This window comes from Protomyctophum parallelum (assembly GCF_964188405.1).
Source record: "Protomyctophum parallelum genome assembly, chromosome: 21".
NCBI classification, from domain to species: domain Eukaryota; kingdom Metazoa; phylum Chordata; class Actinopteri; order Myctophiformes; family Myctophidae; genus Protomyctophum; species Protomyctophum parallelum.
Genome location: NC_139713.1, coordinates 28,804,274 through 28,876,362, shown reverse-complemented (window position 1 = coordinate 28,876,362; position 72,089 = coordinate 28,804,274). Strand labels below are relative to the sequence as shown.

At 41.7% G+C, this 72,089-nt stretch overlaps 3 protein-coding genes across 3 annotated transcripts in view; 2 read left to right on the top strand and 1 right to left on the bottom strand.

Annotated features, from left to right (window-relative positions):
* Nucleotides 1-249, bottom strand: part of opn4xa (opsin 4xa) — a 14,142-nt gene extending 13,893 nt beyond the window's left edge. The window contains exon 1 of the mRNA XM_083793963.1: nt 115-249. The gene's annotated coding sequence lies outside the window, so the exon portion shown is untranslated. The remainder of the gene's footprint in view (nt 1-114) is intronic.
* A 21,418-nt stretch (nt 250-21,667) lies between these two features.
* Nucleotides 21,668-23,416, top strand: LOC310878937 (macrophage-expressed gene 1 protein-like; the record flags this gene model as incomplete). The annotated part of the gene is made up of 2 exons (XM_083793353.1): nt 21,668-22,003; nt 22,133-23,416. The coding sequence occupies 2 exons, from the start codon at nt 21,668-21,670 to the stop codon at nt 23,414-23,416; spliced, it is 1,620 nt and encodes a 539-aa protein (XP_083649479.1).
* Nucleotides 23,417-59,005: 35,589 nt separating this feature from the next.
* On the top strand, nt 59,006-64,912 carry gdnfa (glial cell derived neurotrophic factor a). Its single transcript, XM_083793968.1, has 3 exons — nt 59,006-59,827; nt 60,759-60,988; nt 63,702-64,912. Exons 2-3 carry the CDS (start codon nt 60,784-60,786, stop codon nt 64,268-64,270), a joined length of 774 nt encoding a protein of 257 aa, XP_083650094.1. The 5' UTR covers nt 59,006-59,827; nt 60,759-60,783; the 3' UTR covers nt 64,271-64,912.
* Nucleotides 64,913-72,089: the final 7,177 nt, after the last annotated feature.

Sequence of the window (72,089 nt, the reverse complement as noted above, 5' to 3'; positions counted from 1 at the left end):
GTATATATTCTCTGTGAAATACAGAGAATGTGAAACCATTATGAAAACGGTAGGACCACTTAGCCATCCCACAAATCACAGTCAAGTAGTATTGTAAAAGTTACACCACTATACCTGCTAGTGATTGGGGTCCTCCTTCCTCCTCTGACCACCACGTCTATTTGTTTGGCGTGGTGAAGTGATCCAAAGAGAATTCAGCTCTGTAGCATGTAGGAGTGCTGTTGGTGTAAATGGACAGGTCTGTCAGCAGCTTCCTTATACAGTACACCAGTTAGATGGAGTCTCTCTCACAGCAGCAACAGGAGGCAGCTGTTACAGTATATCAGTGCGTGTTGCTCTGGCGGAGGAGGAGGATAGCGAGGCACATTGACCCCCCCCCCCCCCCCCCCCATCCTGTGTGACCCACATCACAGCGCGCTTATACAGTGATCAAACCAAACAGATACACAGGGCTCCATCTTGCACCACCCTTATCCCTTAACGTATTTGCCATATTTTACTATTTTGAAAAACATGTTAAAATAGTTCAACTAGCCGATCTACATCGAGACATTGTGAGCTTGTAGATCGGCTATTTGAACTATTTTAAAAGGTTTTTTTTAAATAGTAAAAAATTGCAAATTAGTTTAGGGATAAGCTAGGGTTAAGGGGTGGCACAAGATATAGCCCACAAAGCCTATCAGAGGACATGTTGTACAGTTGGCACAGTAACCACAGAAGCACAATGTGTTACACTTCAAAGAATTATTGTTTTCGATATCTTTCCTATATATCCTCAATGATAATGCATCAGTGCGTGGAACATCGGATGCTGAATTAACTACAAGGTGAGAGGATCCGTGATATAAGTCAGCTGGTGCTGTTCCCACTTCTTGGATAACTGCAATAAAGTACTAAGTACTTCTGGAGAGTAACTACTATGCACTTTGTTTTTAAACCGACATCAGTCTTGTTCACTGCTCAGCCTTGTATGAGAGGAATCCTGTGAAAGGAGCAGTCAGCCACATAAAAGCCTCTTAATGTACTGTACAGCATCACACGCACAACTGAACAGGAGCTACATGGGCACTTTCCTCTGGGTCTGGGGTGCTAGTTGACTACCCCTAGGGGTACTTTGGGGTAGTCCTATAGGTAGTCCGAAAATGAAGTTCATGTGAGCTGGAATTATAATCGCTGCGCGTCTTGTCTCGGGTAAGACAATAAGAAATGGAATTAGACCCACGAGGACCGATCATCTTTTTCATATTATTACATTATTTAATATTACACTTATATTAAAATTGCCTTAAGGGAGGTCCATGCAGCCAGTCGGACCTCTGACGTCATGCTCATGTCACCTCAGCCATAATCATATAAGGAGTTCACAGTGCAGCTACGCCCAAATATGGAGGGTGTTGTCTCGTTGTCTAACCTCAATGTGTGTTGTCATGGCGCTTCAGACGGAAAACAAATCAGGCATGCAATTGCATACTGATGACATCAGGGATCACCATATCAGTTGGATCGGTGGTGCAAAGTAGGTCTATACAATTAATTTAAGACTTTTACTCAAGTGGTATTCCAATGGTGACTTTCAATTGGACCATTTCCCGTGAGATATGATGGGTATACTGCAGGCATAGAAATACCAATCTAAAATAAACGGGGTAAATGTATGGCAAGGCTGGGAAACATCCCTGCTAAAGCACCACTTTATCATGGAGTCCAAGGCAATGAAGTGCAATAAAACAGTCACATTGATAAGGTTGTGACTCATTCCTGAACTGTCCTTGAGAGCCTAGGAGATTTTCCATCAACTCTGGGAGATGTTATGGTTGTTGTTGGATATATGGGCTGATCTTGAGAAGATCTATAAATCCTAGAATGCTCATAGATACATCACTTAGATAGACATAATGTAATGCTACTGTATGCTTTTTTTTATCCCACGATTTTGTAACACATTTTTTTCACCCAGTGTCAATTATCGAATATAATCCTGGGCGCTACACTTCCTCTGCCAACCTGGGGGGGCAGCGGACTGACCTCAAGCTTCCTTCTATGCATGAGGAGTCCAGACGTAGCACGTGGAAGGAACACGTTATTCCGACCAGTTCCTTTCCCCTCCATCAGGCTGGCCAGGGGGAGGTAGTTTAGAGACCAGGATTGCTGCATGTTTTTGTGAGGGTACCTACCCTAGGAGACACGGGGAGAACATGCAGACTCCACACAGAAAGGCCCTTTCGCCCTTTCGCCAACCCCGCCTAGGGTATGGGCACTGATGACGCGGAGGAGGGAGCACGCCCCCAGAGTCCCCAGCGGGAATCGAACCCAGGACCTTCTAGCTGTGAGGCGATATTCTTCTTCTTCTTTCGTGTATCATCCTCAAATGTCCAACTCAGTATCGAGTAGCTATGCCCTTGTCTCTGGCCCCACGTGGAAGAGGTAGGACGCAGGTAGGACACAGGAGTGGGTTTCAGGCAGCCAGTTATGGTTCGGAGAGAGTTGTTAATTACTGTGTCTACCTTTTTGACATGTGGGCTCCTACACCACACTGGGGCACAATATTCAGCTGCAGAGAAGACCAGGGCTTGGGTGGAAATCCGCAATGTGTTGGCGGAAGCTCCCCAGGGCGTACCAGTGAGGCGACAGATAAGTGAGACCCTTGATGTGACCTTTGCCCTCACGTCTTCAAGGTGTTTATTGAATGGCAGAATTCTGTCCAAGTGCACCCTGAGGTATTTTGGGGGTTTTTGGAACTCAAGGCACTTGCTGTCAACGAACACATTGATTTCCCTCTCTGTTGTTGAGGTGGTATGCTGAGCTGCAGGCACCACCTAAGGAGGTAGACAGCCAAGATCTCCATGTCCTGGTTGAGACCATCTTCCATTGCTTTCCAGGTCGGTCGTCGTAGCATGATGGCCAGGTCATCTGCGTACCCATACTTCCTTGATGTTGTCTCTGGAAGGTCTACAGTATTTGAACATTGGGTTGTCAGTGTGAACACAAATAGATGATTAGCCACAACTGTGGATATGTTGCATCAGCTATTACTTAATATACAGTACAATGTTGCAATAAAGTGTTACAAAAACATTTTGTAGCGATAAAGTATATTACAAAAACAACAGATATTTCTTTCAGATTAACTGACAATGTGAACACAAAAATAACGGAATCCCTTTTCTGTCGTCCCACTTCTTGGATCCATTTGAAGAGAGAACTCAGTTTGGGAAAAAGGAGACATAATTAATTAATTATGTGAAAAGACCCTATATGGTGTAATTTGTGCCATTTGTTGTCAACATAATATTTCCGAACACTCAGAATGCAAGTGTTTCTGTAAAGAAGCTTGCTCAAATGGCTGAGAAAACAAGGAAAAGACAGGCACTTCTGCCTGCCCTGCCATAACAATCCCTCATCCAATAACTGTCAGAGCTGTCTGACACCCCTGTCCAGTTCATGTGAAGTGTGAAAAGGACAAATACAACACATTCCATTTGAACAAGACAAAGTATTGCAATTTGCAGGCCAATCCATAGCCTACTGGACAATGCAGTAATTGGGTTAAAATTACATGTACACACTGCCTTCCATAGGCGTGTGTGGTTTATTCTCAGTTGAACACAGATGTCGCACTCTGAAAATAGCAGATGTACATGCAAGCTCACAAGGGGGACACTTTTGTATCATAACAAAAGAAAATATCGCATGGATGCACCTGGGACGTATCCTCAGTGATGTACCCCAAGGTCATCAGGGTTTCGGGTCTCTCGAACATCATACCCCTCACTCAGGCGACCCAGCCGGGGTGATGAAGTCCCGACTTACGTCCCAGTAGCTACCCTCAATCAGTCCCATTAGGGAAAGACCAAGGCCACACAATCCGTTGGAACCTGTGCGTTGCACCAGAGTCCCAGCACCAGACACTTCATTCAGGAGTGGTGTATTCCTAAGCCGCAATGGTTCCTGCAGCCTCCACCTGAGCAGCAAGGTGGTGCTGCAGGCTCCGCTTGCGGCTTAAGTGGCCCTCCTAAAGGCCTCACCGAGGGTTTGTTGGGCTTCCTCCTCACGGAGGACACAGGCTGGGGCGCTAACCCATACTGCTCACCCAGGTGCCGTCTACATTCCGGCTGTCACTCCTGACTACCTGGTTGTCACATAGTCTATTCCTATGAGTCACTATAAATAGAATAACTAACAAAAAAACATTGCATGGATGCACCTGGGACATATCCTCAGTGATGTATCCAAATTTAAGGTCATCTGGGTTTTGGGTCTCTCAAACATCATACCCCTCACTCAGGCGACCCAGCCGGGGTGATCAAGTCCTGACTTACATCCCAGTAGCTACCCAGTAGCGACCAAGGCCACACAATCCATTAGAACTACTCCAAAACTACTCTGCCAGGGCTGGGAGGTACGCTTCTGGCGCATGGAAGGACTAGGCTTTGTGGGTTGACTCCTGTCCGGGGCCCTCCTAGGTCTCACAGTCACCAGGTCAACTTCTGTACTCACACCAGAGTCCCAGAAATTTCAATGCAGGGGCCTCCTGCAGGATCCTGGAGAGTGTTGGCAGCTCTATCATGAGTATGTGAATGGTTACCTCTACCATCAGTATGTGAATGTGTGAATGTAAAATTGTAAAGCACTAAAATGCGCTATAGAAATGCAGACCATGTATGTTCATATATTCAAATATGTCACACTTTTGCTAAACACATTTTGTGATCCCCAGGTCAGCAACAGATGCGTGGGGATTCTAGCTGGATTACCCACATTCACGCACACACACATATACAGTACACACACATATACAGCGCACACACACACACACACACACAGGCTGTCTGGGAATTCGTTTTTGAGTATACCATCTGGACTCATAGGCCTTGTTTGTTCTAACTTACCATTGACCTCCGAGACATGGATTTCAGATAAGCCACTGAAACCCCAGCATCCGTATTGTGGGGAAAGCTTTAGCTAAAAATAGCCAATCGACAAGCTTACAACACGTCGTCCATCATTATAGACACAATATAAATCTTTATGGGGTCTTCCAGAATGAAAGTGGTCTAATCTGCAGGTGTCTCTACTGCATTCTCAGACGAGCCCTCCTCAACGTCTCCAGTCCTCCCGGTTCTCCATACATCTGGAACTGTAACTATAATTAACACTGACGATTTTATAGCTGGCAAGAGACCCCTAAGAGCTCCCCACCCGAATGCCTCTGAGCAGCGGGTGAAGCTGAAACTGGATTTCCCACAGAATTAATAAAGGTGTTCCTTCTATCATAAAAAGGCATCTCTCTTCAGCAGCTATATCCACCAGTTCTCTCTCCCACCTCTCTCTGTGTATAGATCTTTGTGAAGAAGGGCGGGCAAGCCAAGTTAAAGGGAATGCAAGCCATTGATCTGATCTGTATAATGGCCACATGGTTTATTAATTATCCCAGCAGCAGCGAACTTCGCATCACTCAGCCATGGCCACTTGCCTATAGAGCGCCGCAGTCCCGCCCCCCTCGAGAGACCCGGAAAAGAAATCCCTGTTCATTTTCCTCATAGACTTTTCAGAAAGTATTTATTTAAAGACGTTTACGCCGCGGACAAAGCCAACTCTTGTCGTGACAAATCATGACAACAAACGGGCCAAACACAGAATTAGAAAGTAGAAAAAAACGTCTTAACACTTTTTTGATGTTTTTCTTCTTTGTAATTATTTGTTTGGTCACATTATATTGTGTGTGTTGTCATGATTTGTCACGACAAGAGTTGGCTTCGTACGACGCTTAAAAGGTCTTTAAATAAATACGTTTTGAAATGTCTATGGGAAAAATGCATTGAGATTCATTTCCTGGGCCTGGCTTCGTCATGAAAGGGGGCGGGACTGCGACGATCTATAGGGAGGCCGGTGTGCATGCGGCACCCCCCTCAGGGCTCAATACTCATCGTTGATGTCGCACCTGGCTTGAAACTTTGAGATGCAACGCATCAGAGGTTTGCAGAAACGTATAACCACAATATTTCTTGTGCGCCCCCAGCTAAGGCCGAAACATCAGTCGGATAAACCAATGCATATGGAGCCAGAGTCTGCGACTTCTTTCCATTAGTTAGACTAAAGTCTTTCATAATGAGGGCTCTATCTGTTCAACATGAATAAAAGCGAGAAGATCTACAAGAATGTAATACACAAAGCTTATGACAATTTGTATTGGGGCCAGTTTTAAATAAGTCCATTGGAGATATTTTAGAGTTTATATATATTATTCAAAAGACTGACTAAAATAAAAATGTACTGACAAAAACAACACTGAATGGCCATGCCATGTACCCATTCTAAACCTGAGGTGTGTGTTTGTATATATATATATATATATATATATATATATATATATACACACAAACACACACCTCAGAAAGGTTTAGAATGGGTACATGGCATGGCCATTCAGTGTTGTTTTTGTCAGTACATTTTTATTTTAGTCATAGTCTTTTGAATAATTTTCATTTAGTTTTAGTCACCTGGAATGTTTTAGTGTTAGTCCAGTTTTAAGTCAACAAAATGTCTATACGATTTTAGTCGACTAAATCTACAGTTGATTTAGTCGACTAAAATGTGTTTTGACAGGCCTTGATGTCGTAATGGCAACGTGTCGCAGTGCGACGCGTTGTGAGCTTGTAGATCTGCTATTTTCAGCACGCAACCAAGCATAAAACTGGATCTCTTGTTCACTAGTATCCCTTCCTAACATTTTAGTCTAGTTTCTATTTGTTGACAAAATTGTCAATATATTTAGTCTTAGTTTTAGGTCATCATAGATTCGTCAAGGTTCAAGGTTACTTTGTTTTGTCTCCCAAAGGAGACATTTCTCTTGGACACAAGGAAAGGAAAGGAAAGGAAAGGTACTATGTTTACCCAGGGTAACTGGACTAAGCTCAAGAACTTGTTTACAGCCAGGCCCTGCTCATAGAACATTTCATGGTAGAGGTTCAATGCCTTGCTCAAGGGCACTTCAGCGGTGGTAATTTTAACGTGCCGGTCCGGGGATACGAACTAGCGACCTTCTGATATCAAGACCGCTCCGCAAACCGTTCGGCCTCCGCTGCCCCATGAACCCACCGCAACAGCAGCATATATAATACAATACAATAGAGGTACAAAGTGACTCGTACATCATTAAAATAACACACACACCGACATACCTATAGTCCAAAAAGGAGAGCATCACCTCAGAACCTTCGACCCCTACCCTGTCTGCCCTCTGCAAGGACTCGACCTTCGACCCCTACCCTGTCTGTAAGGAGATGGTCAGTAAAACACTGTTGTAAGGAGATAGTCAGTAAAACACTGTTGTAAGGAGATGTATAGTCAGTAAAACACTGTTGTAAGGAGATGTATAGAGTCAGTGAAACACTGTTGTAAGGAGATGTATAGAGTCAGTAAAACACTGTTGTAAGGAGATGTATAGAGTCAGTAAAACACTGTTGTAAGGAGATGTATAGAGTCAGTAAAACTCTGCAATTGACAACGTCTCCCCTGTGGGTTCCCGTATCTCCCTTCTGAGAGTAAGACTCTTTCTCAATAATGCCACAATAAGGCCAACTTCTCCATTCTACTTCTCAACAATGCCACTATACCAACGTCTCTATTCTTCACTCTCTCTCACACAAGACACTATAAAGGTCATTGACCCTTTCAGTTCAACCAGGCCTTTCTGAAGGGTTCTATCTGGTGCAGAGCTGTGCTTCAGAGGGTCACCACTTATACAAACTACCCTGAACCCGACCTCGACCTTGACCCTGACCTCGACCCTGACCCCAACAGCCTACAGTCCAATAAATTGTCTTAGTATAAAAGTGTAAAAAGAGACTCTTCAAAGAATTTAATACAATTAAAACAGCCTCTCTTTCACATCATGAAACAATACAAGGAAGAATCATTTAGGAATGCTTAAAACATTCTGCTGAGAAAAAAACTATGTTGTAGTCACTCGATCAACACCTGCCCAAGTTTGGGTTGTGGATGAGCATGCATGTCTTTGTTGTGAACTTCCTCAGCAATGATGCCGAGGAAATTCACACCACAGCAGCTGCTTTCTGATTGGCTGGAAGCATGCAGTGCAATTTGACCACATCGCCGTTCTCTCAAAGAGTCCATCTTCAAACGTCCTCTCTTGTGACTTCCGTCCGATCAAGCTGTGCAAGGAGAGCAGTCTGAAAACCCACTACAATATCTGAAGACGTGTACACCTCAACTGGAGTCAATTCAACTCAGAAACTCAACTCAACTCAATTAAACTCAGAAACTCAACTCAACTCAATTAAACTAAGAAACTCAACTCAACTCAACCTAAAATGTCTGAAGACATCTACACCACACCAGAGCCGACCGACGACACTTATGAAACCCTCCGTGTTTCTGATCCCGGGAACACAGCACAGCATGGAGGTATAGAACTAACCGACTACGAAAACCTCAGAGGTTCTGACCCTGAGAACAGGAAAAAGAAGGAAAAAAAAGACTACTTCTACTGCTACTACTACTACTACTAATAATACAATAATTTAAGTAACACATCTATCGTTCTTACGCAATAGCACCACAGGGCCTCTCTTGTCAATGCGTTATGGGATGTGTTTAATGGAATTCACTTTTAGTCACATTATGCCTTAATGTATACAATAGTGAAAATGTGTCTGATGTTTACATTCAGGATTTAAGAAGAATTTCTTCAAAGCTGTTGCTGCGTGTGTGGGGCTGCTCCTATTGGCTGGCATCATTGTCCTGGTCATACTCAGTGAGTAGCATTTTATAAACACTACTGTATCTTTATGTCTCATATTTGAGTCAGGAATAGTTTGATTGATTGATTGATTGAATACTTTATTAACAGTTCACCAAAAAGAGCACAGGAAAGTACAGTTCAATACAAAGTCTGATATTTGAGGATTTGGTGCGTGTGTGCATGGGTGCGTGCATGCGTGTGTGTTCGTGGATGAATGTGTGTGTGTTTAGTTTAGTTTAGTTTAGTTTATTTAGGATCCCCATTAGCTGTTACACCTGGCAACAGCTATTCTTCCTGGGGTCCTCACAGAATAATATACATACAAAAATTAAAATAAGAACAACATTACAGATATCACAAAATAAATACATTAAAGCATAACAACCATGCAACAACCGTGCGTTCACTCTAGATTACATTAAAATAAACAGAATTACAATTTACCATATATACAAAAAGTCCTTCAGTCTTTTCTTAAAATGCCTTTTACCCTTAATTTCTGTAATGCATACTGTGTGTGTGCGTGTGTGTGTGTGTGTGTGTGCGCGTGGATTTTTTTTTAACCTTTATTTAACCAGTAAAAACCACATTGAGACTGAAGTCTCTTTTACAAGTGTGAACTGGCCAAGACAAGAGGAGAAATAAGTGACACAGCTCTGCCAGTAACAAAAAAAAACAGGACAGACATACAATGCTCATAAATACAGTACCCACTACCGAAGAAGCTCAAAGGGGAGAGAACAGGAACTTATCAAAGTTCAAATGTAGAACCAGTGTAACGTGGGAGGTTACCAAGAATGGCTTTATAATTTATAAATGAGAATATACCAATGTAGCAACCTGCGAGACGTTAAGGAATACCAACCCACTGGGCGTACAGAGTACAGTGATGAGTCCTATAGGGGGAGTTGGTTATGAACCTCAATGCAGCATGAAACAGGGGGTCGAGTCCTATAGGGGGAGTTGGTTATGAACCTCAATGCAGCATGAAACAGGGGGTCGAGTCCTATAGGGGGAGTTGGTTATGAACCTCAATGCAGCATGAAACAGGGGGTCGAGTCCTATAGGGGGAGTTGGTTATGAACCTCAATGAAGCATGAAACAGGGGGTCGAGTCCTATAGGGGGAGTTGGTTATGAACCTCAATGCAGCATGAAACAGGGGGTCGAGTTTGCTCAGAGTTGAGGAACTAGCAAAGCGGTAGACAGTATCACCATAATCAAGCTGCGACAGGAAGAGGCCTGTAACCAGCTTTTTGCGATAAGCATTAGAAAAGCAGAACTTAATTCTGTAGATGAGGATGAATGTGTGTGTGTGTGTGTGTGTGTGTGTGTGTGTGTGTGTGTGTGTGTGTGTGTGTATGTAATAAGTCTCAATATGCATTGACACATGCAGAGCATATACAGCCAACATTATAGACATTTTGTCATGAACAGGTATCCACCAACACCAAAATAAATGACTGCAGTGTGGACCTTTAGGACCTGGTCCTGTCTGCTAACTGTCTGTCCCTGTGGACACATAGTGGACTTAATGGCTTTACAATGACAAACCCTACATAACAGATCTGTCTGTCCCTGTGGACACTAATGGACTTAACCCTGCAAGACCTGGATATATTTCTACTTGCAAAAAAGAGATTTCAACCTTACTACTACTTTCTACTACTAGGACTTTGCAGAGGACATTATGTAAAAAAGAAAAAAAAGTTTAGTGCAAATGTTATGCACATTTATAATGACAAACGCTACATGGCAGATTCACTAAGTCTGTCCATGTGGACACATAGATACTTTACAATGACAAACGCTACATGGCAGATTCAAACTCCTAGAACTTCAACCCCTGTAGCAACCAGACACCTCTCTTTGTCTCTTTGTCAAATGCAGACTTACGATCACAATAAAGCTGGATGTAAAACTAATTAGTTTGTTGATTATCCTTCTTGCAGATTTGGACCTGACTAAACAGAGAGACCAGTGGAAGACCAGTTTTGATGAGTTACTGAGCAGACATACCAACCTGACCAAGACGATTCTTTGTGGTCAGTGAGACGTCACTGTGTTTATACATTCTTATATCATGTTGTTCATCATTTTGTCATTAATCACATTAAAAACAGTGTCTAACATTATATTTTGTTGTTAGAATCACATGGATTTACATTAGGTGGTGATGGGTGTTACTACATATCTACTGAGAAGAAGACCTGGGAGGACAGCAGAGCAAACTGTACAGCCAGACAATCTGACCTGATGACCATAAAGAGCAGAGAGAAGCAGGTGCAGTGTGTGTGTGTGTGTGTGTGAGTGTGTGTGTGTGTGTGTGTCTGTGTGTGTCCGTCCATTAGTGCATGATGTAACCTACTCCATTTAGTTGAGACACACATCTAGTATTGTACAGATTGTACTTCAGTAACCAGCTGCTTGTCTGTCCAGGACTTTGTTGACAGACTCGGTGCCAGAGAGGCTGTGTGGATTGGATTGACCGACAGGGACGAGGAAGGAGTGTGGAAGTGGGTGGATGGAACACCACTGACCACACCAACGTAAGACTTTACCTTCATTATTCTACTGAGGCCCATTCTAAAAATGCCTTCTAAATACTGACCTACGTTTTCTGAAAATTTTCAAATATTTAGATAGCAGCATCACATTTTTTTAATACTGTACATACTGTACAGAACCCCAAAAGGGGTTCCCGCCTAGGATGGGTTAAAGAAAACATTTTAACTACATTTATTTTCAGCAAACTACATTTCGCATTATTTCCTCTTCATATTTATTTCTAAATTGAACTCTATAATAAAACACAATTACTCTGTATTTCATTGTCCGGTTAATTTGTACCTAAATATATAATGTAATATAAATTGAATTCATGATTAAAAAAAACTAAACATTCAGATAAAATCCTTGTTGTGAAGGTATTAATGTGTCTACTTCTACAGGTACTGGGGGCGTGGTCAGCCCAATGACGGTGGTGAAGGAGAAGACTGTGCTCAGTTTATTAATCATACTAATAGTATGTTTATGATTAACTTTTATAATATGGTTGGATGGTACGACACTCCATGTGGGTCAACACGCAATTGGATTTGTGAAATAGTTTTCTAGAGTTATGCATTAAAGGAGAATTCCATGCTAGAATGCTTTCTTATCTTTCTTACCTTTCTTTGTAGTTGTGACGTCCCCACCAAAGAGGTCCAGGTGTTTTTTTGTGCAAAAACTCCCTACCATAAGCCCTCAATGAATTGCATTGCATTGAATGGGAATTGAATGGGGCTATGGGGTGTTATGCTAGTTCGCTTATTTCCATCGAAAGAAGTAGTAAAGTGTGCCGCTTGGGATATTATTTACATTATGAAGAGAGGATATATACAAAGAAATTATAATTTTGAGCAATGGAAATAAGCGAATTAGCACAACACCCCATAGCCCCATTCAATTCCCATTCAATTCATTTAGGGCTTATGGTAGGGGAAATAGCCAATAAGGAGCTTTTGCACATATTGCCCCCATAATAGTCATGCTGGGGTTCAACAGGATAATTACTATTTCCATTATTCAGATAAAGGGGAGACTATGTAATGTCACATGTAATCACTGAATAACAGCCATCTGTTTCATTTTAACACCACAGACTGATAGATCAATAAAGTGTTTGTGAGGAAACTGGGTTTGGTCCAAATCAGGTTGTTAAAGGACCACTTCACCACTTTGCAAACTTGACATTTAAATTCATGAGCAGGCTGGATCGCTCACTGAATGGACTCAGTTGGTCAGTTGACAGACCCAGGCCGTAGTTCTGTAAGGTACACTTCTACCATCAGGGGACACTGGCATGAGTGCCTCGCCTAGAGTAATAACCTGTGGGGCTGGGTAAATGTACTGTATTTTATTTTTATTTATTTTTTATTTGTATTCTTCTGTATGTGATGTACTGTCTTACCTTGTGGGCCACGAGCCTGTAATAAAGTTTATATATTAGTCTCTCCAGACAGACTGTTGACTCAAAGGAAAAGGGGGTGCTGTTTTCCCTCTGGTTTGCAGATGGTTTCCCAGATTGCCCCGAGAGAGAGGCTAGCTTTGAAATACCTTTTCTAATTAATGACTCATTTATAATATTGTTTCTACGAGACAGAGAGTAATATACATTGTGGAAATAATAAACAAGACAATTGAGCAAAAGATTCTGGAGTATAATTATATTGTGTTAACTTGTGATCCTACCGTTTGATTTTCTAATTAAATTAAGAGTAGGCCTGCAGCAGGGGTGGGCAACTGGCGGCCCGGGGGCCACATGCGGCCCCCACCTTCACTTAATGTGGCCCTCAGATTAATTTCGGAATACTGATAAATAATATTGTTATTGATTTCAGCTGTTACAATTCCAAACATGCAAACATGACCCGCTTTAATTACTTTATACAGTCTAAATTAGTAGCTTGCTGAGTGAGTAGTGTTACAAAAAATGTAATTGTCTTTTTTATGTCCAATATATTTGTATTTAGTTAAAATTACTTTTCAGGATCCCAATTAAAAATAGCAAAAAAAAAATTCATATAGCAAAAATATTTTTGGTACGACATGCATGCAATGTGGCCCCTCTGGAGTAAGTAAGTAGCCTTGCCGAGCCATGAGGCCCATAGGGCAGGAGCCTATCTCCTGTTTCTGTAGCCATGAGGCCCATAGGGCAGGAGCCTATCTCCTGTTTCTGTAGCCATGAGGCCCATAGGGGCAGGAGCCTATCTCCTGTTTCTGTAGCCATGAGGCCTATAGGGAAGGAGCCTATCTCCTGTTTCTGTAGCCATGAGGCCCATAGGGGCAGGAGCCTATCTCCTGTTTCTGTAGCCATGAGGCCCATAGGGCAGGAGCCTATCTCCTGTTTCTGTAGCCATGAGGCCCATAGGGGCAGGAGCCTATCTCCTGTTTCTGTAGCCATGAGGCCCATAGGGCAGGAGCCTATCTCCTGTTTCTGTAGCCATGAGGCCCATAGGGCAGGAGCCTATCTCCTGTTTCTGTAGCCATGAGGCCCATAGGGGCAGGAGCCTATACCTCCTGTTTCTGTAGCCATGAGGCCCATAGGGCAGGAGCCTATCTCCTGTTTCTGTAGCCATGAGGCCCATAGGGGCAGGAGCCTATCTCCTGTTTCTGTAGCCATGAGGCCCATAGGGGCAGGAGACTACCTCCTGTTTCTGTAGCCATGAGGCCCATAGGGCAGCGCAGTCCCTCCCCCTTTCAGAACAACGAACGGCCCAGGAAATGAAATGCAATGCATTCTGACCATAGGATTTTCTTTAAGTATTTATTTAAAGACGGTTACGCCGCGGACAAAGCCAACTCGGATCGTGACAAATCATGACAATGAACACAATAGTTTGGGCCGATCAAATCATTGGAAAGAAGAAAATAAAGGCAGGAGACAACACTATTTGTTTCGTTTTTCTTCTTATAAATTATTTGATCGGACCAAAACATTGTGTTCATTGTCATGATTTGTCACGATCCGAGTTGGCTTTGTCCGCGGCGTAACCGTCTTTAAATAAATACTTAAAGAAAATCCTATGGGAGAAATGCATTGCATTTCATTTCCTGGGCCGTTCGTTGTTCTGAAAGGGGGAGGGACTGCGCCGCTCTATAGGGCAGGAGCCTATCTCCTGTTTCTGTAGCCATGAGGCCCATAGGGCAGGAGCCCATCTCCTGTTTCTGTAGCCATGAGGCCCATAGGGGCAGGAGCCTATCTCCTGTTTCTGTAGCCATGAGGCCCATAGGGCCAGGAGCCTATCTCCTGTTTCTGTAGCCATGAGGCCCACAGGGCAGGAACCTATCTCCTGTTTCTGTAGCCATGAGGCCCATAGGGCAGGAGCCCATCTCCTGTTTCTGTAGCGTGAGGCAGCTTGATGTACAAGTACACCCCCTGGACATGACGCTAGTATGTCGCAGGGACTTACCCCCAATCCAACCCTTGATGCTGAGTGTCAAGCAGGGAGGCACTGGGTCCCATTTTTAGAGTCTTTGGTATGACCCGGCCGGGGATCAAACCCAGACCTCCCAGTCTCAGGGCGGACACTCTAACCACAAGGCCACTGAGCTGGTCCCTCTGGAGTGAGTATGGAAATATAATGGCCCTCTCCATGGTCAAAGTTGCCCACCCCTGGCCTACAGTAAAGTACAGTACAGTACAGTAAAGTTGCCCACCCCTGGCCTAAAGTATACATAAAGCCTTGTCTGACCAATATCCAAAGAGAAACACCCAGTATTCTGTATACCTTATACCTAAAAATACACAAGAGTTGTGAACCTCTAGTCCTAGGGCACCCCCTTTGACCCAACCAATTTCACACTATATGATTTTCAGTGACTAATTTGCCTTCCTATATCTAAAAGACACCGTCTGAACTGGGGTGGGGGGTGTGGGCTTTTAAAATAAATCTGTATTTGATATTGAATGTTGATCTGGTTGGTGAAACTCAATACATGCAGACTTTCCTCCAACTCACAAGTATTGCCTGATGCCCTGCCCCTGACCTCCACTCAAAATTGTCAAAATAATCCAACCCCATCTCATAGAAATACAGCGAAATAGCACGGAATTGCAATTCCGTACCTACACGTGAGATGGGGTTGACTAAAATGTAGTCAGGGTTTTGCTATGTCTAAAACCTCACTGAATTACTATCCCTACTATCCTTTCTGACCTTACACAGTAAAGTCGTGAGAGTCAATTTGGTGTATGAATAGAACCGTAGGACCGTAGGGTCCGTTCGTGCACTCCTCAGGATACATACAGAATTCCGAGTTGTCTCATCCCTGTACTCTCTCACCCTAAGTGTCCGTATCTGGCAATGTGGTGTGGACAGCCCTCTACTTAGTCTACTATACCACTACAATGTATGTTACATAAACATTATTAACTCAGAACATCAACATCTTTATCCATTTGTGCCTCCACCGGGGGTCTTAGTGTGCACTGCCTTTATAGCTTTTAAAAATAAGTCATCCTTGTGTGTTTAAATGTACAATATGTCATTGTATAATTCACAAGTGATTTCAATTATCACGAGGCAATGGCATTTGTGCCGGTTATAGGCAGTACCTTCTGGATTCAGGATTGTCATTAGGAGAAACGTGTTATCTAATAGCACAGCGGATCAGCTACCCATTTATATTAAGGCTTCCCTGTCTGTATGGATTAGGTACCATGGATTTACCTATAGCCAGTGGCAATGTAGCACAATGAAATGAGAGATTATCAATACAGCAACACCATGCAGTCAGAGGGAACTGTGTCAACAGCAGGATTAAAACCAGTCAAAAATAATATTTCAAATTACCTTTTGTCTATAGAAAATGCAGCCACAGTCTAAAATAGCCTATTTTACACTGTGGCTGGTATATCATTTTGTCTACAAAATAACATACTCTCTTTACAAGAATTGCAATAGAATAGAATCAATAACATGTTGAAATCCAGTCCTAACTAGAACTGCACTCTGTCGAGTGCATACTTGCTTGTTGCACACTAGTAGGCCATAAATGGCCAACTAGTGCGCAAGCAGAGCGCGCAAGTACTTTCGACCGCTGTAAACTGTGGAATCTCAGTATCTCTGTGAAGGAACGTTTGAAATGTCTAATTATTAGGTGCAACTATTTGCTACCTATCTACTTTATGCATGTAAACACCTAGTATTATTGTCTCCACCAGCCGAAGGCATGGGGAGAGTATGTTTTGCACTCCGTCCGTCCGTCCGTGTGTCCGTGTGTCCGTCCGTCCGTCCGTGACCAGCTAATCTCAACCACCGTTAACCCGGTCGATGCCAAATTTTGCACACACACTCCCTGGATGCCAACCATGAACCTCTGCCCCAAACTTTCCAGAACGGCCTGTTATAGCGCCACCAGGAGGCGGCTTTGTGCAAAACAAGTTTTTGCACAGTACACCTACAGATTTTGTCCAAACATCACGCAAATTGGTACACAGTCTCTCTAGAGCCATTCAACCAAACCGCTCTTTCAGATTTCTCAGACTCCATCCTGATTGGTTAAGATTGGCTTCCAAAATTCACAGGAGTGCTCAGTTTCAAACAAAATGCTGCAAATCATGAACACATCGCGTGATTTCCGTGAAATTGTGCACCCACATTCCCACTAGGCCCAGGACAAAATGCCACATGAACAATTTCAACTCAGCCTCAAGGTGGCGCTATAACTGGCCCAAAAGTGTTTTTACCTCTAACTGCACGGATCTGTGGATAACTTTCTATGCCAACTCCCTAGAGGCCAAGGAAAAACCTTTGCCTGGAATGTTTCACATCTGCTCTTTATAGCGCCACCAGGAGGCCGACATATGTAAAACACATTTTCTATTATTTGTATCTGAAACTTTCATGGACTAATTGTGAATAGACTATGTAGCAAGGTCACTGTCATCCTGGTGGAGACCTGTGCCCAGTAGGGCACTTTTTCTAGTTATGTATGGTTCAAGTTTCTATCTATATAAGAAATACAGTTTTATCGATGTAGATATATTCTTGATGCCTTTTTAGTTTTTCAAAGAAAAATAAATCATTGATATGTGATGAAAAAAAAGGTATATAAACTGAATTAAAATATGTTATACAGTATAATTATTTTATTATTTATTGTAAATTGTCAATTGTTTTAAATGTATTTCATCTTGGACTATAGTGATATTAATACTAAATCATGATCAGAGTAATATGTGTCTCTAACTTCAATTTCTGTAATAATATTCACATAAATTCACATTTGTTAAAATATACATGATCTAAAATACTTCCGTAATCTGTAGTTGGATTTGTATTTAATTGTTTAAAGCCTAATCTTGACATGAAGATCTTTATACTTCTATCTTTCTCAGTATAATGGTCTTCATTGAAATCTCCTATTATCATAATTGCAGAAGTCGGAGATGATAGATACTTTACCATGTTTTCGAGAAATGTGTTTAATTTCAAAAGGTCTGTTTTAGGTGATCTGTACATAAGAATGATATATAGATCTTTATCTTTTACATGTATGCATACGTGTGGAAATCAAATCAATGGAAATATCTTCTTTTATAGCAAACATAACTCCCCCACCCATATCATATTCTCTGTCATTCCTGATTGTATTGTAATTCGTGTTCATTGTTTTTAATTCAAAAGTAATGTTATTATTTTTCTTTAAGTGTGTTTCAGTAAAAGCTATTAGATCCAACAAGTATGCAAATAAAACGTGGTGTGTATATGTATGACTAGCTCTCAATGATGACGTAAGAAATATGGTCATTTATGTAATCTGGTCCCAGCAGATCAGGCACAATTTGCTATTTTATTTGACTGATTATGTATATAGTATACGTATGACTAACTCTAAATGATGACGTAAGACATACGTATACATATACATATACTATATAGAGTATGTAGTTGTAAGTTGATTAGTGGTATACTGTGGTTACTTTGCGCCAAAAACCGTGACAGCCAACCCGCCATTTGATGCGTATGCAAATAAAACAGAAGATTTGTGCCTGGTTTGCTGGGACCAGATTACTATTACTATTTCTTACGTCATCATTGAGAGCTAGTCATACATATACACACCACGTACTCTGGTCCCAGCAGATCAGGCACAATTTGCTATTTTATTTGACTGATTATGAATATAGTATACGTATGACTAGCTCTAAATGATGACGTAAGACATAATGGTCATTTATGTAATCTGGTCCCAGCAAACCAGGCACGGATTTGCTGGGACTTTGCTGTTTATTTAAGACGAAGATACCGATTTGCTCAGACATATGACTAAAATTCTCCATTAATTGTCAATGTGCACGACAAAGTTTGTGCACACACACTAAAAGCTGGACATAGGAGGGCCTCAAAAATATATACTGTATCCAGACGTACGATATCATGAAGTGATACTACAAAACCGAGTTTGGCGAAATGTCATTGATTGCTTCGTCTTCAGGGAATTAATATAAACTGCAAATGGACAATGTGTCCCACACCAATGATGTGCAGCAGCACCATAGTTAGTTGAGACCTAACCTGTAAGTGGCATGAATACAGATGTGCAAAGTTTTTGATGGATAAACAATCAGGGTGGTATACTGTAAGTAATCAATGTGATGAAATTGCACCAGGAAACATTTTATAAAGATTAGATTAAAGATAAAGATTTTTTCTTTTTTTTTTATCCCACAATTTTGTAACCCATTTTTTCACCCAGTGTCAATTATCTAATGTAATCCTGGACGCTACACTGGGGGGGGGGGGGGGGAGCGGACTGACCTCATGCTTCCTTCCATGCATGAGGAGTCCAAGCTGCTTCTTTTCACCTGATGGGGGAGGTGCCAGGTCTTCCCTGGCAGAGTTTAGATGGTACAGTTCTATATTCAGTTGCTGTTGTCATGGCTGCCAGTTTACAGCTGAAGAGTCCTGACTCGCACAACCTTTTTTCCAGGAGAAGGTCTCTGGATTTCACAGGTCATTCCCAGGAGGGACGTGCATCGATGACCTCCCTAGGGAGACGCTCGGGAGGCATCCTTACTACATGCCCTAAGCTGTCTCCTTTCCAAGTGAAGAAGCCGTGGGTCTACTCTCTCGCGTGATTGAACTTCAAAATGCCATTTGGGATGGCACTTGTTTCTAGAAGGATGCATTGTCTACATTGACCTCACCAAGGAGGTCCTGAGGCACCTGGATACTGTGACCATTTTATGATGACCTTACAGAGACCTACAGAGGAAGGACATGATGGTACCGACTACCGACTGAGAATATACCTTGACATGACCTTTTCTCTGGAAATGTAACCACTTAAACCACTTCAGTTGACTGGGCTCGCAAAGGGGTCCCTCCTTTTTTCCCCACAACACCAAATCTCCACAGAAAATAGCCAATTTGTTCATGTGTTTAAATAACGGTGTTATAAACACCAAATATTAACCTACCCATAATCCATGTGACAAACATTATGTGGTAAAACAATATTTTGCTAAACATTATACTGAAATAATATTTCAGTATAATGTTTAGCACTATCTACCTCACTGAATGGACAGACATATTATGTCTGTCCATTCAGTGAGGTAGATAGTGTTTTGTCTCTGTCCCTTGCTGTAAATTCTAGATGCTCCCAGCAAAAGTCTTGAACAAAGCAGGCCGTAGAGCTATTCTGGGACTCTGCCGAAGTACAGTAGAGTGTATAAATACACCTAATCTGCTCAGATTAAGTGAGAGTTCCTTTTCAGTTTTCTTTCAACATCAAAGAGTTTGTCCTAAATACCAGCTGGCTACATTTGCAGTTATTCAAGCTCTTATAGTTCACCATTTAAAATAAAACAGAAATGTGTATTTATTTAAATACAAAGTGATTTGTAATAATCATTCCCTTTTTCTGTGATTTCTCTGATTTAAAGTTGAATGAATATTATAACCAAAAAATGAGCATGTGTTGCTGCTCTATAGACAATGGCTATAGAGTATGTATTATCCATTTAGTTTAATTTTGTTTGCTATTCAGCATGACTGCTGGCCTGGTATAATTCAGCTTTCATTACAGTCTATATTATAGGCATAAGACATTAATTACAAAAAACACTAACCACAATTAAGGCCACTGAGTTGGTTGAGTGTGCTACTGTGTTATTTATTCACTGTTGTTGTTGCTCTCTAAAGTCTAAACCACCAATGTTGGGCAGTAACAAGTTACTAGATATGTAATATTATTACTTTACCCAGTAACGAGTAATTACTCTGCCAAAACAGTAATATTATATTATATTATATTACCATGTAAAAAAAATAGCAATTTATTTTTGTTGGCTACCGTTTAAAAACGGTCAAGAGAGATTGCTGCTTCATTTTATAGCGTTTTTGGCTGATTGGTGACTCTTATTATTCAAAACAATTGGATTCTGTTATTTTGCGGCTGTGGGGGCAAAAGTAATATGTAATATATGAAATATAATATATTACTCTTGATTCCACGTAATAATATAATATTATTACTTTTTTAAGTAGTAATATATAATAACAAGTAACATATTACTCTCTTGAGTAATATTCCCAAAGGTAACAGGTATGTTGGTGATTAAATAAAAGTTATTATCATATTCATTTATCACTCTATATATCCACGGGCATAATAGCATGATGATGCCATTACACAACATGGGCTCATGACTCAGGTTACATGGAGAAGAGTGACATCTTTCACATTTATATACTATTGATGGAAACATTTTGGATAGTCTCTATAGATTTTGAAAAGTATTAAAGTACCGTTTTAGGTCCCCATGAGATCAAAGATCTTAAAAGCCTTAAAGACTTGATTTTAAAATACCGGTAAGGCATATAATTATATGCTTAAACAATAGCATTTGGTCCTGTGCTGAGGCTATCAAATCAATACAGAGTTATGTTGTTCAGATGCAAATGAGATCTCAATTCTATTAAAAGCTATAAGTGCTAACTCAGACAACAAACAGATTTTTAGCTGTCTGTTGCCGCTAGTGTCTATCCTTATAACAACCTAGAGAGATGAGTAACATGCGGTTTCTCCCCAAACTGGATGGACAGATTCATCTGATGAATGATGACAGGATTATCATACCAGTGTCAGCACATAAACATGAGGAAGTAGTTTTCTTTATCAAAAGTGGAACTGCACCTTTGCATGCCATCCAGATGTATTAGCGATAAATAGAGGTATAAATACAGGTTGGATCGAGTGCTTGTACCATCATCTTCAAGTCTCACTCAGTCATGGTCTCGAGAGCTGGAACATTGCTAGTTCTTTCTTTCCTCCATGTCTGCTTCACTGCCCCTGTCCGTAATCCCACCTTTCAACGCTGCCGTGCCTCAACAAACCAACTTTCCCTCGCCATGTCAGTCCTTCCTGGAGGAGGCTGGGACAATCTGAGGAACCTAGACATGGGTCGGGTGATGGACGTCAGCTACACCAAGTGCCAGACCACAGAGGACGGCTTCTACTTCATTCCAGACACGGTGTTTGTCATTCCCCGGAAAGTGACAAATATTGAAAGCTACGCAGAGGTCATCAGTTCCTATCTGAGACAAACAAGTTCTACATCTGCCTCCATCAACATAGAAACATCTTACAACACATTATTTACATCGGTGAATGGACAATTCTCTGCTGAACATGAGAGGGTGAAAACCAACCAAATCAATAGCAAATCTGAGACAGTCAGAGTACAAGTGAGTTCTATGTCTTGCAATATTATATATTAATGTTATATGATAAAGTTATATGATCTTGCAAATGTGAAAATTTGTGGACTTACTAATTCACATTTTCCCTTTCTCCCATGCTTTTCCCCTTCCTAGATACAGAACCACCTTTACACAGTACAGGCGTATCCCGATTTCAAGCTGGACTCGAAAAATGTTGTTCGACAAATAGAGAGCATTGCAGATGCCATTGCAAATAGCCAAAGCAGACTTGCCACTTATCTGTCAGAGAAGGTAGTGGCTGACTATGGAACCCATGTGATAACTAGTATTGATGCTGGGGCTAGCTTAATGAGAGAGGACTACATCAAATCTGATGCCTTAACAGAAAGTGAGTCCTCCAAGAGTTCTATCAAAGCATCACTTGGTTTAAAGTTTTTCAAAATGCTTAAAGTTGATGTAGCTATTGGGTACACAGAACAGTCAACTAGTGATAGCAATTATGACAAGAAAATCACTTCCTCCTTTATTGAGAGCTCTGGAGGTTCACCCTTCCACCCTGGCATGAGTCTTAAAGAGTGGCAAGATAGCACCAGAAATAACCTTGTTGGCATTGACCGGTCTGGTTTGCCACTACAATATGTTATAAATACCAATAACTTGCCTAATCTGCCAGAGCCAACCATTAACAAGGTGGCTCTCTCCCTGCAACAGGCCATAGAGCGCTACTATACAGTTAACACTCACCCAGGCTGTATCGATAGTAACTCGCCAAACTTTAACTTTCAGGCTAATGTTGATGACAACTCTTGTGATGGGACAGTCAGAGAATTCAGTTTTGGTGGGGGCTACGTGACGTGTGAGACAAATCAGGCAAGTCAACTCTGCCAAGACCTGGCTCAGAAAAACCCAGATACAGATGACTACTCTTGCCGCCCACCCTACCAGTCACAGTTATTACACACTGAGGTGAAAGAGGAAGGCTTTAATGTAAGGCAGTGTGAAGTAGTATACTATTCCTGTGGATTTGTAGGGTTATTCACATGCAGAAGAGAAGAATGTTGGAATGTTCACCATGTCCGAACAGCTAAAGTAAAAATGTATTGGTGCTACTACAATGGTCCTACAGAGAACAAAGGGTTTTTGTTTGGAGGTCTCTATGGCAACTACTTTGACAATCCTATCACCAAAACTAGGACCTGTCCTGAACACTTCACTGCATTTAAATTACTTGTTAATGATGTGATGATCTGTATGAGTAATGCGACGGATGAGCTTAGCCTCACACATGCAGTGAAGTTTGGAGGTTTTTTCAGTTGTGAGTCCCCTAACCCCTTGGCAGGAGGAGGTGAACAGCGCTGTCCTCCCACATACAGCCAGCATCAAGCCGAAATCAGTGACGGCTGTGAGATTCTGCAGCAAGCGATGTCCAGGATGTGATCAGGAAGTATGCCACAGATTCTGCGGATGAATCTGGGGTGAAGGCAGGTATAGGGCTTGGGGTAATAGCTTTAGTCAGCTTCTTAATTGCAGGTGTGGTGCTGACTGTCAGATGGAAGAAGGGTTCGCCGTTGTGTAAAAAAGGCAGCCATGGGGAGGATATTCACAGTCAGGCAGAAATTATGACAGGAGAGGAGGAGATTGTACTGTAAATGAGATGTAACAACCTTGAGAGCACTAAGCTCATCTACAGACCTTTAACTCTATAAACTGAGGAAACCGCAAATTAACTATTCATTGAACAGTTTATTTTGTTTAAGATCATACAGTGAACTTCCTTAATTTCTAAGATGTGATAATTATGTAACTCATGTACTGTATGTCATTAATACTTTAAAGGAAGTGCTTAATTGTGTCATTGAAATGTAATTGACATATTACCGAGTAATTTACATTATTAAGTGACATGTATTGTAACACATAGAATAACTAGGGTATTAATCACTTATACGTCTTACTAGCATACTGTCTGCCACTGCAAATTACAATCAATATTAATCAATTATTTGCGTTTTTTTAAATACATTTTATTTTTAATATTGTATTCTTTTGTAATTGGTGTGTTGAATTGTGTAGGTATTTCAAATAGGCGCAATGTTATAGTTTTGGCCTTACAATAAAATATAACAGAGAAATAAACAGTATCTATTTGTATCTTGGCAACCTGACTGTAGAAATTAACAGTACAGTAAAGAACTTGGGGGTCATTATTGATTCTGAATTGAATTTTAATTCACACATTAATCATGATTTTTTCACCTTAGAAATATTGCACGAATCAGAGCCTATTTGTCATTGGACGACGCAAAAACGCTAATCCACGCCTTTGTTTTTTCTCGGCTTGATTACTGCAATGCACTTTTTTCTAGACTGCCGAAGAAAACAACTGACAGATTACAACTTGTCCAAAATGCAGCAGCCAGAGTTTTAACTAGAACTAAGATGAGAGAACATATTACTCCAGTTTTGGCTTCACTGCACTGGCTTCCGGTTGTTTTTAGTTTTTAAATTTATTTTGCTCTCAATGATCTCGCACCTTCCTACCTACATGACTGCCAGCCTAAATATGTCCCAAACCGCCCCCTAAGGTCTTCCACTGCTAGCCTGCTCGCTTTGCCTAAAAAATGGCAACTAAAAAATACGGGGAAGCAGCTTTTTGCTTCTACGGGCCGACGGCGTGGAACAAACTCCCACTGTACCTTCGACAGGCAGCCTCTGTAGAAATTTTTAAAGCACAGCTCAAGACCCACTTATACACTTTTAATTGATCTTTAAATTTTTTGTTATTCATGTCCTCACTGTATTGCATTACTGCTCTTGTTTTTTAATGTTTATGCCTTGCTTTTCTTTTCTTTTTTTCTCCATTGCGCTGTAAAGCACTTTGAGCTGCATTTCATGTCATGAAAGGTGCTATACAAATAAAGTTTTATTATTATTATTTGTTTAAATTGTATTATTTCTATTGTAATTTAACAAACTGGCAGAAAAAGACTTGCCTTGCTCGCCAGATAAATAATTAAGGAAGGAAGACTCCTTAGTCTGAGACTTAAGAAAATAGGATTTATTTTATTTAGATGCTCATAGTAAAGCTCATAGTGAGTTAAAATTTGCAAACGTTTCGGTTCTGGGACCTTTGTCAGTGCTTAAAGCATTATTGACTGACTGAAGTCAGCCCCACAACAAGCAGTGGTTTGGTGTTGAGCTGTGTCATGATGTCAGGCTGTCAGAGGAGCACAGATAGTAAGTATCCCGTTCCCACCTTCAGTTATTCAAATAATCCCTCTGCAGAGAAGCATTTCTGTATCATAGCATACCACAAGAGGGCACTCTTTAACAGCATTAGAACACTGCAATAATGAAAATAAATTCATAAATATTCACGTGAAAGCTTTGAGCCAGTGTCACAGTCCATCACTGAATGATCAAATGACAATTACTATGTCTCAAACAGTTGTTCAGGTTTAGCAACAAAGACACTGTTTGGGCGAGTGTGACTCGTCATAGCAACAGATGGCTGAAGAAGCATCCTTAAGCCTGACAACCAAATTGATTGAGGGAATTGTCTACAATGACCCCACCAGAGAGGTCCTGAGGCACCCGGATACTGTGACCATTTTATGATGACCTTACAGAGAGCGACAGGGGAAGGACGGTGATGGAACTAACTGAGAAATGTCTCTGGAAATGTAACCACTTAAACCCTATACACTTCACAGTTGACTGTGCTCCCAAAGGGGTTTACAGTATACAGTCTATCTTGGTCCCCTCCTTTTTCCCCACAACACTAAATCTCTTCAGAGAAAATAACGCACGATGCGTCGCAATGCCATGCGTTGTGGGCTAGTGTTCGCAAATGTTCACCTATGTGACAAAGTATGCGGTAAAACAATATTTTGGGGGTCTTTAAATAAAAATATATATACATTTGAGAACCACAGAACGATTGAAATGAAATCTTCACCATCACAATCCTGACAGTAGAGCAGGGTGCCACCTGGAGCTACAGGTTGAAAGATGACTTTGAACTCGGGGAAGGCCAGGTAGTGTGTGGAAGGGGTAGGGGGGACCGGGGTCCATGAAGTCCAAGTTTGTGGATGCAATTACAATTTAGACATTTATCTAGAGCTACTTACAGAGTGCAAGATCAGAGTAGGTGGCATGAGCCCTAGTCAACAACACTTGACAGTAAATGGTCAAGTAAAGAGTGTGACCCCGTGAACAAGCCTCTCTGAGCCCTGCTTCTGAAAGACAGATGAGATGAAGATGCATCCTTAAGGCTTAAAACCTTACAGAAAGAGATTAAACAACAAGTCTGGTCAAGAAAGACGATGATGAGGCACTCCTCAGGCAGCCTGGGAAGTGTGGAGTGCCTGTGACAGTGCAGAGAAATGCTGTTTCAGTGGAATAATACAAATGATAATAAACTTGTATTTGTATAGCAAAGACAGCATCAACATTGTGTGAGAAACATAATAAAACAGCACAAAAGGATACGTGAGTGCAATCAATATAAAAACAACATAAAAATGTTGCGGAATCGGCAGGTTTGAATTCCGACTGGTTGGGATCCAAAGAGGATTTCCTGTGACACATGCTGGTAGAGGGAGAGCTGGTTAGAAACAACTCATTCAAGAGTTTTGGAAAGAAAGGAAAGGAGAGACAGTGGTCCATAGTTCTTGACGTCAGGGGTCAAGGGAGGATGACACGTATCAGTACTATCATCATCTGGAGATAGAAGAGTGATGGAAGACAGAATATGGTCCGGTATCAATACCTCATCTGGAGGTACATTTAGAAGAGTGAAGGAATGATATCATTGCTGTTGGGCAGAAACCTCGTATCACCATAATGTTAACATTTAGTTTTTTAACAGATTAATGCCCTACTTCTTCATACAAGAGTGTCATACAAAAGTAGCGAAAATACGATGAGACACGTTGTGAGCTTATAGATCTGCTATTTTCAAAACATTTTGAACTAATGAAAAGTATTAAGAGCTTTTGACTAAATAATAACTCATAACATTGGATTCACTGGAACACATTATTTTCTTTTCCCCACTTACTGAAGAGAAACAGTTTTAGACACACATGGTTTCCACCCAACAGCAACAATATGTTGGGTTGAATGTTGATGTGTTGAGTTAATGGACTGATTAGCGGGAAGTTGGTAGAAAGAGCTTCTGACATGATCAACCTTCTTATCAAAGTATGTGATGAAAGCTTCAGCTGAGGTGTGTGTGTGTGTGTGTGTGTGTGTGTGTGTGTGTGCGTGCGTGTGCGTGTGCGTGTGTGTGTGTGTGTGTGTGTGTGTGCCGCGCGAGTGCATGCGGAGTAGTAGTAGTAGTAATGAGGGGCAAAGAGCAGAGAGGAGTGAATGAAGGTGGGATAGGTCATCTGATTGGCCAGTGCTGTGCCACCTCATTTGAGCTGCTCTTCTGTCAGCTCTGAGGGTTTAGATAAGCAAGGAGTAGTGGAGACAGGCGTACCGGCTTGGAAGAGAGAAAGCAGTGACACTGGGACACACACAGACAGATGAAAATGAATGATGAGATGCAGTGAACCACCAGCTGGAAACCTGCGAAGTAATAGAGAGGGGGGCTGACGGCTGAGGGAAGAAATACACATATATACCTTGTCCACCACACCTACACATATACCGTCTGTCTGACTGTCAAGCGGTATATTATCGGTATATAAGTATTTCTCCCTGTCTGTCTGTCTGTCTGTGTGAGGTGTCACTTAATCCTCTGGCACAGATGGCCTCTATATGGCTTATGGCCGCAGAGACATAGGTGGTGACCAATAATTATACAGATGGCCATGCATGTCCCTCCATTGGCACAAAAATCTCCACAAGCAGGACTGTTGGATACAGAAGGCGATGTAAAAAAAACATAATTTAATGTAATCTAGTCTGATGACAATGCATCTCTGTAATCAAAGTTTACAGACCAGACTTCTGTGCCGACTTGCAGAGGATTTACCCCCATTCCACTAATTCCACATGTCTCTGTCAATAAAAGAGTCATTACAGCCTTTCCCAGCTCTCAATTAGGTCAACTCTTGCAGTCTACTGTATAACCCACAGATCAGACTTTCCCACCTCCACTAGATCAAGGTCTCATGTCAATCAGCTCATTATTGATCTGTTCCACACACCCCTAAAATCCTCATTAGTCTCTGAAGTCCTGGCCAGCCAACAGGCATTAAATAGAGACATGCGAAATGTGATCTTGTGTAATGTGTATAGTCTCCCTGTGAATGTCAGAAAAGAGAACGAGAGAGGGGAAAAAAGAAAGGAATAAATCATTCTTCATAGTCCTATAGAATTACAGTTCCAACAGCGTATTGAAGCCTGCAGGTGGTCTTTTGTGATGTCTTCAATGGCCTGAATTGTTGCCCACCCGTGAGTGTCCTCTGATGGGCACATCAGAGGACAAATCACATATACAGTTAATATGTGCGTGTGTGTTTGTGTGTGTGTTAGGTTGCGCACAGGTGGTGAAAAACAACCATGCTGTTTTCGTGCTCAGACGCACCCAGGCACCCAGCCACCCAGCCAGCCACACACAGCTCCGTAAGGGAGTGGTTGCACCACTCAAAAATGAATTGATGAAGGCGGGTGGATGCAATAGTCTGGTGCAGTACCGTACAGTGGTTCTACATGGGGTCTGGGGACCCCCAGGTGTTCTTGAGTGCGTTCCAGGGGGTCCCCAGCTAAAAATAAGTGTGAGATTCACTGTCAGGCAGTACGCAAATTAATCTGCAGTGAGTGAGTGAGCCAATTAACAAGCAAGCAAGTAAATAATAGTGTGTCAGTAAGAGCCTAGTGTCTAGCAGTGAATACCCAACAAAGGTAGAATAAACAAATGCAAATACCTGAAGTAAGTGTTTTCCACAGATCATAGCCAGTGAGGCATTATTATGCTCACTCTCCCCACAGAAAAACAGAAAGCCTGCATGACTGTACAACACAGACTTCAATTTACCTGCATTTATTTTTATTTAAGTGGCATTCTGTTGAACGTAGAATGGATACTACTAGGGTTCAACTCCCTTACCTTAAACTCGAGGATGATTGATATGACTTAGAGTGGCTCGAATCCAATATGTCAGTGGCCTTGAAACTCTGGATGTGCAGCCATAAATGATGCGAAGCCTGCGTAGCTAGTTCAGGCAGACAACTTGTGAACGCGCCTACCTGGTCAGGTGACTAGTCTCGTGCACTCTCTACCTGATCAAGACGGCTCATTTAAACTGCCACTGTCATTCCTGGCTTCTCTCTCCTGCTGTGCGGTCGCTGCTGCTGCCTCCCCGCTCTCTGCCTCGCTGCCTATATGCTGTGCTGCTCATGAAGTTGCTGCAAATCCCACCGCCTCCCCAGCATCCACCTGTAGGCTCTGTTTCTAGGTCTTCATTCGTTCCCTGTAGCGTAATTCATCAAAATGTATATTCATATTCAGGGACGAATGGGGACAGAGCCTGACGCCAATCTATGCTTCATATATCCATGCTCAACTTTACTCAATAAATATATGCTAAATCCATTCTAAGATTTGTCTGACTGAACTGGAGATCAAGGGCATGGTCACAGCTGTGCGAAGGTGAATGACAGGTGATTGACCATCGCTTGCCACACACACACACACACACACACACACACACACACACACACACACACACACACACACACACACACACACACACACACACACACACACACACACACACACACACACACACACACACACACACACACACACACACACACACACACACACACACACACGGTTGCTTTGCCACCAGTTGTATTCTCCCCCTTGGGATTTGTGCATGCCATATTGCCATAAGGTACAGACATGGACTGGTAAGCCAAAACAATTTGTCAAGCAATTAGTTTGACTAGATATAATGGAGCTGTGATAACATATCTCACACAGAGAGCAGATGTCCTCTCCTCATACAAGGCCACTGTACTGTAGCAGTGTATGCCCCCATTATGGTATGGTCATTAACACTCACACTGTTGGGGGGACAGACGGTGGCCTCACAAAGAAGGTCACAGAGCCCTCTCAGTTGACTCTGCCATTGTTTGATGTTTGAAGAAGTGGGAGGGGATAATTTGTGTCTGTGTGATGTGATAGGGGTTAGAAATAATAAGGATATGACCTATAGATATTGTGGACATACTGTAGCAGTGGTTTGTGGTAATGGTGCATATACAGTATATAGCACCTCTACAATGTGCATTGATTAACCCACACACCCACACACATTTGCACACCGGTGGTGGAGGAAACCATGCACCAGGCACCAACCTGCTCATCAGGAACATAACAGTACAAAACTAACCCAGGGAGAGCTGAGGATCGGAAGGTTCCCGGACGGTCCCCAAGCTGTCACTCTACCTACTGATCCACTGTGGTGTTAGATAGATAGATACCTTTATTGATCCCGTGGGAGACATTCTGGCAACTGTGCCAACTGTGCTATTGTGTAAAAGCAGTCAAACCCCTGGGAAGGAGAGGTTGCATGAGTACATACAAGCACACTCATGTATGATGTATCCATACATTCTATCATGCACACACACACACACACACACACACACACACACACACACACAAAGTCGGCATAAAATATAGAAAACCGCCACCAATTCTAGTGTACCGTGGCTGTCTTTGGCAGCACATGTTGCTGTGCTGAGACCACCCACATGTTTTTTTTTTCCGATAGTGAGTTTTTGTGAGTCATACCAACAACTGCATGTTTAGGTACTATGAGTTTAAACAAACTGGAATATATTGTACAGTCAAAAGTTTCTAAATAAGACTAAGGTTTCTCAAAGGTTATAAACTAAAAACTGTTCCCTCAGTACTAATTAGTATACCTTATCTTTCTGCTGTTTGGTTATGGGACTGGCTTCCCTGAAAAATGTTTCTGATAAATATTTCCACTTAAAATCTCAACAGTCTTCCAACAAACAAGTATTTTTGAAGGAATGACAGTGAGTCTGCTGTTTGGCAAACAAACTAAATTTACCTCATGTATTATTGACACTAAAATGAAGGACTGTGGACCACTTTCTTTTTCTTTTTCCCAAGACAAGGTAGCTTAAATGTCACAGCCACCCCCCTGGACGTGAGAGGGGCCCGAGTGTGGTCTCTACTGAGGGTGGGGTTGGAGGTAGGATGGTGTTATATGGCTGGACGTCCAAAAACAAATCAAGTTGTGAAATCTTGTCGCTATGCATGGCCTTTGTGTGGATGGGTGCAAATAGAGGCCAGTGGAACAAAGATCTTGTGAAGCAGGACAACCTCTTTAGCTTCTTTGAACCACTTTCAGCCATGGCCTCCCCACTTTGAGCATGACATTATAAGCAAAGCTAGCTAAATTATCAGGAGGATATGAAATTATTTTCCGTGGCACACTGGTGCAGTCCTCTCTTGCCCATCCATATGCTGCAATACAGAACACAAGCTCAGCTGCTTTTGGAATTGCCAATTTCCAAAACATTATCATTTACAGAGAAATACAGAAACCACCAATTTTTTGTTTTACCTGAAAAAATTGGACGACCGTTCGTTGCACATCTCTCTACAAAACCCGGGAGAAAAAAAAACAGGCTGAGAGAGAGATATACAAAGATGGGACACTTAATTGTATTTTTTACAGAAAGCTAAAGTGACCATGGTTGTCAACAGTATATTGAATCATTTTGTGTAGCTCTAAATGTAGTTATCACAGCCTGCGGCAGAAGAGACAACAGAGGGCACATGCTGTGTTGTATAAAAAACAACCACAACACAGAGCCATGTGAACCAGCTCAAATGTCTACTGAAGTATATCACAGATGTCGCTGTGGTCTGTTGTACTTTAGGTACTTTAGGAAACTAAATGCACTTACGTACTTATGTACTGTATTTTGAGGAACTTGTACTGTACTTCAATTATCATACTTTCCCCTATCCTACATTTCACGAGCAAATACTCTTTTTATTTATTTATGATTTTTTTTGACAATTTGACAGCTTTAGTTACAAGTTACTTCTCATATTTAAATGATTCATGGCAAACATAAATGACATGATAAATGATTATGTATTATTACTTATTATTATATATTATTATCACTGATTATCAGTTCATGTATGAAGCTGCCCATGGTAGTACATCAATTTATAATTCAAAAGAACCCCACCTTTACCATCTACATTACAACTTCAAAGTGGAGACGGCAGTGGCTCAGGGGTAGAGTGGCCGGTAAAGTGGCTACACGGAAACCGTGAGGTTCCCAGTTTGAACCCCGGGCTCCCCCAAGAGTTAGTGTCCTTGAGCAAGACTGACTCTGGTGCCTTGCACGGTTTCCGCTGCCATCGGTGTATGAATGTGTGTGTGAATGGGTGAATGTAATGCACAATCTATGTAAAGCACCTTGGATAAAGGCGCTATATAAATGCACCATTTACCATTCATGAACACATTAATGCATCACTAATTACATCTTTTCAAGAGCTATTGTCACTCCAGCATTCAAAATGTATGTCATTAAATTAAATATATATGAGCATAATCTTGTATCGGGATAGGACTGAACTCTTTATAGTTGTCTTTTTGTTTTACTTCCAAGGAAACACTGAGCCTCTGTCTTGACAATCTGAAGCACATGTACATGGTTTAATTTCAACCTGCAAGTCTTAGCAGGTGAAAATCAATACAAGATGTGTTATAATTTTAGAAATACACAAAACTACGTAAAATTACTTTCAAAATGCTTCAGAGACAAGACAAGACAATTGGAACTAAATTTAAAATAGATAATTGATTGTGTCCCTTTCTTCTCCCGGAAAGATTATTAAGCATTTATGGAATATGTTACAGATTGCAGGGAGTTTATTTTGTGGTCTGTGGATCTCTCTGGACCACTCATCCTTTCACAGTCACAATGCTGTTTTGTCTAGCAGGGGAAAGAGCAGCGGGGATTTGAATTTGGGCTAAATCAAATTGAAAGGCTTGGCAAAAGGGTAGACGGTAGGTTATTTGTAACTGCTGGGATATGGGAATAAATGGCTGCTACAGTCATAGGAGGCCTTAAGTATGTTTCACCAGTTTCAATTGAAACGGACCTCCACCCTCAGGGTAGCCTGGTTAATCGATATTAGTCTGGTTTATTAACCAGGCTACCCTCAGGGGGCCTCAACAAAATAATGATGTCATAGGTATGTGGGGGCCTCATATTTGGTCTTGAAATGGGCCTCCAGATTCCTAAGGCTACAGTTATACCAACACTGATAAATGAAAGTGTTATCATAATGCCCACTACTAGTGACTGTAAATGACATCACGTCTCCGTGGGACTGTCCAGCTGTTCCAAACAGCAGTCATAGCAGTTTATGGTCACCAGTTCAATCTCCAGGGGAAATTGGAAACTTAAGACAAGGCTAACTGGTCCTGAATTTGTGATACTGGAACAGATTAAGTTCACTGCATCCATCAGTTCAAGCCTATGGGTACATTCATTCATCACTGCAAGACAGATGCTGCTGATGGGTGCATCACTGGAACCTTACAAGTGTTACAAACAATGAAGGGGTTTTCATTTACAGACTACAGACAATGAGATACGCTATGAAATGATACTACAGGAGGGCAAAAGTAGGCAGACACTGATCATATACAGTATACAAGTAAGACGCGTAAACGCGGGAAGCGAACGAAGATGTTGTGGCAGTCTCACACACACGCACAGACCTCTGTATCGTTCCAATTTCAGTTGCCCTCTGGTGGCGGGCGGGTGGTGTTACATCGTGACACACAGACACACAGACAGTTTTGGCCAGCTTCTAAATGCTAAATACATTAAACAGTAGCCCAGGTCTAGGTCTACATATACATTAATTTATCAATTTTTAATTCACAACCCACAGTGAATTTCCACTTGTTGTACAGTAGCTACACAAGAACCATCATTGATTATGTTGATGAACAATATAGGCTACAAAGTGACCCATAACCTACAAGATTACAGTGGTCAGATATTTTAATTTGGTTATCATTTATCTAGCCTGCCCCAACCTGTGTGGTTTCTGGTCTAGATGGGCGGGTGACGGTTGAAATTAGACGGTTGATCCTATTGGTTCACTGATCTGAGCATCCGCCCCTGCCCCCTCCCCTCCCCCCGTTCTCCCCTCCCCTCCCCTCCCCTCCCCCCGTTCTCCCCTCCCCTCCCCTCCCCCCGTTCTCCCCTCCCCTCCCCGGTAGAACACAATGGAGAACACTCACGTCACCAAGTTCGGAGTGACGCGCCTCTGCACTGTTATTGGTTAGCGAAATAAAAGGAAGTGGGCTTCCCATGCCAGATTTTCTAATGGGTTTCCTCAGGCTTTCATTTTTGAGCCGAATGCGAATGAAAATAAAAGCCTTGGTACCAACACAATCATTCATCTGCTAAAGCATCCACAACAGTAAACGGGTGTAAGTGACATAACGGTTCAAGCCTCCCACTGGCATGTTCAACAAGCACCTAAAAGTGCTGCAATTAGGCATGCTTGCGCTGTCCAAGGTGCTGAACAAATAGACTGGTAGGCCTACTAAATGCTTTAATAAAGGGATTTTTTGTCTTTTCAGGTTCAGTTAAAGACAAAAATACAAGACATTACAAATGTGTCATATTTGAGGAGAATTTGTAGATTTTCTACTTTGGGTGCACGGCAATCAAGGGAAATATTAGGCTTCTGGTATTCAGGCAGGACTACTCTGCTCCAAACACGGCCCTTTGACCTCCCCAATCTGGACATGCCCCCGATAATTTTATCTGGACTCAAACTCAGTCTTGCGCATGGGGAAAACAACGCATCTACAGTACCACTACCGCTCATCCAAAGGGAATGCCCATTTGCTAAGGGAGATATTAGGCTTCTGGGACTGGGCTGCAGATAGGGCTAATCTTCTACATCAGTAAAGTAGTTTGTTGTTTTATGAATACTTTACCCATTTGGTCAACTGCAGCCGATTATCGATTCGTGGCACAATATCGTGAAGACATATGAATAGCAATTTTATGTTAAAATGAATCATGCTGTAATCAATAATAATTGAATAATAAATACATATTAGATGTAATATGGATGATATTTGGATGGGATGGCCTTTACCAGAGCAGTTGTTTGAATAGATAAGGTTATTCGCTAACCTATACTAAAGGTCAAATGAGAAAGCATTGCAAATGTCAATGTTGTCTTTCCTAGCCAGTATGCAATTTGAATATTAGTTTTTATATGAGATAGATATTTTATTCAATGTCCTTTACATTCAATAATGCCATATTGTCTCCAGAAGTCGTGGCTTTTCCCATTGCCATTTGAGTTAAGCCACCGGAGGGCAACATGATGTTCCTTCCAAATGGAAGACAACAGAGAATGTACAATATATATAGGAAAACCCATTGCCTTCCATTATATACTGTATTAAACCTCAAAGTAGGTACTAAGTTAGCCTACTGGATTTTGCAAAATAAATGTGGTGCTCTACCAACTCCCCTGTTACCCTATTTCTGTCTCCCCCAATCTCTCTCTAGTCTGTACTTCTCTATTGCATCCTCTCTATATTCTTATACGCTACATCCTTCTCTCTCTACTGTCCTTCTAACTTACCTCTTTCACCCCCTCCCCAGTCTCTGTTTCACCTCTTGGTTGTACCACAGGGTACAGGGTTAGGGGTACCTCCCCCTCCCCAGTCTCTGTTTCACCTCTTGGTTGTACCACAGGGTACAGGGTTAGGGGTACCTCCCCCTCCCCAGTCTCTGTTTCACCTCTTGGTTGTACCTCAGGGTCAGGGTTAGGGGTACCTCCCCCTCCCCAGTCTCTGTTTCACCTCTTGGTTGTACCTCAGGGTCAGGGTTAGGGGTACCTCCCCCTCCCCAGTCTCTGTTTCACCTATTGGTTGTACCACAGGGTACAGGGTTAGGGGTACCTCCCCCTCCCCAGTCTCTGTTTCACCTCTTGGTTGTACCACAGGGTCAGGGTTAGGGGTACCTCCCCCTCCCCAGTCTCTGTTTCACCTCTTGGTTGTACCACAGGGTCAGGGTTAGTGGTACCTCCCCCTCCCCAGTCTCTGTTTCACCTCTTGGTTGTACCACAGGGTCAGGGTTAGTGGTACCACTACCTCCCCCTCCCCAGTCTCTGTTTCACCTCTTGGTTGTACCTCAGGGTTAGGGTTAGGGGTACCTCCCCCTCCCCAGTCTCTGTTTCACCTCTTGGTTGTACCACAGGGCGATCTCACCTCCCTGCTTCCCCTAGCCTCTGTTAAAAACATAATTTTGCCATGCTGTGAAATACGTTGCTTAATGTGATGCTTGTCTCTTATTGATGGCAACACCTTACTGTGGTCAACTTATTTAACGTGTACCTGAAATGTCTGTTTAAATATCACCAGTGAATCTCTTTTGTTATATTGAGTTTTAATATCACCAGTGAATCTCTTTTTTTATATTGAGTTTTAATATCACCAGTGAGTCTCTTTTGTTATATTGAGTTTTAATATCACCAGTGAATATCTTTTGTTATATTGAGTTTTAATATCACCAGTGAATCTCTTTTGTTATATTGAGTTTTAATATCACCAGTGAATCTCTTTTGTTATATTTTAATGTAATTGTTTGTAACACATGTTGTTGTTTGAACGCAGAGGCATTGAAAATGAGGATCTCCAACTCGATTAGTTCCTGACGTTTTTGGCTTTCGATTATAAACGAAACGTAAATGGAATTCACAGTGTAGGTGTTGTGGTTCTCAAAGCGGGGACCAGGGGTCCTTGAGGGGGTTCCCAGGTAAATTAGGTATAACAATCTGTTTAACCACTTGAAAATAATGTTGAAACATGTGGAATTTAGTTTAAGAGGGAATCTTGAAAAAACAAGAAAGTGGCCGCACACGCTAATAACCAAAGTGCCAATATTTATTAAGACGCAGCAGATTAAGACATCATGAATCCAACGTTTTGGCGGTTAAGCCTTCATCAGGGAAGGACAAAGACTTTGGTGTGCGTAAGCATCTTTGTGCACAGAATTTAGTTTCTTAAACATTTTAGGAACATTTTAACAACACAAGAATTATGCCCAAATACTTAATTTGGGGGTCCTTGACATTAAGTTAGAGGACAGTGACGGGCGCCCCCGCCCCCCCCGTCCAAAAAATAAATGTTGTCCCGGAGGTACCGAGACTACGCGGGACGATGATTTACGACTCCCGTAACTCGGCGGGCACTGAGTCAGCTGAAGGTGACGTTGCAATGCTCGCCACAGCGACTTACTCGCCTAAGCTCGCTCAGTGTTGCCTCTCGTGGCTCAAGTCACCTTCAGACGGCACATCCCTGTTGGTAAAACGAGTGCACCTTATTCAATCTGACTGGTTTTCCAATCATACTGGTATGTACATTCCTTAAGTGACAATTTAACAACTTTTAAGAACTTTTTAATACATACCATAAGGCATGTATTAACAAAAAAGTTAAACATTGGCCTAATTGTCAAATATTAACTAAGAAAGAGGCAAACATATTGAAAATAACCAATCTACATTCTCTCATGTTGCGAGGCATTGTGAGCTTTCAATAGTCTATTTTCACAATTTGTATCTGTGGAACCGAGTCAAGCAAAATGTAATCCCGCAAGTTCAAATATTATTATGTTGGGGGGTCACGGTCTGAAATGTTTGAGAACCACTGCTGTATGGCACCTATCAAATAGTGTTACCATTACAGCTGTGTAAACTAAGCTACAACCAGTAGAGAATATATAAAGAACCATACAAGGGCTGAACAGGTTCTTTGTATGGCAGTAAAGCATATGATATAACGCCATATGACAGCTGTGCCAAAACCGCTGAAGAACTACTGCTGAACCAATATTTCTGAGATGTAGTGGATAAAGTATAAACTAAAGTATTTAGTGAATATGGTGAATATGGAGTACTTAGTTACTTTCCATCACTGTGCAGTGTGCAAGTACAGTATGCCTATACATCTGCCTAAAAAGCTGTTCTCCATACTCCACCAGGTGGGAGTAAACATCAAGAAACATAGCTGATCACGTCACAGTGATGTTGTAGATCTGCTATTTCCGTGCACGACACTGGCACCAAACTATACATTGAATATTAGTGTCTTTCTTATGCATGGCTGTGACAGATGTGAATAAAAGATCAGCTCTCTCACCAACTTCAAATTCTACAGATCAGAACTTAATACGTTAAAGCTGTACTGACAGCACACAAACAATTACTGCACCAGAATACAGTCCCAGAGACCTATATGCAGAATTATCTCTCGCCGTCAGTGGAGGATTTGTAAATCAATGCAATCGGGAGTTCTGGACATCAGCATTAATCATACAATTTTTGGCCAATAATGATATGCCCAAAATAGTGAAGTAAAGTCAAAGTTTGAAAGTCAAAGTGGTTAAGATGTATTTTATTTTCACTAAAGTTAGAGGAGGGTGTGTATTATGTATGATCAGTGGTCGCATATCGTTGCTGTCGGCAGGAAAGCACCTAAATCCATACACAGTTACTATATAAAAAGACTATAAAAACGACTTAAAAAAAATCTACTGCTTAAAAGCATAATGTATTAAAATCAGTTCTATATATAAGTACAAATAATTAATAATCTGATACTGTATGCAACCCATGTGACAGTCCAACGAGGGGGGTTCAGCCTAGGTGTTCAAAAGTCTGATGGAGGTGGACACAAAGCTCAAAGATCAAAACTCACCCTTTTAGTGAGTTTTGATGCTCTGTATCGCCGGCCTGAGGGCATTAGTTCGTAGTGGGTATGGAGGGTGTGGGTGTTGTCCTCAACTATTTGAGAGGTCTTCTTTATTGTCTGTTTGTCTATGGATGCTACTGAGTTCTCCTGGTTCCTCCCAATGATCTTGCCGCTGATGCTAATCACCCTGTCGAGAGGTAGAATAGTAGTAGATAGTAATAGTAATAGTAGTAATAGTAAAACTCATGACAGCAGAGACATTAAGCATCAAAAGATATTCAGAACTCGCGTTGGATTCAGATATGACGTTCTCATATTGCACATAGGTTTTTCTATTTTAGGTATTTGAATGATACATTTAGTACGTGGAACTCACAAGCTCTGGGCAACTCCTACACATTCCAGTTGTGTTAACTACACTGTGACCCTGGCCTTAACTCCCTGGCAACTTTGAACAAGAACCCAAAGGTTATGGACCCTTTTAAAATAAAGATCAGAGTTATGCACACACATGCATGGCCAAACATACACACTGGGAACCGTTTCCAACCCTTGTTCCCCATGCATTCATCCCAGATGAAACATCACTTGGCAGCAATGAATGAACATGACGGTGACATTCTGATGAACCACGCATCGTCTTTCATCTGTCAATCCTTTCCAAACCACCAGCCATGCAGTGTGCAGAGTATAGAGGGTATGCACAATCATGCTTACAGTAAGTAGCAAATCGAGTGGCAAAGTGAGTGGCAAAGTGACTTTAATGTTGTTTAAACTCGTTCAGATAGGACTTTTCTGTTTGGATGTATGGGCTGTCAAGGCCAGAAAGTAGTTTTTTGCCACTCAATAGGTGTTCCCGCATAACTATGATGATGATGATGTCACACGCAGGCATCAATTGCTTTAAAACATCAACATTCATAAGCACAATTACTATTGACACTACTACTATTTTGACTGCAATTGCTGATTTATACATTGTTGCATGGCTGTGCATTTTCAAATAATAATAATGATTTAGCCACCCCTCTTTAGCTCTTGTTGCAGTATTTGTCACTGTACATTTTTCACATAAGTGAAATTAGTCTTCTGCATTTAACCCATTCTAACTATTGGGAGCAGTGGGAGCTATTAATACAGTGCCCAGGGAGCACTTAGGTGTTACGTGTCTTGCTCAGGGACACTTCAACACATAGACTGGGCGGAGCGAAGGGGTAATCGACGACCTTCTAATTCCTATATCCACTCAGCCACTATCGGTCACAGCCTTACTCATCTGCGAAGAGAAAAGCCTGGTCGCAACCCAATCACAACACTTCACTTCATTCATGGACAATGTAAACAGATAAACAGAAGCGTCAACGTCATTTCCTTGAGCAGTACTTCCGCCAAAAACCAGCAGTTCAGTTCATGCATGCTACAGCGTAGAAGCCTTCACCACATTCAACTTGGCATCTTGGCATCCATATTTATAGGCAAATTATTATTATTTATTTAAAAACAATATGCGATCTGTAAAGCTCACAATGCCTCGTGATGCGACGTGTTGTGAGCATCTAGATAGGCTATTTAGGGGGACAACTTGACAAGGGCTTAATGAGTTAGCCCATGTTAATTGAGTAATGTATTCTCATGATGTTTAGTTCCACCTGGTGGAGCATGAGGAACAGCACTTCAGGCAGAGGCACTGTACTGTGGGGTTGCATTTGTACATAGGTGGTCTAAAGGTGGGCCTCTCCAGCTGTAAATAGTGTTCTGACACGTGTGTGACCACTCCAGTGTCTGCGACCCCTCAACCCCTGAAAGCTTAGCTTTACCACCTGGTGGCGGAGGACTGCTCTTGATCTCACAGCACCTTCCCTACAAACTGCCACACAGATCACTCCATTCAGACTCCCTGGAAACAACTGCAAGCTCCACTTTAACGCGCACACGTGTGTGGATAGTGGCACGTGTGTGTGTGTGTGTGCGCACACACGCACGCGCACACACACACACACACAGGAGTTAGACCTGTCTGAACTGAGTGGTGCTGTACTGTACGTGTGTGTGTGTGTGTGTGTGTGTGTGTGTGTGTGTGTGTGAGAGAGAGGCTGCACAACAGTGACACTTGGTGGTGAATAAACGCTACTTCCGTGCTCGTACTCAGGGACACAGCCAGGGACACAGCCAGGGACACACATTGCTGGGCAATGGAGTAGCTGCACCACTCAAAAAATAAAGGGGGAATAGTACGTAAAATAAAGTATTTAGTCATCATAGCACACTATTAGGTGCTTGAAGGTGCTGTGTGCATGGTTCCTACTTCTGTGCATGTGCGAATTGTGCGCACTGTCTGCACTCAGTATGTGAGTATAAATATACATTTTACATGTACTTGTGCATGTACATGTTTGTACATCGTTTCTGTCTGGCAGAAACCTTGTATCTCCATATTTCAACTTTTTCTGTTTTGTGGTAAATGATTGCCATACATCATCATACAAGACTGTCACACAAACAGAAAGTAGCTGATCTATAACCTCACACGTAGTGATGCAACGTGGTGTGAGCTTGTAGATCGTCTATTTTCGCTATTTTATTATGATGTTTTTAAAATGATAACAAAAAGACATACAAGGTTTCCACTCAACAGCAACGACATGCCGTGCCGTGTCGCACACACACACATACGCACACGTGTCGCGCATGCACATACACAGAAGAAGAAAAGAGACATGCACAGAGAAAAACAGCTCCATTACAAAGGTATCTTCAGTGGAGGTCTTGTGGACTGTAATTCATTTCTGATCTCCAAGCGGATCAGGTTTCTAAGTGTTTCATCTGTCTTACTTCTATGTTCGAATTTGTTTCACAGTTTGTTTATATTTTAAATTGCTGTAAAAAGTGACATATTAAAAGTTGGAATATTTCTTCCAATTTGCAAAAAAAAATTAGAGACAGAGGGAGGAATTCTGCACCTCGCTCCACATTCCATGTGAACATCGGTTTTCTAGTCTTTTTAATCCTTAGCTTCTATCTGATTTGCTGTGTGGGGTTCCACTGGGGCCTCTCTGTGGTTGGTTTTTTGTGTCTGAATAAGGATGAGCCATTTTCAACACACTGCAAGTGGAGTCATGTCTTTACCTCACTGTCTATGCGACTAAACAATCAGTACAACTGGCTCTAGCTGCTGCTTATTTTGGGCTTAGCCACATCTGGTGTGTGTTATGACTGAGTCAAATCTCTTACCCCCAAATCAACACACAAATTCTATCTCCTTTCTACAGTATCTCCATCTTCTCTCCGTCTCCTTTCCTCTTTCTTTTTTGTTATGCAAGCGCGTAACAAAAGGTATCATTAAGACTACAAGTCTACTTGATATCCTACTTACTAGCGGGAGACGCAGTGTTCAGTTACTGAATAAGGGAGATAGTGACAGATGTTGAAAGGGTTTTCAAAAATAAAAAAATTGTCCAGGTGCAGTGGTATTCAGAGCACAGCTTATCATTCTGTACATCCAAAGCTATCTGGCCTGCAAGGTGCAGTAAGGCACTTGTTCTTAATGACAGTTGAGACCCAAATGGACCCTTACAGCTCTGTAACTGAGAGTGTACAAATAGGTACATTAGTACACTTTCAGTTATTGAGAATTTTACAACATCTATTTGGGTCCTGAAGATAAAAAAATAAAAAAATAGAAATCATGAAAATGAAGGCCCGTGACCTAATGCATATCAACCTTATTGTAACCAATAAACTCATCTATCAATTATTCTGCGTGGACCTTCGGACACCGCCTCATCCACCACCGCTGACAATTTGAGGGAGCCTCTGCGCTCACCAGCGCGAGGGCGTGCATCCCTTTGATCGGCTTTATCTCTCACTTTAGTAAGGTTAAAAAAAGATACATCAATAACAATAGGCGAGAATGAGGCTCACTCCCACTGTCTAGCCCAGTCTCTTTGTCATTGCCCCCCCCCGCTCCACATACGGTACAATACAGTGCAGAGGAGGGGGAATCCTCTGCCGTCTGGTAACATGATGACACACCAAAGGCCAGGTGAGTAAAATCCCCCTCCGCAGAGGGACATGTGTCACAGTTCAGTGCCTCTCCAACCTTTCTTGTGGTCTCCCGTCCCCCTTTTTTGTGTCTTGCCCTGCGGCCATAACGATAAAGCCCCCATCTGCTCTGGGGACCGAGGCCTTTCTCTGTCTTGAAATAGCAGATTCCCTTTGTTTAAGCATGCAGATCACGTTTCCCCTTTGACACCTCTACACATGCAACAGGTAGCTATAGTTCTTCAGTTGTAAGAGAAAAAGAAATGTGTAGAAAATGCCATAGTGGTTTCTTTCCAAAGTCTTTGCCGCTGGGCACCGGTGTCACCAATCCCCTTGGTGAAAACACTGCTTTTTCAGCAAGCGAAGAATGGCCTGGAGGAATGCCTGAAAACACTGTGTTGATCCTCACTAGTTGGATAATTGACCCCAAGCATGACCTGTGAATCCACCACTAAATAAACCATTGTTTACCATTCCACACAATGTGAACGCTATCTATCTATCTATCCATCTATCTTTCTTATCCATCTATGCAACTCTTCCTCATCCAAAGTGGTTTCAGCTGTTTCCATGTGCCAACTGCATGTGTTATTGTGTAAAAGCAGTCAAACCCCCGGAAAGGAGAGGTTACATGCGTCCATACAAGCACACTCACGTACCAATACATGTCATCACACACGCGCGCACACACACACACGCACACACACACACCAATTGTTAGTAACATGAACCCCCACAGCAGCATCCCTGCCCTTAGTGAGATCCCGTACCACAGGTCAAAAGGACAGCTGTAGTGTTTTCAGACATGGGCCTACATTAATGAAGTATCTTAGAACAGCAGCGCTGAGAGGTCTGCGTCCAGCTTATCTCTTAAGTCCACCAAGATGTCTCTTTCCTGAGCGCAGCGTATATGTGTTTTTCATTGTTTTCAATGGGAGGCTAGCGCAGCATATTGTTGCTACTGTATGCTAGAAAGACCACAAGCAAGGTACTGAGCATCTATTCTGCGCTGCGTGATGACGTGTGGCGTTTGAGAGAGTTGAAATATTTACAAGTCAGGTGTTCATTTTTAGGCGAGCACCTTGCCATTTGGGAGGAAAGGCTTTGGTGGACACACAGCCTATAATGAATCATGATCATTGTGCACATACATAATGTGTTCCTGATGTGTTAACCCTTAATATTCTTAGTGGTCACATGACGGAAGCAAACACACTTGCATGCATAGCCAATGCAGAGATACAGTACTGCTGACTGACTGTCCTGTACACATTTGATTTACAATCCATAAGGTCTCAGTACCCAGGCCAGGGTTCAAATCCGGATCCCATCGTCGTTTCTTTTTACTGTTGAACTATAACGGAAAACACATTTTGGATGGCAAGTTATTTGAGCTTCATAGTCCATTTGTGTCATTTTTCAGCCACAAACATTTCAGCCAAAACGTTTGAGGCTGTATAGGATAACATAAATACATGATAAAATACAGAGTGTGACCCCCAGTGTGGTGTGGTAACATAAACAACAAACCCAATAGATTTTCGTGCAACACCTCTGGTCAACCAGTAGTGGTCCATAGCTGAACCACAGGATCTAAATGTCTCAATATAATAGCAGAGAGACCACCTCCAACCATGACTAGTGTGTAAGTATGTAACATTCTCCTTTAAAACATATAGACTGGTTAAAATAACATTTGTATTAATTCATATGAAAAATGGATCGCAGCTTTAAAGAGATATTTGCAAACAGATACCGCGACATGCAACAACAGTACGAGTGCCGCTCAAGGTTCTGACATATCACTTGTTCTACGTAACAGTTATGCCTTGAGCAGATGAACATCTGATAGCTGAACTTTGACCTATGAACTGGAGCTTCATTCTCCAGATAGCACAGCAGTTAGTCAGACTCAAAACAACTGACACTATAGGCGAGTGTGGAATTACTGCTGATTGTTCTTCATCACTCACTACTCTTATGTTACAACCGGCCACTGTTCTTGTCGCCAACACCTCGGTGACAACGAGCAAGGCTTGACCTCTACATACCGATAAACGGCTAAAACACATGTAATTAACCTTGAATGCTACTTTTTTGTCAGTTCATTAGCATTTGGCTATTTCGAGTATGAAAATTAAGACTGAACTTAATACTGACTTCTAATATTTATTGAACAATCTAATCTACGCTACGTGGCCTTCATCGGGATGCATCATTACGAACATGATCAAGCTCAGAAAATGTCTCCATGAGATGCGTTAGATTAACCTGAAAATCTACAAATTCCAATTCTTCTTTTATAAACAATTGCATTTGTACGGATTTTATGTATTAGTTTATTTCTTCAATTAGGCTAATTTGTCCAAAATAGAGATGCCAGGGTGCAGTGTTCTTTCTCTCCTCTCAATAACAAAACATACAGTACGTGCAGGTTGCTATGTTGTTGGTTCTCATATCTAATTACTATCTAATTAGGTCATGTCTGGCCAATACTACAATCTTCACGTTTATGCTGAGGATCCACCCATCATTCCAAACTGGGTATCACTAATGCGCTGACCTTGGAAGTGAATTAACATTGCAATCTACTTTCCCACGACCTCTCATTCCAAGGTAACTGATTAGATTATCATGGCATTACTTTCAATTGTATGTTCGGTAATATTCCGTTGAGTTTGTTGCCGTATTTCCACTCTTCATAAAACAAAGTCCAAGGTTGCAGATTCACCTGACCGGGCTTTCTTTCACTATGGGAACACTGGTGTTTGTATACTACAACACTGTATAGAGGGTATGCACGTCATCATCATACCCGGAAGTTATGCATGAACGCCTACTGAGTGGCAAAACACTACTTTCTGGCCTTGACAGCCCATATATCCACACAGAAAAGTCCTACCTGATTGCATTAAATGACTTTAAACAACATTCAATTCACTTTGTCACTCACTTTGCCACTCGATTTGCCACTCACTTTATGCATGCGCATATTGGGGTTAAAAATAAATAAATAATACACTAAATACACTTATACTGTGTGTTTAGTGTACAGACGTTGCAGCCCCTTTAGACAATGTACTTCAATTAAAACGTATTGTTTAGTTTTTTATAATCCTGTAATACATATTAAAGGAAGGTTGAAGTGGTTATGGAAAGTTGCATTTAATGTGCATGCATGCGTGTGTGTGTGTGTGGGGGGGGGGGGGGGGGCAGCTTTTATTGCAGTCACCTGTTCATTTCATTAGTTCTTTTCAGTTGTTTTTAATGTTTCCTATTACTACACTAAGCATCTGTAACAGTGTACCTGTCAGCTAGCTTGTATTTGCTTAGCAGAATGAGAAACTTAATTGTTTCTTTCAACTTAAACTCAATTTAAACATTGTTTGTCATATAACAGGTAGACGTTTACCTACAGTAGTGTAACAAAGTGGTGAAATAATGTACGTACGTATAAGCTCCCATATTTGTTTTGTTTTCAGGAAAGGGAAGTAGAATAGAGATAGAACAAGAAAGAACAAGGAAAGGCCAGATACTGTATTCCAAATATTCCAGATATGGGTAGATTAAAATATAATACATACAATAGGTGCAAGCTACACTTTTGATACACAAAAGTGTAGCTTGACTGCTATTACGAATTATGTAACAGTTACAATGCAATGCAATTGCTAACCTAGATGTGTAAATATATTTGCTGCCAAGATACTGTACGGTATATAAAATCGAAAAGGACAACCAGCTGTATCAATACCGGCACCGCGAGGATAATGCATCCATGGCTAGGATCAAAGTCGAACTAGCTTCCCCATTTAGCCTCCCTAGTAGAAACAGGAATGACTAGATTGTTTGGTGTGTCTATTTGAGAGGCTTCTGTTTTATTTTATGAGGCACTGGGTTAGGGTTAAGCCCTTTTAGTTTGTGTCATTTCACCCATTCACCCCATCATGTGGCTGAGCCAAATTTAGATCCTTTACATTAATCTGCTTTTAGAGATGAAAGATGATCACACACACACACACACACACACACACACACACACACACACACACACACACACACACACACACACACACACACACACACACACACACACACACACACACTGTATGGCGAGGGGAGAGATTAAGCTGAGAATAATCAGAACCTTGTCCTGTATTATAACATTTGGATTATATATCATTGCTGTCAAATCTTGTATATCCAAAATCATCACTCCTCAGGAAATGGGCATGTCATATGCAAAAATATTCAAAACCTTTGAGAAACTTTCTAAAGCAGTGAATATAGTAGATCTACAAGATCACACGCTTGTGTTGTGATCTTGTAGATAGGGTACTTTCGCTGTTTTTGCTTGAAACTGTCATTATGAAGTATAAAAAAGGCATTAATTTATGAAAATGAAAACATAAAAAGATAACAAGATTCAGGCGAATCAGGCCGCAATGAAATGTGATGCCTATGCTGCTCACTCTGCTGACAGAGACATCAAGCTCTTTGGTCATTACTGACAGGGAGCATGACATGATGTGTATGTTTGCGTGCGTGCGTGCATGTGTGTGCAGGCTACATGTGATGTGGTGGATGTTTGTGGACAAAGCGCTGCAGTGCTGAAACTTTGAGTTAAGTCAGTACATGACAAGGGTCGGTGTACATGATAAGTGTTCGTTTCTTTCAATGAACCTGGTTTCGTGTGTAGGTCTGGAAGTGCCTTTTGCCGTTAAGTGTTAGCAGAGGAAGTATGGAGTTAACAGGTCTCACTGCAGAGCCACCAGATGCTCTGATCCCCACACATACCGGGCTGGATTAGAACAGGGAACCGGAGCAGAAACAGGATCTGAGCCTCCTCCTGTCCCTCCCTATAACCTCCAGCCCCTCCTCAAAGACATCCTCGGCACTTCCTCCTCCAATTAGTGTGACCTTGTTGCGTTGGGGACAGCGAAACGTTGTGAAAGTCAAGACACCGGCTCCTCGCACCTCACTTTTAGCAAGCGGGCCAACAAGCCAGTAAGCCTGAAGGCTAGAGGTTATCATCAAAATAGCACTGCTCAGCTCTGAAAATTGATAGTGCATAAAGCAAATGGACAACAAGCAACGTAATCATTTCCTTTCCCCGGGGAGCATTTCATCTCCGCTCGGCGAGCGCGCTCAGCACTCAAGCCACCCCTATTTGTTTAGTAACAGCAGATGGAACGGGCCCGGCGGAGGCTCTTTGAATGATCCAAACCGTAAAGCCAGCGTGGGCTTTGACACGGTGCCACCTCGGGGAGGAGCAACGATATCCCACATGTCTCCTCGTCGACGAGGGGGCGTCACTGACAGCTGCTGAAGGTCAAGGGTCAAAGTCATCCCAGGTAGGCTATCAGCAGCCAGGCATGCAGGCTGTCCAGTGGGAGTAGTGAAGGCTGACAGAGGGCTAAATTAAAAGGGCCCAGGGACTATCAGCCTAACCACAGACGCCGGGCAACGTACACCGGCACAATGGTGTGTGTGTGTGTGTGTGTGTGTGTGTGTGTGTGTGTGTGTGAGTGTGTTTGTGTGTAATGGAGAGAGAGTGAGGGGGCGGGGCACTGATTAAGGCTTTGGGATATGGAACATGGCCAACTGAACATGTCATATACACACACACACACACACACACACACACACACGGAATCAATCGGGCATGGAATTCTTGCTTTCGTTCCTAGTTTGGTCATGCAGACAGCTGGGCACAGAGGCTCCTGGAAGTATTCAGGGTTTTGGGCAGTAGCCAAGCTATCTCCAGTGCATCTCATATAGAGCTGCATCTACATAACCCACCTGTCAACTCGTTCACACTATAAAGTCATTCAAACCTATTTTGTGAATGACCAAATGCATCTTCAGACTTTACAGAATTAGACTTTGGATAGTGATGTTGATGTAAATCCAAAAGTTGTCAGTGATCATACATTATTCACAACGTTGTACCACCCACAACCCCTTAAACCCTATACTTGTAATTGACTGGAGCACCCCAGGTGTCTGTACTTTTCCCCCAATACACCATATCTTCACTAAAAATAATTGATCTACAGTGAGCTCACACCGTATTTCCCCCGAATGTTCACCCATTATGACATGCCCAGAAAAGGGACGCTGAATTAAAGCCTCATGACAAACGCAACTGATTTTCAACTGATGTGTTGATCAGTTGATTTACTGCGAGCTGTACTGTAGGATGAATATTAATTAGGCCATAGGACTTTGAATTCATCATTGCCACCTGCCCAGAGAGGTAATTGGTAGAGAGATTAACCTATTCTCTTTTAGTTCATGAGGTGATCATTTGCCCTTGACCAATAATGAGCTCTTCAGACATCATGCCGCCACACCATGCTGTGCTAACTGTAATAAACGACCAAGCCGACCTGCTGAACTGACCCTGAGAAGGAAGTAGAGCTATCTTCACTTTATAATCACAAGAGCCCATAAGTATACCAGACTATATAGATTATAGAAGAACCAGCACTTTATAATTAACTTACAATACAGAGGAATCGCATTAAAAGTAGACTGTGAAACTACTGGTATACTGCAAAAAATAGGTCACTGGGCTTTGACTTGAGTCTCTTCTATACATTTTATCTCTATGTTTGAGAGATTTAACCTTCCTCACTTCCTTGCTTCTATTAATAACGGTGTCATAGTCTTGCCTGCACTTTGATACTACGTGAGCTCATTTACACACTTACTTACTTACACACACACACACACACACACACACACACACACACACACAGGCACACGCATGTGCGCGCACACACAGCCACACGCACCTGTACTCATAGTGTTTAGCCTTGATATTCCTGCAAGATCTATGTGCAAACAAATCCTACCAAATACTTGTGAGCGGTTTGAGCAATGACAGGATCAGAGGGAAATGCTACACTGGATGCCACAATGCCGGAGCACCTGGCCAGAGGCCAAATCTGAATTTCAATGTGTCCTAATGGATCAGATGAAAGCTATGTGAATACTCAAATGTTTGTACCGACGACTACCTGCTCCCTGTCTTTCCTGTCTGTGCCAAGGGTGATCTAGGTACTATGCTTGCTGGCAGCTGAGCATTAGCGTGGCAAAGAACTGCCCTCTGTGGTATCAGCACTCCACCACATACAGGAGACAGGACACTGGGCTACATGTCCTGTGATGGTCAGCTTACGAGCCAACATGACTACGGCGTGGCACTGGCATCTGACTTCCTTGCAGCCACATCAAACAGACAATGACAGGCTGGAATCTGGGCAGAGTTAGATTGGCCATGTATTTCACTCACAGGCTGTCCGTCATGCCGTGCCGTGGGCTTAAGGTTTCAAAAGTTCAACTCTCAAGAGTGGTCAGCTGTTGATGTCCGTGTATGCAAACTGCTGAAGGGACAATTAAAGTGACTTGTTGTACGTACTGTGACATTTTTGAATAAAAAACAAGTTTCTAATATGTTTCAGTCCACTAGTAGAATAAATTGTCGATTTGTATTCTTGGACAATAAACTAATTAGCAGTACGAGTAATAGTGTAAAGAAATCCCAGACCAACATTAAAATTCGCCAAATGGTATCAATTTTCTAATGATTATGAGTTCTTAAGTCAAATCTAAAAAAAGGTTTTTTAATAAACCTACAGTATATATGGGCATACTGGGTTTTTTTGTTATTAAAAAACAAAGCAATAAAACCTTAGATATGGTCTGACATAATTGATCAATGAAGAAAGAGTTGGAGATTGTAGTCTTATTAAAATCTTAAACCCAGTCCACAGTATACCAATGATTCATGTTGCAACGAAAGCGTTGCAATGTGTTGCAGAGAGAAATAGCAGCAGTCTGAATTGCCCCGTTGCATGTCTGGTTTGGGATTCTGTTTTAAGTGGTTGCAAGTAGCAACTTGTTGCATTGTGAATCATTGGTGTGAACTGAGCTTTACATATTAAACCTTGTTGGAAATCATCTTCAAAATAACAAGCAATTGTAGTCTTATTATCCTTAGCTGCCATTCAATGCCAGCTAAGGATTCCCAACGATATATGCAGAGGACTACCTGTTATCCAGTGGATTAGGAGATTTAAGCATCATAATGCCTACTCCACTGTATTTGAGTGAAATTGCAATGGTACTAATGCATGACAGATGCAGGATAGGAATATGAATGGGCATTTCTGATTTCTGCAGTAGTAAAGACATCAGATTCTTCGATATTAGGCTACAGTTCACTTTAAAATGTCTCTGCATTTTTACTTATGATAGTAAATTGCTGATATTGACCTTGAGGAAAGTGATGGACACATTATTGTTACTATGAAGGAAATAACTAGCTTACTACTAATAACTACAATAGTCTATGTAATGTTAAATATCATGTGAGAACATACGATTCAATCCGGAGATATACTGAAACGAATCGTTTAGAAATTGTGTGAATTCCGTACGTTAGCCGGATAATCCTGCTAACATGTTGACCTTTTCTGGAATCCTACAGATCACTGGGGTGATTATTGGAAACTGAGAGCAAGAGAAGACATGAATAGAGTCTGACATTAAACACAATGTATGAGCTAAACAATTATTGAATATTTCACAAACTCCAGGAAACATAATTTGAATGTTTGGATTGAGGAGCTGTTACAGTATGTCCGATAATGTGTTGCAGTATGGGGGCTAATAATAGCATGAGTCCCATGTGGATCTCGGTATGACTTCTTTACTGTACGATATGTCTCCAATTTTGTGCAAGGTTTCAGCCTGATCCAAACCTCATTGACTGTGTTGAGGTACTTCTTGGCCTACTGACACTGTGAAAGAGAGTTGCTGATTGGTCCAGCGGTTTGCGAGATTAGGCCCTGACAAACAAAAACAAATTTGTAGACACCTTGCCTCGGACATATCCAAAGCGTAACTAAATAGTCAACCATAAGCAACAGCCTATACTTGGGATTACTGATGTCATTCGTGTAATATTCACACACACACACACACACACACACACACACACACACACACACACACACACACACACACACACACACACACACACACACACACACACACACACACACACACACACACACACACACACACACACACACACACACACACACACACACACACACACACACACACACACACACACACACACACATCTTGCAGAATGGCTGTCATTAAAAATGAAGGTGCTCATCCCAGCCATGACACAGCTAATGAAACAAGGGCCTTCTGTCTCAGTGACTGGCGTCTTCCTCACACCCCATGCGGTGGTGATTCATTCAGCTTACTCATGTTACTGCAGCAAACAAATTAATATTTCATATAGCTACTTGAGTATTCCGTCTGGGGGAGGTACGACCCCCATGATGTCCCCCCCATCCCTCAGTCTGTGCTGTGTCTGTGCACATAAAAGAACCCTCTGAAAGCGTTCTATTTTTGGTTACCACTACCTCCTCCACTCTGTCCCTATCAGACACCCATGCACAGTTTGGTGTCACTACTCTGAGAAGGCTCTGTAACAATGCTGCCTCTGTCTGTCTATGCACCAAACAGTCCATGCTCCTCTTGCTTCAGACACCAGATGCAATGACTTAATGTCTGAACTCTGATACTACGTGAGCTCATTTACACACACTCTCTGATACTATTGCAGTAAGTCAGGAGATAGAGGGGACACTTGTGAAACAGAAGGTTCCCGTTTCAATCCCCGGCTCTTCCTGCCTACGGGTCGGATTGTCCTTGAACAAGACACTGAACCCTAACTTCAGCAGGTTGCGTGTGAATAAATATGTGAATGAAATGCACATTGGGAAGCAGTGTCTCAGGAGGTAGAGTGACCGAATGGGAACCGGAAGGTTCAATCCAAAGCTCCCCCAGAGTTAGTGTTGAAGTGTAGTATCAAATGTAATGGACACTGTAAAGCGCCTTGGATAAGGGCACTATATACAGTAAATGCACCATTTGCCTTTTAAAGCACTTTGGAAAAAGGCACTATATAAATGCACCATTTATATTTATTCTATATATATATACTGTATATTTAGAGATGAATCCATGTATCAATATAACCCACAACATGTACAGTATGACACCATGTTGTGGGTTATATTGATTTTTTATATATTGTCAGACTGTGTAGCCTACTATCATTACCTACTGTACAGAATTTAGAGTCGCAGCAGTTTTTACTCAAAGGTGACAGTAGCCATGAATTAGTGATAGTAGCCATGTCTTCAATGAATAACAATTGGTTGGTCGGTTCAAACAAGATGCCTCAAAAACGACTGGATTGCCATGGATTGCCGTTGGAACGATGCAAGTTGAAATGCAATGAGTTCTTTGTCAGGCATGCCCAAATATGGAGTCTATGCAGATGTCAGAACATCATTGTGATGCCAGAACAGGCCAGCTCCATATATGGAGATCTAGGGGTGATCAGGTGTGACGAATAAAGGTGAGACGAATAACAGTCTAATTCCATAATATATTCTGACCCCTCCCCGAAAAGGCCTATCTGTCCTGACCCCTAATCCATAATTTATACATTATGGATAATTAGTGTGGATTTAGACTGTTATTCGTCTCAACTGCTCATGGCCTCTTCAGAGCCTGGGCAGAGGCCTTTTGTGGCGGTTCTGGACAACCGTGGGTCCGACCGACTCAACGCCGGGCACTGCACTCTCTGTGGTGGTGTGGAACGCGTGTGTTTAATTTGAAGTCGGTGGGGCTAACAGTGTTCTCACAGATGTACAGACACATGGTGCATTTATAGATATAAGATAGACTAGACCCATTGGTCACTGACCTACTTGGAACAATGCAAGTTGGAAATGAATGCCCCACCTAGTTATTATGTGTCCCTTTTATGCCCATATATGGAGTTCTTTGTCAGGCATGCCCAAATATGGAGTCTATGCATATTTGTGATGTAAGAAAAGGCCAGCTCCATATATGGAGCCTGGGCAGGGGCCCTGTTCAGAGCCCGGGCAGAGGTTCCACAGCCAGGGAAGCCTGAATACCGCCATATATAAAGACCAGGATGGAGAGTACAACAGTGAGGAGACTACTATGACCATCACACACAGGGACACCTTCAAGACGGTATTGATCTCCACACCAAAGGTGTCCTCAAAGTGCCACTTCCAGGATTTGTAGTCATGCGGTTTGAGATCAACCAACATTTGGCCAATAGAATCGCCCAGCGCCTCTGATATCCAGCTCTCCTCACCCCCCAGAAGCTTCAGAATCTCCACCACATCTTGTGCGGACAGTCTCACCTTGGCGTCATAAAATATTATGTTCTTGAGGTCACTGGGCACACCAATTCTGTCTATCTTCTGTCAATTTGAGATTTCTGTATCTGTCTCTCTGTCCCTTTATTCCTATATATGGAGGCCAGCTCCATATATGGACCCTGGGCAGGGGCCCTGTCCAGATCCCGGGCAGAGGCCTTTTGTGGTGGTTCTGGGCACTGCACTCCCTGTGGGGGTGTGGAACGTGTGTGTCGAATTTGAAGTCGGTGGTGCGAACGGTTCTCGAGTTACGTGCATTACAGCTGTACACGCGACAGACAGTGATGCATTTGTTCACTATTGCACTGATATCAAGTATTTTGGCAAATTTTAACAAATTATGAAAAATGTATATTCATTAGTGAAAATAATGAACTTCAGGTATAGTTTTTTATTTCACAGAATGAAATATCATATTATACTGTAAGGAATTACAACTGCTGCCGGTTTAGGGCCAGCTACAAACAACAAAGTGACCATCAAAGAAAACAAAACAAAAACGTTCAGATGTGTATCAAGAGTCCAAGTGAGTAAGATATCTTCTGTGTGGATATGGTGATGTAATCACAGGAAGTGGTCTACAAATCAGTTTTAGTTCATGTGAAATTGAGCCACGTAGAACAGACCCCCAGAAGAACCAGGTCTTCTCCAGAGGGGACAGCCCTCTCTGATTCTACCCGGTGGCTGCAAAATTCTCAACTCCACCCACACAAAAATGCTTTCAAGGTCAGCACTTTAAATCACCTTAAAGACCCACAAAGGGCTTGTAATAGGAATGTCTCCGCAGTCATATGAGTCTGACTTTTATTGCAACCCATCAATCTCTGTGTGAGTCATGTATTCAGAGCTTGTTGATATAAATATTTGTTTTCAGAATAGTTGATAGAAATAGACAAAATTGATTCGTAAGATTGTCATTTCATTTTCCCTACCAACTGCGTGTGAATGATGATGCTTTCCGTGTCAGCATTTGTATAACACAATGTGGTATATAATTTCATGCCATGCCAAATTAATCTCACTAATAAGAGCTAGAAATAGTGGTAACAAAACAAGACTTTGTAGCAACCAACAAGTTGCAAACTTTAATGTACTGAAGTAGCCACTAGCCAGTAGATCATAACCTGTGTGTAGCACTGACAAAATGAAACAAGACTAATAGCCCTAACTTGGAGTGAATGGATGAATTGACCATCTCCGGAGATACGTCATGTCATGCTTCTTACCCACCTGCAACTGTTATTACTGTGCCAGTGTGGTAGGAGAGGTGCGGGGCCCGTGGGTGTCATTTTGCAAATTAGCGGCACACAGGTCTACCGGCGTATTGCGTGCTTGTCCATATTTTGTCTCACTTCATGTTTTGCTTGTCTGTTTCACTTTGGTATGAATCGGTCAAGCTGGAAGGAACTGATATGTTATCTTTAGGCCTGTCCCCGACTAAGAATTTTTGTAGTCAAATCTGATTAGGCCAAATGTTGCCTATAGTTGACTGGTAGTCGAATCATGCATGAGTCGAATCATGCATGAGTCGAATCATGCATGATTCGACTGAGAGATTGACAGTCGAATCAGTCAGATGTTTTAACGCATGTATCCATCAAAATGGTTGTGCACAGGGAATATATAATATACACAATGGTTTCTCGTTCATAAAAGGCTCATTATTGGTCAGGTCCAATTAGATTTATTGTTACGCATTCTGCCAAGTTTGGCTCATGTCGGACATTTAACCATTTCTTAAGGTGCTGCTTACTGCTTAGTGTCTGTATTGTTTAACCCATTCTGAACGGGCACCCATTTTGGTGTCAGCATCATGTTATGCTTTAGCTATTGAAAAATAGCAGATCTACAAGCTCATATCGCGCCACCGAGTGGCGCGATACGAGCTTGTAGGTCTGCTATTTTTGAAAAAAATCGAAGAACGACTGACATTTTTAGAATCTGATCTCAGGTCAAAATGGGTTCATCAGACCAGTGTGTGTCCGGCGGAAACCTCGTATGAATCTGATCTCAGGTCAGAATGGGTTAAAACAGGGAGCAGACATTAACGTGGTGGTAAGTTCATGTGTGACTGTCTGCAAACCTTTGCATTTCAAAGTCCTGTGTGTATGCAAGGCATACTCAGAGTGTACCAGACAGTTTTATAGAAAATTCTAATGGACAGGGTCACACAGACAGGTACTGTATGCAAGGAAGGACACAATAAATGACAGCCACTTGGACCTCCTAGGCAGACGTCTACTCACAGTCTGCAAGTATGACTGTGCTTAACCTGGGAAGACGTCCACACTCCACAGGTCCAAGCAGCAGTCATTTTGAAGACATCCATCCATGTAGTTAATTTGGGACGCGCACACAGATTCTGACACACCAAGGGACCGACATGCGGAAACAACGGTCGGACATGCGGTCAAACATGCGCTGCTCCCGTGCTTAGGGCTTTACTGGACTTTACACTTACACTAAGCGATGCTTCCTAGAGTTCTCAACGAGCCTGAAAATGAAGGCCCGAAAATGTCGGGCCAGGGGTTTGGGCAGAATTTGAGAACTGCAATGCTTCCCAAGTCCCCATAGAACCAGTGTCAGACATCTTACAAACATTTGCTATTTTCTTCCAAAATATTTTTACATAATCTACTCTTGGTAATAGATTTTTGGCAATTTGACAATGCTACACATCATGCACAAGGACATTACTTTGCTCTTGGGCGAAATTACATTTCTGCCTCGACACCAATGCACTGAGCACAAGGTCCAATGTTCACGGGATAGCGATAATTTGATTGGACATGAATTAAGACACCTACAACACACCCACAGATAATAATCATCCTAACCAACCTCTTATTCTCAACCTAACCAACCTCTTATTTGAAGAGAATTGATTTGAAAAAGATAATAGTCATGCAACACTATGTTAGAGCAACTATTGTATCAGCCAAGAGAGGTTCAACATGTTTGTTGAGCCTTCCACAAGATGTGGTTGTGGACCACAACCACAATTGGATAGCTACAAACTTCAACTATAACAGAAAGCCAAGCTGAAACCATAGACTGTAAAAAATATGGACAAAGCGTTCCCCGGGTCTAACATGAACGTAAAATGAAGCCTGAAATCCCTTGCATTCTAATGCACTGTAAATCGCCATCTTTCTAGATCCGTTTTGGACCAGCTGGCCATTGGCTGGCTCCGTTTGGGTCCAGCTGGCCATTGGCTGCCCAGACAACGAGGCGGGACTTCCCCCCTTCTTCTCCGTTGGTTTTTATTTTGACTCGAGTGGGAGGAGAAGACTCTTGAGTGGGAGGGGAATCCCGATCATAGACGGTAACGGTAGCCACGCCCCTCAGAACATACGCGACTTTATGGTCATTATTTTAATTAATGGGACCATAATTTTCCAAAAAGAATATTATGACATTAGAAATGAGACTTTAAACTAGTGACTGGAAGAAGAAAGTATTCATGACCATGTTTATTAAGGTAATACAGTCTAGGTGAAGTTGGGCCAAAATACATGGGCCTCTATGGAGCTATGGGGCTTTTTGGGTCCAGTCCAGCGCCACAACAGGCCATTATTATGAACTACCGATTTCAAATGAGGCTTCACGAAATATCTGGCTGACTGCCCCCCTTGCTGAAACACATCATATTCTGCCATAAATCCATACTATACTGTCAATCCCATCCCTATGACAGCCTGGCCAATGCTCCAAGTGTCCTTCCTGGCTCCGGCCAAGCTGAGAAATGTGTGAGCTTTGTGTGCCTGTGTACCATATTTGTGATGATTTGATTGGCTGAGCATGGAATGTGATGATGTACGATGATGAGAGTGCCCCTCACTTTACACAAGTGTGATTTTTATTTATTACTTTTCAGTCTTTTACTGATGAATTTCAGTCTTCAATGTTTATATAGCTCATTGTGTATTTTGCGTATATAGCTTTTTTCTTTTTGGGCTTGACTCCGTCATATACAAGCTGCTTGCACCTATATTTATTATTATTAGTATAGTATAGTATAGTATAATTATTATATAATTAATTTAGACGTTTGTCATGACAGGTGATTTAGAACAGTTTTGTACTGTATGGTAAAAAGAAAGTTGTGAAAATAGTCAATTTAAGCTATTTTCTGATTGTTTGTCTCTTTCTTATTATTAGACATTAGTTTAGTTAGTTTGTTGATAACTTTTGATGCCACAGTGTTCTTTTTCTTTCCTTTTTTAGGTATAAAAAAGGACCCCCCACAATCGACCCACAGGTTGAGAACCAATGTCCCCTTGCTTTGAACACAAAGAGATTGAATGAATGATCCTGATTGGATAAATACATTCTGCAGAAGATGAAAGGGGGAACTATTTAAGTGTAAATCAGGAGGATAATGGAAAAGGTTCCTCAGTCAGGTGCCTGCAGTGCCACACACCATGATGTGGAGTCCTTTTGTGGCCTATACAGTTTCCCGCTAGGCTCTTGGTCTTAAGACACTGCTTATTGAATGACCAACTGCTTCAAGGTATAATGGACTGCATGGTGTATACTATATATATACTGTATAACTTATGTGAATTAAAGTCGTATGTAATACGCATGGTCACACACCACACTTATTTACACATGTGTTCTATAGTAAATAAGTGTGCGTAAATAAGTGTGGGCATCCTAATTTGAGATGTGTGTACCCAGCAGACGGAACTCGACACCGATGCGCACGGCGCGGGGAGATCAGAAACATGCATCGCAACAGAACATCTCCAAATCGCTTTCCGCATACTGAAATCGAATCCGAGGACATCAGGAGTGTGACATAATCCTCAAGACATCTCAAAACTGCGAGCCTCCGAGCGGAGCGCCAAGGGTGGCTCTTGGAGGGATGTGTGTGTGGACTTCAGTTACTCATGCTGTTTGGTCTTGCAGAGGTCGAGAGAAGAGAGGCGGACACCAACTGCTCTAAACGTCAGCGCGCGTTTAACTATAAATCTCTCCAAACCGCCTTCTGCTCCCGGTGCGGTGTAATGCGCAGGCAGCTGCAGTGCTGCACATCTGTCCTGCCATTCCAGTGAGAGAGGAGATAACGACACCACTTAACTTGGAGAACATGGAGAATAAATATTCCCCCGTCTTTTGGTCACGATATCAAGGTCAGGAATATTGGCGATTATGAAAATAGCGCCATCGCATTTGACGACCGCATACGCGCTGGATAAAACCGGCGCGTCATTTATTTTGAATATTCTTTCTAGAAGACAAGACATTGTCGCTCGTTACGCTGTTGAAAAGAGATATTCTATACATCTGCCGTGCGCGCCTCGCTTTGGCGACCCGCACTTGGCGACGCTGATGTCTTCATTTGACTCCTTCGAGTTGGAGATGGTGGAACTCTCTCGGATTTCCAACGTGGAAACATAGCATCCAATTAATCAGCGACTGTCTGTGCCACCGGAGTGCGCAACAGCACCGTGTCCATTCTCTGCACGTAGCCTACCTTTGGACTCCACGGCGTGAAAAGACGCGTGCTTTCGTGCGCCAGAGTATGAAAAACACAGATAGTGTTGCATTTGGCATTCTTGCCTTTGGACATTGTCAATGAATTTGAACTGTGGAAGAAAGACGTCCCTTCGCTGTTCAGCGACACACTGTCCAAGCCTTCGGATAATAGTTTCAACTTGGAACATTAAATGAGCCATGTTTTTTCTTTGGATTTTGAGACTAACAACCAATTAGTTGCAGGTCTGCATGGACCAGATTTTAAGGTAAGTGACCACAGCATGACTGTTCTATTTGTTTAACACATGCAGGTGGCAAACGGAAAGTGCACGCATTCTTGCACACACACTTTCTAACAAACGACCTATCTGGATTTTAATTGCCTTTTATTTAAAGTCATAATTTAATAATTTCAAAATAATAACAATGAAACTATATATTCATGAAGACAAAGACTTGCGCATGCTGTATTTAGCCTATATGCATTCAGAGCTATGTTTGCAGTAGCCTACAGACTCAACATGCCACTATAAGAAGAGTCACGTAAGCCTGGTCTTTGCTAATTACCATCTGGCCATATTTTATACCAATATTTAGGCTGTCATTGCGAATGGCTTCTTCAGTGCCTGCATCCACCAGCGATATGTTAATTTTTTGCATATAGCCTCGGTTTAACACAAGGCTGCGCCCTGATATAGCCGAGACAATTCAAATCTATAACATATGTCAGTATCCCAATGATTATGCTATAGTCGAAGCGAAGGTATAGCTGTGTTTTCAATGTTGAGTGATATTCTACTTTTTATATAACATGAGGGATTTAGGAGTTATGGCCATATCTCTCAATGCATGCATAAGCCACTGGCACAAAGTGACTGAATGATTCAAGACATGACAGATATTACCAAAGGAACCTCTAAATATGTTAAAATGCATGCATACATGTAATAACCTACTGTATACTAATGTGTTTATATACTGATCACTGATCACTGATCTGGCAGAACACAATAACTCACTTTGTGTACAGGCAGAATAGACCAAAGAAGAGTTTTGTAACATGATTTTCCATAAGTCCGTTCACTTAGTAGGCCTACTACTTGTTTGTTTCAATTTGTTTTATTTGTCGTTTGTAGTTTCTATAGCTCTACCAAATGAAAAACCTAATGTTTTTTTTGTTTTTTGTTTTCTTCACAGCTTCCTTCATTGGAACTAGTCTAAAATGAAGTTATGGGATGTTTTGGCCATGTGTTTGTTGCTCCTGAGCTCCGTCTCCGCAAGACCCCTCTACCAAAACCTTCAGCCAGCCAAAAGAACGTATTTCCCCAGTAGCTACAGTGATTCTTTTTCCCTGTCTGAGGAGGAAAAAGAGCCAGAGTTCCAGTCTGAAGACCACAGTCTGCACGAGATATCCATGGAGGATCAGTGTAAGGCACACTAGACGTTTTTACACAATGCTTTATACATCTTTAGATTGTGAAATACAGACACTTGACTGGTGATTTACTTGGTCCACTTGAGGCTCATAATAGATGCCTGCAAAGTTCTGAAGATGGGACTATCAGATTCTAAACACACAACAGCAACAGTCTGAACGTTGTTCAAAGCTCCGGTAAACAAAATGCCACTGGGAATGTAACCCTAACTACTGAGGGAGAAGAGCAATTTAAAGTCTGTTTATCTCATGGTCACGTATTGTCGTGTGTTGACTTTTCGATGAGTTTTCAAGCGACAGTTAGGGGCAGGTTTTTTTATGATGGAAGCCTCAGATGCTAGTATTGATGGTGAGTGTATGTTCCACCATGGCTGATGAAATGGTTTTGTCTTCCTTGACAATATCGAAATAGACAAATATCAAATGCCACAGACATAAGTATTAATCAACAACTTTACTTTTGTTATGGCACAGTAAAATATTGTGTGTTAAAAACACTTGAACCCTACCATCCCTATTCTGGTTTGGAACGTTGAGCGAAAATAGCTGATCTACAAGATCACAACACAAAACGCAACATGTTGTGAGCTTCTAGATCGGCTAAGAGTTTTTTGTGCAGAGGGAAAAAAGCCGACCATGCACAAATACGTTTAAGTTATAAATAGTTAATTTATCAGTCAAACTAACATTCAGGACTTGCTTCATGTTGTCAAAATGGGCATGGCAGCTCAGATCCCATCTTCAGTAGAAGTTAGTGTCCCCAGTACCTCGTCTTGTTTATTTTCACCCTATAGCATCCCTGCATGTTCTGGGTATAATTGGCGTAAAAATTGTGACCATTTTGTCAAACAATAACATATCTACAAGCTCATAGATTGGCTATTTTTGCTATTTGACGTACAACGTAGTACATTTTAGTGGCTAACCAAATTAGAGGAGGCAATCCGAACCAGATGCAATGTATTTTAGGGGAGAGGGTGAACAACACAGGAGAGTTTGAAGCATCAAGTGAGACTTCAGTGTTTATGTTCATTTTAGCTACAGCAGTGGGTAGGAATTTCTTTTGTTTAGATCAATGTGACACTATATCATCTTTACACAGTAGTAGACCTAAACCAGGCCAAGAACTAGATAAGGAATGGAACATTTTGTGATATGTTTGTCCTCTCACCTCATATTCTGTTTGTGCCTTCACTGATCGGTTCTGTAACCCAAGACCATTAACTATGCACTAAGGTGTAAACAACACTGCAACTCAATGGGATGTTCAGACTTTTGTTTTGTGTGTAATGTCAATGGCAAGACATGGAGTCAGTCCAAGTTCTAAACCATAGAAGGTGAGAGACTTTGCAGGGATGAGCATAGGGAGAGATGGCTCTTTTAGTGTTGAGTATTATGCCAAATACTGTTGTCAATGCAAATGTAAGATTAAGTTGCATTTAATGATTTATTTTATTGAATCTTATTGGTTGTTCAGCCTGATATTATGCCTCAGCAGCGTGTCATGCAACGTGTGGCTTGACAAAAATCCTTTTCAACTGAAAAACGTGTTGTCACATTAACGTTTCACATTATATGAAATCCGTTATTGTCGAGTGCCACGTTGCAGAGGCATTACAATGCAGATGATGACGTTCAAACAAACAAACCCTCTGGTAGAGTCTGGCGGTAGTCAAAGTAATCCACCAGAGAAGAAGCGTAGCACATCGTGAGCTAGGTTCCACCATCAACCTCTCCATTTTGACATGACCACTTGTCTGGTCTGTCAGCAGACGTACGATACATGACATCCCTGCATGCTATCAGCTGACATACAATAAGAGGCGTCTAAATCAAAGGGCAGGGGTGTCTAAACAGATTGGCCTGGGCTCACCTGATACCCGAGTGGTGGCCCAATCAGCCATGGAACTGAGGGGATTAGATGACCTGTTCTCCAGCAGGGAGGCAGGTAAGACAGGCGAGATAGGTGACACCTCCATAGAGCGGCTGCGTTACTGACACCACCATTCGCCAGACATCACAACCTGCATAGTTGACTTCCTGACACAAATAGAACTGCACGCATTCACTCACCATGCACACACACCGCTCGCACACGCGCACACGCACACACAGAGAAGAATGCTCCAATGGTGCTCCAATAAATATGGACTTGATGTTGCCGTTTGCTAATATGATTAGCGTAACATTAATTGAGTCATTAAACAATAATTTCGATGCATGCATGTTGCCAGATTGTCGAATAAGGGGATAAGAAGTAAAAGGGAGATGACTCTCTAATAGGATCAGAATCTATTATTGGAGGATCAAAGGCTTTACAAGTTCATTCCCTATGGGGTATGGGGTGAATGTTTTATGTTTAGAACAGAGTGAATCTGCTCTATTTCAATGTGTCACAACACGCCTATATTACTGTACTTTCTAGTCAAGTTTGAAGATTTTTTTAAATGGAACAAAGATGTTCCAAGATACATTCAAAAGAGATTACTGAGACTAAAACAAACCTCAAACTGAACTGGAAATTGGAACGAACTTGATCTGTAACTCTGTATAAAATGTATGATTGTGATAAATTGCGACAGATTACAGTTGTGTTGAGCAGTAGTACTAAATATAGCAGTTGTTTTGCAACTAGTTTGATACCTTTGTACCATGTAGTGTAATAGTATGTAGTAGCTTTAATGAGCTGCCTCTGTATCTTCCAGATGACATCACAGGCCCCTATCCAGAACAGTTTGATGATGTAATGGACTTTATAGAGGCTACCATTGGTCGACTGCGGAGGTCAACAGAGCATCATGACGGCTCTAGGGGACGAAGGGAGCAAACGAGACAGAGGGGAGCAGCAAACACAGACAGAGGAGCGGGAGCGGTGGGGAGAGGAGGACGCGGAGACAAGAGAAAGAGCAGAGGAAGAGGGGGGAGTCGAGGGAGTAAAGGAGGCCGGGGTGAAAAGGGGAGGGAGAGCATATCGGTGCAGACTCGTGGCTGCTTGCTAAAGGAGGTTCACCTGAATGTAACAGACTTGGGGCTCGGATACAGGACCAAAGAGGAGTTGATCTTCAGGTACTGCAGTGGCCCTTGTGTTGATGCCGAGACCAACTATGACAAAATCCTCAACAATCTCACCCACAACAAGAAGCTGGACAAGGACACGCCCTCCCGCACCTGCTGCCGACCAATTTCCTTTGATGACGACTTGTCGTTCCTGGATGACAATGTGGTGTATCACACTCTGAAGAAGCATTCTGCCAGAAAGTGTGCCTGTGTCTGATGAAGTCATGTGTACGTGACACACTGATCAATGTGGCCATCAGTGACATTAGGCCACATTTGAGATTGGTGCTCCCCACAGGGAGGAAACACTCTTGGATATGGGGAAATGAAAAGGATGCTGGGGAAATACTTTTGGATGATGAGGGAGTGTGTGGTCTCTAAAGTGTCCCCTCTATGTGTCAGTGGTCAACCTGACCCTGCACCACTCTGGACAGATGGTATACTGGGTGAGTATATATAGTGGTCTCTTCAGTGTAAAAACCTCCAATAAACTACAGTGCGATTAATTGTGTCAGATGCGTACCCCATTGCAAATGATACAGTTCTGTTCTGTCACACTGACAGACTTGACTGACAGTCAACCTTGTTTTCTTGAAGGTGAGACTGAAGTGGAACTCTGCTCGGAGTAGGTTGGCTCAATTTTGTTTTTTCCTGGGACAATTCATTTTCCCAGGAACATCGGTTTTCCATTGCTGGCTCCTTAGTCTCTAAATGAGAGCAGAGGCTTTGGGAGTGTATTCAGCTGCACTCCAGATCACTTCCACTGCATGGACTGGATGTTTATGTTTATATTCAGAGCCAAGGGATGAAATACCACGAGGGGTTTCAAAGACTTTTGGTACAACGTACATCTATGTAAAATCCATACATTTAAATTCTATATATATCTATATATATATACACATTATATATATATGTATAAGAGATGTATTTATTAAGATTGAATTAACTTATTGTTATTTATTGCAATCAACTTTAACTTTAAAAATGTTTGTTTTCTTATTTATTTAAACACTTTGTTTGTCCTGGGTGGTGCCAAAATGGAGCACGTAGTTTCAAGGGAAATCCAGTTGGGTGAAACGCAACAGAGGTATGGCCACAGCTAATCAAACTCACCCGTAGCTCCAAACACTATTATTTCTTCTGAATTCCAGGGTATCTCAGTCCGCACACTCTTAAAGGGTGATTTATACTTGGTTGCGTGGCAATGTTGTGCAATGGACATAGCTGATCTACAAGGTCACAACGTGTCGCACTGCAACAAATTGTGAGCTTGCCGAACCACTATTTTCCGCAAGCAACATGGCACACAACTAAGTATAAATCAGGCATTATGTTTAGGAAAAGAAGCATGAGTAGTGCAGAGAGAGGAATGGACCAATGTAACCTTTTCAACCCAACTCATCAATTGATTTGGATCATTTTGAGGGATGCAGGGTTTGAGTGTTTTTTGACAGTTCGCTGGCACCAGAGTACCAGTCTGAGACATTTTGGGGCTCAGGGATCTGGGAACGATGAGTCACTTGCTGCTGCTCACCCACCCTTCACAGTGCCAGGGTAGTGACTCCTACTCTAACCATGGCATGCCATTATCTGTTTACAAAGGGGGCAGGGAGATCCTTGGCTCTTCTGTTCATTTTTCTAGCGTATAATAGTAAATAATAATAAATATTCTAGGATTATCTTTGTGATTTTAGAAATGTCACTACAAAATAACACACACACACACACACACACACACACACACACACACACACACACACACACACACACACACACACACACACACACACACACACACACACAGCTGCTTGAACTACAAAAGGAGTTTTAAGTTACATATTGTGTAGGTTGGAAATGCTAAATCCAAAGATAACGTCATTATTAGATAATTCAACAAGTAAATTATGTCAAATCAAAATATTGTTTTGTCTGAAAGACAAAATCTATATAAAATCGGATTCAAATTGATAGTAACTTCCCATTGAGCAATGATAAACCTCTGTGGGTGGTTTGTGGCCAATTAGCGAGAAGCCACTGTCTTTTGGTCCCCACAGTAAAGTCACGAGTGTTAATTTAACACTGAGAGTGCACAAATGGAATCGAATTAAACTGACGCTAAATGGGTCCATTACATTTGGTTCCATTTGTGCACTCCCAGCGTTGTATTGGCACTCATGATTTTACTGTGTACAAATTGCAATAGCTACTACCTGTCTGTAATAATATCTGAAACGAAAGAATGAGAAAAAAAAAATCTGTAATGGTTTCTTTCCCACTGTGCTTTAATGTGCTGTCTTTGCTCTGACAGAGTCACCTTTCTCACTGACTGGGCATTTGAAAATTATCTATGATATTTCACCAGAACTCCCATTTCACAGATGTCGGGTAGAAACCTTGTATATCCATAATGTCATTTTATGTTGTTGTTATTCTTCTTTAAAAAAAAGAGCTCACAATGTGTTGTGATATAATAGGGATGCCAGGTGGAAATTGATTACGTTTGTGGGTTATATAATATGGAATGAATGAAAATAATTAAGAGGTTATGACTAAATAACAACTATATTGGATCATTGGTTTTGGACATACAAGGTTTCTGCTCAAAACTGCAACAATATGCAAAAGCTATATGAGTTTTGCAACATTTAAGAACATTGTTAAAATAATGTAATCGTATTTTTTACATTTCAAAAGAATTGCTGACAGTGTAGACATTACTAACGATGGAAAAGGACATAGTATAAGATGACATTAGCAAGTGTTATCCCTGAGTGAATATTATTACACAGAATTGAATAAATTCAAGATAATAGGATTTTTATAAAGGGCAAGTTAGCATGTCCGTTTCAAGTACCTGCATTGTAACATCTATAGCGTTCATTTATAAAAATGGACCGGTAAAAGGTCCCTCTGACAGGTCTTGATGTTAGCACGGATTAGGGACCAGGGTATCTGTGCCCCCCCAACAGCAACCAAGCCAGCTTTACTCTATAATCCCCCCTACACAAAGAACAAATCCACAGCATCAAGCAGAATTTAGGCCAAATACTACAGAGGGGAAAGGAACTAGCTTTTAACAGCATAGCTCATCAATTGGATCATCTTCTCCTTTAACAGTTGATTCATGTATAAGCCTTTCCAGATGAGAATGTGCATTTAGGAGACTTCCCAGTAGCCTTTTGGCCTTCAGAGAGCCTCACGACACTATACATTAAAGTGTGTGAACCCAGACCACCAGCCACTCTAGTCTTTATGGTTGTTTTGCTCAACTGTCAATGTTCTTTATCTGCAGTGTGTTGATTACCCATACAGATTTGATGTGAATGTAAACAGGCAAAGATAAATGGAGTATAGGGATGGAGAAATTGTCAGTGTTAACGTGAGGCGGGGAGGATTGCATTTGTTTTCACTTCATGTTGTGTTTCCACCTCTGTGAAAAAATATTGTCACTTGTTTTTGTGTTACTGAACCAAAGCTCTCGACAAACTTTATTTTTGTACAATATTCATTTTATAACTTTTTACAGAATTAAACTTGTTTCTATTAAACAAGTCTCTCTCCTGTTTTTCTGACTCAAAACATTTAGCTGACAGCAATTTGCCAAATTAGCTATAGGAAGAGAAACTGCGACATGATTTGTAACTAAGGACGGAAATTGAGGTGAATTAGAGCAAGCAAGTATTACCAAGAGTGAAATGTGTTAGGCTTCATTCATGCTCCGTCATACGATGGTGTCGCACATCAAAAATAGCAGATCCACAAGTTCACAAAGCGCTGCAGATGCAACGCATATATTATATATTATATTATATTGGCCATTTCTGACACGTTGTACGACAACATATAAATTGGGCTTTACTCTTTGCTGTTGTGCATTCCTGAACACCGGCTCATGGTTGTACAGTAAACAAAAGCTAGCTGTAAAGCGACACTATGCTGTAAATTGAGGCACTCAAGGAGAATGTTTCCACCGTGCAAAGAAGATATGTAAACGCTGATGAGAAAATGGCAGAGGTGCAGGCAGGGTGACTCAGTAAGCGGGGTCTTAAGTGTGTATACAGCCCATCATTTATGTCCTACCTTGTTTTTTTTTTCTTTCTTGTGAGTAGAATAAAAACACTGATCATACATACAACCTATTTGATATATGATGTCCCTGTTTGGGCATGTCATTAACCCAATGTTTACTTTGTAGTACAACAGTGTTGCTCACCGGAAAGCAACTGATAGTCTCAGGCTATATTTTTTAATCAGTTGAAGTGTAAGGCTTAATGTACTGTATGAGCTCAGGAAAGAAAAGAGGCGAAAGAGGTAAATGACTCCAGTGATCATGAGTAGAATGTGACATCACCCAGAATTGGTGCAGACAGTAGCCTCGGGCAGTTGGGTCTGGACAGGATTAGGCCATACTAGGGTTTACATCACTGGTCTGAGGGCACTGGAGGCTTCTCCAGGGCAAACTGCCCAAAATCCAGATGATATGTAGCTTCTCACTGTGTTTAACTGTTGAGAAGGTATGGAATCTGACATTGGAATCTGACCACTTGAGCTTGTCGTATGCCAAACTACAAGCCCACGTCTCACATCGCACATTATAGTTTCTGAAGTTGTTTGAAATGTTTTGAATTATTTATTTATTATGGTAGCTGACGGTTAAGGTGAACGAGAATAAACAGTACTTTGCCCATATAACATTAAAATGTTTTAAAATGTACCGTATAATAATTATGACCAGGATTCTTTTTGCCATCAGGCATTAGACATGCAGCAAAGACCGCCAGGAATAGGACTCGAACCTGCAGTGTGCTGCCCGGACCGCAAGCCAATCACTTTTAAACACATTTTCCTTCAACAATGTCAAAGGGGGAAATAAAATCTTGAAAAGAATGAAGATAAGAAATATAACCTTTTGAATTTGGTTTTAGAATGAAAGCTAGTGAATTCAATCACCATGAATACATGCTGTATGCAATATTTGGTGTCAGCTATGCATTACAAATACAGATATCTCATAGAGTGTGTACTTATTTAAGCTGCTATTGGCAAAGCAAAGCAAATCCACTATTTCAGGCATTTCCCCAAACAAAGTCTAGCAATACAGAAGTCATATAAACCTTGTGGCACCAATTTTTGTCTTTACAAACAAACGTTCTTTGGTAAACAATTACAACCCTCAGACTCAAAGCATCAACCACACTGGTATGTATACCCTGAGGCAGCATTCCTGAGGAATGTATACTGAAAATAAACATACAATCCCTGGAATTTGTATGTTGTGGCTTTGTCTGTCCATTGAAATACTTATGGACACTCTACAGGGCGTTAATGGAATTCAAGACTGGAGTACTGTACGTTAACCATATGAACCCTAGTGTCCCTGTTCTGGGTATGTCATAATGAGCATACAGCTAGAAGAGATTTAAAGGAAGGGACCAAGAATAGACCACTGGGAGATCCTGGTCAATAGAGTTAAGTAAATATGTTGACATTTAATAAAATAAAATAAATGAAGTCACTGGTAGGCAGGTTTTTCAACTGTCCACAGCCATCATATATGAGACACAGCATTTACTTATTTATTTAACCATAATTATGAGCATTAGTGAAGGTCAATTATATGAAGAAAGGCTAAAATGGGTGAAGCGGTCCTTTAAAGGTTTCATGAAATAAATTTTCCTTTATTTTTATAACCCGCTTTTCTTTTAGGTTTTATGACCTCAATTACACTTCAAAAACTTGAACTTCAGTGGATTTTCTGTGGTCTGGACTGGAGTTTTCTCTAGGCTTTGGAAGCCTTTGGAGCTGCAATGAAAACAGGCAAAGCAGTGAAAACAGTGACATCTGCTGGCAAATCCCATCGACATATATGGGATTTGCTGGCTCTTACATCACAAACAGCAGGAAAATCATAGCACTTGTTTGAGCCAGAAAACCCCAGACCACAGAAAATCTACTGAATGTTAAAAGTTCAGGTTCTTATTTTTTTTAATGTCACAATCCCATTAAGTGTGGCAAGCGATTATTATTATACCATGACAGTAATTTAGCTATGATTATTATGTTATGGAAAGGAGAATTCACTGCAATGATTTTAATACTGGAAAGTGACACAATCAAGAAGTTTATTTAACTCATCAATATTTGGAAATCACTGCAACCAAAATAAGTAAAGTGTGCCATGAAAATTAAATAAATGTTTAGATAAAAGGAGCAACTTGCTATGTCCAACACAAGCAGTCTGCAAATAATAATGACTGCTTGGATGTCTGTAGGGTTGGTGTACCAGACAAAATTCCCCAAAACAGTCTAATTGCTACAAGACTACGCCAAAAAAAATCATTGCGGTAGAAATATTTTCCAGACTCAAAGCTGTTCATTAAAAAATAATGATAATGTTTGAGTGGAACAAAAAAACTAAACAACAAACAACAAAACAAAAATAATGATAAGCGATAAATGTCATGAATACATCATTAAAAATATACTACTGTATGTAGTAGAGAGAGTAGAGACACAACTTGGCTCTGTTTTGTTCAAGTGCTGAAGAAGGGTGGCATGGCCAAAACACATTCTACCAGAAACTGTATCAAATCGATTAAAGATTTGTTGCGAGTGCTGGAAAAAAATATTTCATTACTATACTAGACCGGTGCTTGGCTGTACAGCACCGAGTCGGTAACGAAGTTGAAGATCCATGCCCCACCTGGCTATGAAATACCCGTTGTACCCGTGTCAGAGTACCCATTCCACCCATCTGTATCTCTTTTATGCCCATATATGGAGATTTCTGTATTTGTCTCTCTGTGTCCCTTTATTCCATGGAGTTCTGTCAGGCATGCCCAAATATAGAGTGTTGTGATGTCAGAAGTTAGGCCAGCTCCATATGGAGCATGGGCAGGGGCCCTGTCCAGAAGTTGGTGGGGCTAATGGTTCTCGAGTTACGTGCATTACAGCCATACACACGTACGTACAGACAGAGACGTGGGGCATTTATAGAAAGATGGGCAGGGGCCCTGTCCATAGCCCGGGCAGAGGCCTTTTGTGGCGGTTCTGGACAACCGTGGGTCTGACCGACTCGACACCGGGCACTGCACTTGCTGTGGGGGTGTGTAACGCGTGTGTCCAATTCGGTGGGGCTAACGGTTCTCGAGTTACGTCATTACAGCTGTACACACGTACAGTACGTACGTACATACATACATACAGATAGAGACGTGGTGCTTTTATAGATACTAGATAGATATATAGACAGACAGACAGATATATCTAGTAGATTAAAGAAAAGGCTCAGTAAAGTAAAGTCACAAGTCAGAGTAAAATCCTTAGTGTTAATTCATCCATTTGAAACACTATGTACAGATGTAACCAATTGGAACCGTAAGGGTTATCAGAGAATTTGTAAATAGTGAATACATGTACTGTATTCACTGTCGGAATAGTTCTACAAGACACATTTTGATTTAAAACAAAACAGCAGGTCAATATTCTGCTTGATGTATATATTTTTCAGTACAGTACATCATGTGTCTGTCTTCAAGAGATGAGTGTTCTGTTCTGACATCAGAAAAAAGCAATTAACATAGGCCAACAAAGGGCAGTAACCAGATCAGAACTGGGGTATATCGCAAGCCATGAATATACTGTATGTATGAAGTCTAAGTATGACAGTGGCTGTTATTATCGACATCACTATGCAAATGCTGTGCGCAATGACTGATCGGAGAAAATAAAAGTCTCCACTCTCCATCAACTTGGTACCAACCTAGAACTGGCTGTCACAACATGGGCTGGTTCTCACCAGAATTACAGTAGCTTCATAGCTGGAGCCAATTCTTACATCCAAGCAGATGGTGGAGAGAGGTGTGAATCCAGCCGTGGAGAGATACGTACTCAGTATAGCAGTATAGCAATACCACAACTTGAAAATAGTAGTAAAAAGTAGTAAGAGCCTGTATAAATTTTTTAACTTGAATAAAAGTAAAAATGTATTGGCAATCAATTACACTTACAGTATAACAGTATATTTTTTCTAA

Bases quoted from the DNA above. Each gene is read 5' to 3' on its own strand.
- gdnfa (XM_083793968.1), top strand. From the start codon at position 60,784: ATGAAGTTATGGGATGTTTTGGCCATGTGTTTGTTGCTCCTGAGCTCC. The intron at 60,989-63,701 runs GTAAGGCACACT...TGTATCTTCCAG, and splicing joins GATATCCATGGAGGATCAGT to ATGACATCACAGGCCCCTAT.